Below are 72089 nucleotides of genomic sequence, written 5' to 3'. Positions count from 1 at the left end.
TTGAGACGCTTGGTGACGGAGGTGGTGGTGGTGGTGTTGGTGGTACATCCCCTGTTTGCTGGGCGGCAGGTGCCAACGTTCCTCCAGAGGCGGAGGAAGAGGCCGAGGCGGCAGCAGCAGAATAGGCCGAGGCGGCAGCAGCAGAAGAGGTAGCAGGGGGAGCCTGAGTGACTTCCTTGGTTTTAAGGTGTTTACTCCACTGCAGTTCATGCTTTGCATGCAGGTGCCTGGTCATGCAGGTTGTGCTCAGGTTCAGAACGTTAATGCCTCGCTTCAGGCTCTGATGGCACAGCGTGCAAACCACTCGGGTCTTGTCGTCAGCACATTGTTTGAAGAAGTGCCATGCCAGGGAACTCCTTGAAGCTGCCTTTGGGGTGCTCGGTCCCAGATGGCGGCGGTCAGTAGCAGGCGGAGTCTCTTGGCGGCGGGTGTTCTGCTTTTGCCCACTGCTCCCTCTTTTGCTACGCTGTTGGCTCGGTCTCACCACTGCCTCTTCCTCCGAACTGTGAAAGTCAGTGGCACGACCTTCATTCCATGTGGGGTCTAGGACCTCATCGTCCCCTGCATCGTCTTCCACCCAGTCTTGATCCCTGACCTCCTGTTCAGTCTGCACACTGCAGAAAGACGCAGCAGTTGGCACCTGTGTTTCGTCATCATCAGAGACATGCTGAGGTGGTATTCCCATGTCCTCATCATCAGGAAACATAAGTGGTTGTGCGTCAGTGCATTCTATGTCTTTCACCGCTGGGGAAGGGCTAGGTGGATGCCCTTGGGAAACCCTGCCAGCGGAGTCTTCAAACAGCATAAGAGACTGCTGCATAACTTGAGGCTGAGACAGTTTCCCTGGTATGCATGGGGGTGATGTGACAGACTGATGGGGTTGGTTTTCAGGCGCCATCTGTGCGCTTTCTGCAGAAGACTGGGTGGGAGATAATGTGAACGTGCTGGATCCACTGTCGGCCACCCAATTGACTAATGCCTGTACCTGCTCAGGCCTTACCATCCTTAGAACGGCATTGGGCCCCACCATATATCGCTGTAAATTCTGGCGGCTACTGGGACCTGAGGTAGTTGGTACACTAGGACGTGTGGATGTGGCAGAACGGCCACGTCCTCTCCCAGCACCAGAGGGTCCACTAACACCACCACGACCATGTCCACGTCCGCGTCCCTTACTAGATGTTTTTCTCATTGTTATGGTTCACCACAACAACAAATATATTATTTGGCCCAATGTATTGTATTCAAATTCAGCGGGATATAAATTTGAGGCCTAGTATTTAGGCGCTGGGTGACCGGTATGGATTTAGTGACAGAATTAGACTTGGAAATGCACAGAAGCGTGTGTGTGAAGTTATTCTGAATGACCCTATGTGCACCTTCAATATTATATACCCTTTTAGGGATAGATTTCAAATAGCTCTGATATAGCAGAAACCACTAAATTATGAAATTGCTAAATTGGGAATTGTACTTCAACCCAGAACAAAAAATGTGCTTTGACGGACACTAAATATCTTGCCCAGCAACAACAGTACACCGGTGGGTAACGAGAGATTTAGAGGGAATTAAATTTGAGGCCTAGTATTTAGGCGCTGGGTCACCGGTATGGATTTAGTGACAGAATTAGACTTGGAAATACACAGTAGCGGGTGTGTGTGAAGTTATTCTGAATGACCCTATGTGCACCTTCAATATTATATACCCTTTTAGGGATAGATTTCAAATAGCTCTGATATAGCAGAAACCACTAAATTATGAAATTGCTAAATTGGGAATTGTACTTCAACCCAGAACAAAAAATGTGCTTTGACGGACACTAAATATCTTGCCCAGCAACAACAGTACACCGGTGGGTAACGAGAGATTTAGAGGGAATTAAATTTGAGGCCTAGTATTTAGGCGCTGGGTCACCGGTATGGATTTAGTGACAGAATTAGACTTGGAAATACACAGTAGCGGGTGTGTTTGAAGTTATTCTGAATGACCCTATGTGCACCTTCAATATTATATACCCTTTTTGGGATAGATTTCAAATAGCTCTGATATAGCAGGAACCACTAAATTATGAAATTGCTAAATTGGGAATTGTACTTCAACCCAGAACAAAAAATGTGCTTTGACGGGCACTAAATAACTTTCCCAGCTACAACAGGACAACGGTAACGAGAGATTTAGAGGGATTTAAATTTGAGGCCTAGTATTTAGGCGCTGGGTGACAGGTATGGGTTTAGTGACAGAATTAGACTTGGAAATACACAGTAGCGGGTGTGTGTGAAGTTATTCTGAATGACCCTATGTGCACCTTCAATATTATATACCCTTTTTGGGATAGATTTCAAATAGCTCTGATATAGCAGAAACCACTAAATTATGAAATTGCTAAATTGGGAATTGTACTTCAACCCAGAACAAAAAATGTGCTTTGACGGACACTAAATATCTTGCCCAGCAACAACAGTACAGCGGTGGGTAACGAGAGATTTAGAGGGAATTAAATTTGAGGCCTAGTATTTAGGCGCTGGGTCACCGGTATGGATTTAGTGACAGAATTAGACTTGGAAATACACAGTAGCGGGTGTGTGTGAAGTTACTCTGAATGACCCTATGTGCACCTTCAATATTATATACCCTTTTTGGGATAGATTTCAAAGAGCTCTGATATAGCAGGAACCACTAAATTATGAAATTGCTAAATTGAGAATTGTATTTCAACCCAGAACAAGAAATGTGCTTGAACGGACACTAAATAACTCGCCCAGCTACAGCACTAGGGACAGATTTAGCTGGATATAAATTTGAGGCCTAGTATTTAGGCGCTGGGTGACCGGTATGGATTTAGTGACAGAATTAGACTGGGATATGGCCAAAAAATGAACAGACTATTGCTGGTTAAATGCACTTGGTGTGACAGCTTCACCCTGATGTAGGCTTTAGCCAAAAAACAACCACACCATTGAGGGTTAAATGCACTTGGTGACAGGCGCAGCTTGCCCCTGATTTTGTATATGGCCAAAAAATGAACAGACTATTGCTGGTTAAATGCACTTGGTGTGACAGCTTCACCCTGATGTAGGCTTTAGCCAAAAAACAACCACACCATTGAGGGTTAAATGCACTTGGTGACAGGCGCAGCTTGCCCCTGATTTTGTATATGGCCAAAAAATGAACAGACTATTGCTGGTTAAATGCACTTGGTGTGACAGCTTCACCCTGATGTAGGCTTTAGCCAAAAAACAACCACACCATTGAGGGTTAAATGCACTTGGTGACAGGCGCAGCTTGCCCCTGATTTTGTATATGGCCAAAAAATGAACAGACTATTGCTGGTTAAATGCACTTGGTGTGACAGCTTCACCCTGATGTAGGCTTTAGCCAAAAAACAACCACACCATTGAGGGTTAAATGCACTTGGTCGCAGCTTGTGCTGGCGCACCACAAGACACAAAATGGCCGCCGATCACCCCAGAAAAATGAGACTGACAAACGGTCTGTGCAGCCTAAAAACAGTGAGCAATTGAGGATCAGCAGCTCAATGATCCACAGCTGCAGATCGATCAGTTAATCAAGTCCTTTGGAGGAGTTAATCTGCCTAATCTCGCCCTACTGTCGCAGCCGCAACCTCTCCCTACGCTAATCAGAGCAGAGTGACGGGCGGCGCTATGTGACTCCAGCTTAAATAGAGGCTGGGTCACATGGTGCTCTGGCCAATCACAGCCATGCCAATAGTAGGCATGGCTGTGATGGCCTCTTGGGGCAAGTAGTATGACGCTTGTTGATTGGCTGCTTTGCAGCCTTTCAAAAAGCGCCAAGAAAGCGTCACAAAAGCGCGAAGAAAGCGACGAACACCGAACCCGAACCCGGACTTTTACGAAAATGTCCGGGTTCGGGTCCGTGTCACGGACACCCCAAAATTCGGTACGAACCCGAACTATACAGTTCGAGTTCGCTCATCCCTAATGAAGAGGACAGCGCATCTTCATAACTTCGGCAGAACCACCACCAGCTATAGGGTATATTAAGAGCAGCGTCTAAAACGTTTGTGCCCCTATATGCTTTACAGTGGGTTATTTACAGTAATCCAATGCAGGAAAAACTATAGTATTGTACTGTACGTCATTGTGTTATTGGAGCTCTGCTAAGCTGTTGGGGATGTGTCTGGTAGATAACTGACGGCCAACAGAACTGTAAATGTGATTCTAGTGCTAGGCAATTAATGCAATGTATTATACTGTACGGTCACAGAGTATGGACAATTGTGCACTAAATGTGTTCTCTACATTTAATAATGACAGTCTAATTGGGCAATTTTGTTAAGGAACGTAATACTATCTAACATAAAAAGTTGATTAGGAAGAGTCATATGGTTTCTTATCACAGACCCGGCAATGAGCAGCTAGCTATGTATTTGCAACTCTTTTCATCCCTGCAGTCCATCATCATGACGGTCAACTACCTGTCCTGGAAATAACATTCAGGCTTCAACATCGGCTTCCATAAGCCATTAAAACTCCAATGAGTGTGATAGGCAGGTTTGGACACTGCAAAGGCATATAGCAAATAAGATTAAAAAAACATCAAAGCCAGCTCATATTTCTCCCATGTCTGCCTTACTCTGCATAATACTCCAGAATTAGAGAGACATAGCTGGCTATTTGGCTTCAAGCAATTAAGAGGGAAAACCAGTAATAAGAATGAATATATGCAGTTTAATATATGCAGTTGTGATATATAATATTATAAACAAAAAGCTAATGATACCTCCTAACATGAATACATGCTAGGCTACTTTCACTTAAGCGTTTTCCTTTCCAGCAGAGGATCTCAAAACCAGTGGAAAACGCTTCAGTTCAATGTAGTACAACGGGCTGCAGTTGTAATAAATCGCAAATGAACAAACTTCGGTTTTGTGTTCAGTTTGTTAAAACTGAACAAGCCGGACCCGGCATTAAAAACAATGTAAGTGAAAAAAAACGGACTTGACGTGAATTGACTTAAAATAGTTTTAGCTCCGGATTTGTTTTTTTTTTCCCTTACATTGTTTTTAGTGCCAGATCCAGCTTGTTCGGTTTCACAAAACCACAGTTTCCAGTGGTTTTGTGTCCAGTCAAACAGAATGCAACAAACCGGAATGGAGCACATTCTGGTGCGCTCCATTTCAGTTTGTTCAGTTTTGTCCCCATTGAGAATGAATAGGGACAAAACTGAAGCGTTTTCCTCGCTTATTGAGATCCTCTGCTGGATCTCAAAACCTGAAAGGAAAACGCATATGTGAAAGTAACCTAAGTATCTGTTTTGCAATCAGCTCATTAAAGGTGCATTCACATGATCTTTGGCCGTCCGTACCCATATTGCGGAGCGTAAATGGCGGTTCCACAATTTACGGATGCAGACTCATTTCCTGCAGACCACACATGTTAAACATGACAAGTTCCCTTTAAATAGTTTTATCTTACCATACCTCATAATACAGATAATATGATGTACCTGCAGATGGACAGAGCATAGGTTACCTGCTAAGCTGCATGAACATATGACACATGGGACACACATCAATGCTGCGGCCAGTCATTGGCCACATGACCCACATGAAACCTGGATGTTGACGATGGGAGACTGGCAATCTGTGCAGGCTGTGGGTCAGCAAAGGAATCCCAGGAATCCAGTAGGGATCAGGTAAGTATAATTCCCTCTAATGGGGGTTCTGCCAGAAGGGGGGGTGAACAACCCCTTTAGCCTTTTTCTGACTACCACTGTACATGTATGGCGCTGTGTAGGACTTTAAAGATGGTGCCCGTTCATGTTTTAAGCAGCAGACACCCGGGACTTAACCCCTCAGATGCAGTGGTCAAATCTGACTACGGCATCTGGGAGCGCAAAAACCCCGAAGCGCATAATTCTGGGCACCGCACCCCCCCCCCCCCCTTCCTTAGCAAGGATGGAGGTAGCTGGATGGTGAGTCTGTAGCCTCAGTCCCCCTGAATAATCTGAGCCGGCCGCACATAGGTTCCTATGGAGCCCCGTGGCAGGGCTCCATAGGAACATAATATAACTCTCAGACTCCAAAGCTAATTCATTGGAATCTTTGAGAGACGCAATCTGATGTTTGCATGTTATAGTTCCCTATGGGAGCTATAAAAAAAAAAGTGTAAAAAAATTCAAATCACACCCCTTTCACCCAAAAAAAAAATACATTAAAAAATATCACGGACATTGCCGTGTTCACAAACGTCCATATTATTAAAATATACTAATATTTATCCCATAAGGCAAACAGCTAAACACAACCCAAAATGGTATAATTGAAAAGTACAGATTACCCTGCAAATAATGAGCTCTCACACTGCTCCTTACATATAACTACAAAAATGTTACAGGAATCAGAATTTGGCAAAAAAAATAATAATGAAAAACCTTTTTTTTTTTTCAAGGTTTATATATTTTTCAGTATTAAAACACAATAAATACTATGCATATGTGGTATTGCCATGCCTGGAGAATAAAAGTGAAGGGTCAGTTTCACCACATAGGGAACCCCGAAAAAAAAAAACATAAAACAGTTGCAGAATAGCGTTTTTTTTCCATTTGGATTTTTTTCCCAGCTACCCACTACATTGCTGGGGTTAGTCGATTACTGCGGTCCACATGCGGTTGGGCTGCTCCCCCAATAAAAGACACGCCACAGTGTCAGGGGTTTAGCAGCTCCTCCAGAATTGCCACTATATTTTTTTGTTTTTCTCTTTCTGCCTTGTTAGATTTGAGTGCGTTTGCCTTTACTTGGCATTCAAACACTCTTTTGCACCTGGTAACCTCCATCACATGGTCTGGTGTGGGTGTGGCTCGCGGCCTGGCTTCATTCACATAGTACTACCGCAGTATACATGCTGGACGTTTGTGGGAAGCTTGGCTGCGAGTTGAATTATATCACCGCCAGACCGTGTTCACACCATAGTTAGAGCAGCGGTTAGGACCCCTTGCCATGCTGAGAACCGTGACGTGGTGCATGATGGGCTCCGATATATCCATGACTGGAATATATTGGCAAAAGTCTCAGCTTTTAATACCTTTATTCATGTCTTGCCAGCATAGTCAGTGTTATATCTGTTTGGTGCATTCTCTCTGTGTGTTTCATATGATTGCTACATTTTTTGTGTAGTTTGCTCTTGTGGTGCATGTGGACCGCGCTGACATCCTCCATTGTATGCATTATTTGCTGGGGTTAGTCGATTACTGCGGTCCACATGCGGTTGGGCTGCTCCCCCAATAAAAGACACGCCACAGTGTCAGGGGTTTAGCAGCTCCTCCAGAATTGCCACTATATTTTTTTGTTTTTCTCTTTCTGCCACTACATTGTATGCAGTATTAAATGGTAGCTTTAGAAAGTGCAACTTGTCCGACCAAAACATGCCCTCATACATCTATGTGAGCGGAAAAGTAAAAAAAAAATTATGGTCCTAGAAATGCAGTGAGTAGAAAATGAAAACACAAAAACGTAAAACCTCTGGGGCTGAAAAGGTTAGCATTGCTGCAGACAAGGTATACCCCTAGAGATAAGCGAAGCGAATCCCACAAAGTGGAATTCGATCCAAATTTCAGGATAATTTTGATTCGCCTTGAAGCTGAATTTCCTCGTGAATCGAAATGTGTAAAAAACAAAAAAAATTATACTTACTGCTTCCATTTGCTTGCGATGGGCCGCCAGCCACAATCTTGATTGAAGATCTAGTGCGTAGTGACGTAAAAAGGTAGGCAGACAATGTCATAGAGCAGCAGGAAATGCTAGCAGAATGCTTGGGTGTATAGGGAGAGGAATTACCAGTAGAAAGAGGGAGGTGCTCATGCCGCTCTACAGAGCACTAGTGAGAACTCATTTGGAGTATTGTGCGCAGTACTGGAGACCATATCTCCAGAAGGATATTGATACTTTGGAGAGAGTTCAGAGAAGAGCTACTAAACTGGTACATGGATTGCAGGATAAAACTTACCAGGAAGAATTAAAGGGCCTTAACATGTATAGCTTGGAAGAAAGACGAGACAGAGGGGATATGATAGAAACTTTTAAATACATAAAGGGAATCAACAAGGTAAAAGAGGAGAGAATATTTAAAAGAAGAAAAACTGCTACAAGAGGACATAGTTTTAAATTAGAGGGGCAAAGGTTTAAACATAATATCAGGAAGTATTACTTTACTGAGAGAGTAGTGGATGCATGGAATAGCCTTCCTGCAGAAGTGGCAGCTGCAAATACAGTGAAGGAGTTTAAGCATGCATGGGATAGACATAAGGCCATCCTTCATATAAGATAGGGCCAGGGGCTAGCCATAGTATTCAGTATATTGGGCAGACTAGATGGGCCAAATGGTTCTTATCTGCCGACACATTCTATGTTTCTATGTTTCTATGAAATAGAGGCGGTAAGTTTGATAAATATATATTTTTTTTTTATGAACGTGGCATCTGAGGGGTACAATGACGTGGAGCAGCACTATCGCAGCTCGCTGTCATTGCACCCACTACTTACAAAAAAATGCGCTTCGTGATGAAGTAATTCGTGACAAAGCAATTTTTTTTTTAAATTCGGCAAATCAGGCAAATAGAACTTTTCAATAATTCGCTCATGTCTAGTACATATATCCATAATAGCAGTAGCCCTATTCATCCTCTATAATTGTTCTGATCCATGGCCTGTGTTATAGACCCTTAGGACTCTTTCACACCAGCGTGTCCCTTGTGGGAATCACACTCCGTGTGAGGAAGGAATTATGTGGTCTGGACTACAGAAGCAGACGGCCTTATCATGATTAATAATACTGTGTGCCTCTGTCTGACCTTTCTGTAACGGAATCATGCTGACATAGGTAAAGCTGGCATTATGATTCTGTTACAAAAACGTCAGACAGAGGCACACAGTATTATCAATCCTGTTACAAAAACATCAGACAGAGGCACACAGTATTATCAATCATGATAAGGCCGTCTGCTTCTGTAGTCCAGACTGCACAATCTCTTCCCGCAAGGGACATGCTCGTGTGAAAGAGCCCTTAGCCTTATATTTTTTTCTTTTACGGGTCCATATGCAGAACCATTCACTTCAATGGGTTCACAAAAAACCCTGAAATGACTCTGTGTGCATTCCGTGTCCGTATGTTCGCATGGCAGTTCTGAAAAAAAGATGGAACATGTCCTATTCTTGTCCATTTTTCTGACAAGGATAGGCATTGTTACCATGGATCCGCCCCAAAAAAAAAAAGGGATGTAATACAGATGTCACATGGATGTCTTTTTTTTTTTTTTTTTTTTGTGGATCTGTGTTTTGCGGACTGCAAAATACACACGGTCGTGTGCATGAGCCCCTCTTTCAGTACTCCTGGTTTTAGTTTAAACATGCAGATACCAAATGCTGACCAAATCTGCTCTGTGTAAAGGCAGTAGCCGGAGTAGAGCAATGCTCCTCACTAGGGACAGTTAATTGGCCTGTCCAGAGGGACTTCTGATTTAATAAAACATGCAAGGATTGATGCCATTTGATTGTTAAGTGCGGTTTGTCTACCGATACACACCAGAGATATACCAATGAGTCCTGTGTTTTACACCATTAGAGAGTTGTGTGATTTGGGTATTTACTGTAATACAAGCGTTCAGCTGCCTGCTAGGAATCCGCCGCCAAGATTTCTGCATCTTAAATCATCGCTTGACTCTGGGCCCGTCACTGTTTTGGCCATGAAAAGTATCAACAGATTGAGAACGTGTTACTTTGGGGTTTTGCGCAGCCTTTCATTTAATGTGCTATCTTTGTCACTAAAAGTAGGAAAGCCATTCTGTCACCATATGAGGTCTCCTGTAGACATTATTGTTTCTTGCTCACTTTAGTTGCTGTTACTTCTCTGTATTTCTGTACAAATTATTATGCCTAAAAACATATTTATACACGCTTCTCCAGATGAGCCTTAGCGATTCAATGTATTTTCTGAATGAGATCATTTTTTTAAAACCCATCTGTGCCAGTATTTCAGTTGTTTAGTTTGTGGAGCGCTATACTTTGTTATATTTTACTGTGAAATCAATATAGCAATATCTCCAACCTGTCTAGTCATTGCCATGTTTCTTCTATGAAGATATAAAGTAGGGAAACATATTCTACCAACGTGATTATTTTTACTCTGTGAATTATATGCAAGAAAGTAATGAAGCAATAAGCACTTCGGTACATCTGCCTACAGGCCCTCCTACACGTCTAGGCCTTTGTTATGTATGTTAGTAATTGAGGTGATTAACTATTGTAGCAATACAAAAGAAAGAAACTGCATATGTTATGAGAACTTTGAAAATATTATAAAAATTCCTTTATAAAATATCCAATAAGAGGAGGTCTTACTAACAGCATGGATCCATCACGGTTCATTGTTGCAATGCTCTACAGCCTTCCATGGGAAAAGCAGAATACATGCCGTGCCGCAAATTTAGTGAATTTTTGGCTGCTATTTCATGGGTTTTGAAAAAGTGTTGAAGGAAAGGGGAATAGTTAAGAGGAGTCAGAATATTTACAAAAGTTTAAAAGTGGGCCATCGTCTGGTTCATTTGGTGTTCATAATTGTAGAAAAGGCTGGTCCCCATAGCAAATTTTTGAACATTCCTTCCCCCCTTCCCCACAACCTTTCTGTCACGGCTAGTCTCACACTGGGCAGGAGGAGTCGGGAGTCTACTGTATGCCGCCCAGGCCCTGTATGCCCTCTTAGAGCTCCACACAGTAGTAGAAGATCCTCAGCCCGGGCACTCTGCTACTTAACCCAGCAGGCGCAATGATGTCACTGCCTTGTGCAGCCCAGGACCAGGGAATGAGGCCTGAAGCCTCATTGATGAAAGATACAGCAGTTGGACTTGGACCCAAATTTTGAGCCCAAATGTGGCTGCTGTGTCTGTCATAAATTACGGTCTGCTGGATGTCGCCTGCCAGTACACACAGTAATCACTACTGGCACTGTGTACTGGCAGACAAGGTCCGGGCTCCCTGCCACTGTGGGCCCTGCAGTAGATCCGCTATTGCATGTATAGCATCAATGAAGTGACATAAGGAATGAAATTTAATGCAATTTGCATAATTTTTACTGACTTCATGGAGTGAAGTTGCCTCTCTTCTGTCAATTCCGAGCTGACTACAGAATGGGACCACTTTTAGTTTTTTTTCCTAGGCTACTTTGAGTTGCCAATTAGCTCCTGCTTCATGATACCTGCACATGGCTGCATATTTGATGTAGCTGCAAACATCGTGACAGTGACACTTTAAGGGCATGTTCACATAGCATAAAACACACATCATGAAACATACAATGTGTATTTGCTGCAAAATTCAGGGCATTAATCCAAGACTGACCCTGACTTTCTGGATTTGTAGTTTGTCATACAGCGGATCCTGTATGACAAACTACAAATCCAGAAATTCAAGGTTCAATTCCGCATTTGCAGAACAGAATGTGCTGCCATCTACAGAACAGTCCTATCCTTGTCCATAAAATGGGCAAGAATAGGACATGTTCCATTTTTTTGTAGCTGCTACAGAACAGACATACAGCTGCATACAGCCCACAGTGTGCTGAATCGGATGAAGGCAAAAAACACGGTCATGTGCGTGAGCCCTAAGCTGTATTAAACAGTCGAAATAGAGCAGGATTGGGTCATGATCCTGCTCCATACTTCCCCTGCACATTTATGGCATTATAAATTAATTAATGGGTTAAATGACAACCAGACATGGCCAGCATGGTCATTAATGGGTTAAGCACAATAAAGCTACTCATGCTTATTCTTGCGCCTTATGTGCTGTGGATCCCATCTACAGTATATATGCAGCTCTTCAAAGTTTAGGATAAATTTTATTGCAACGAATCTGAATTTCCTTGCTCTTCATGGTAACAAATCTGTTTTTTTTCCCCCTAAAATGGCAGCTACACATGTTACAAAGTGAAAGTAAGAAGCCCGGGAGTGCGAGATCACCCATAATGCCATGCAGACAGCCAATCAGCATTCAGCCAGCCCCTGTGATGTCACAAACCATTAAAAGCCTCATCCTACTCAGCTTCTGCCATTTCACTGTGAGCTGAGCATAGGAAGAGACGTGACAATCACTAGGGACAGTGTTGCTAAAATCTTTTAATTCTGTAATATTGGATAGGGAGAGAGCAAGGACAGTGTAGGGAGAGTTTTTGCACACTGTAGGGAGACCATAAAGAAAGCATAGGGAGACTGCAGGAACAGTACAGCGACTGTAATCTGAAGCTGAAGGGAACCATAGGAGACAGTACAATTTGAATCAATCCCTGTGTAAGGCACAAAGCTATCTAATTAAACGGTTCTTGTTTATTAATAGATACGCAAATCCATTAGGCCTTGATTCTCAAATTGGGGTGAATAACTGGTTTAATTTTACTGTTATTGGGGTACCCACCTTGTTTAATAGATAAGCAATTCTATTATGCCTTGATTCTGAAATTGGGGTGAATAACCTGTCTTGTTCTACTGTTATTGGGGTGTCTACTTTGTTTACTACATAAGCAATTCTATTAGGCTGTTTCATTCTACTGTTATTCGGGTGTCCATCTGCCTGTCACAGTAACTGTTTCACTAGCAGAAAGGACTAGCTATGCGTGTTTCTGCAATCCATAGTTATGTACCCCAGGATACACTCCCCCTGCAGGAAGGGACATAGCTGATTTAACGCGTTTCATGATGAATTAATTTGGAACAAAGCAAACTTTTTATAACTGCTCACTTCTACTGTCCATTCCTCCCAACACTGCAAAATAATGCAGCAAAAAATCTAATCTAATACTACTATGAAATTTTGCTTTGCAAGCTTAGTATGACTTTTAGTGCTTAAAGGGAACCTGTCACTGGGATTTTGTGTATAGAGCTGTGGACATGGGTTGCTAGATGGCCGCTAGCACATCCGCAATACCCAGTCCCCATAGCTCTGTGTGCTTTTATTGGGTTAAAGAAACCGATTTGATACATATGCAAATTACCTGAGATGAGTCCTGTATGTGAGATGAGTCAGGGACAGGACTCATCTCAGGTTAATTTGCATATGTATCAAATCTGTTTCTTTACACAATAAAAGCACACCGAGCTATGGGAACTAGGTATTGCGGATGTGCTAGCGGCCATCTAGCAACCCATGTCCTCAGCTCTATACACAAAATCCCGGTGACAGGTTCCCTTTAAAGAGGTTTAGTACTTAAAAATACTGATAATGTATGAGACCAACAATGATCAATATGAGACTTGTGGGGGTCTGACACCTGCACCCTCACCAATCGGCTGTTTCGGGCTGCAGTGACGCCATGACTAACAGCATATATAGCAGAAGGCTCCATACACTGTGCAGTTTCCAGCAAAGACATACTGAAGACTAGCTTCCATTCACTTGAATGGGAGATGAGCTACAGGACCCCAGTACAGTCACTACACTGTGTATGGCACTGTCTGCCTCCATCTCCATAAACAGTATAGTTTCCAGCGGGATGGCAGGCTAAAACAACTGATGGGTAGGGCTGCTGGGGGGGGGGGGGGTGTTGGACCCCCACCAATCTCATATTGTACTTTGGATCACTAGGCTCATTTTCCCACCAAGAACATTCTTCTCTCATGGTTTATTTTTCAAGGAGCAATATTCCCTTGCTTTAGAATCCTTTTTTATTTTATAGCTGTATTATTTTATTTCCTGTATTGGTTATATCCTGGTTCTATACATTGTGATATGACTTTCAGCTCCTTCTCTCATGACTGCTGTCATACTCATCCCTTCAAATGACTTAAGAAATAAATAAATTGAAAGGTGAACGGACAAAAGGAGAGCCTTGTTTGGTATCTGTTTTTCAGAGATACTTCACACACTAACTTTTTTTGCACTCTTCTGATCTTGTATGTGTGTATTATGTTGGGGTTCTTTGTTGGCCTTCTCTATCCAAGTCAATCAGGCTATAGTGAGTTCCAAGCATCCGCACAGGACTGTAGAACATTGCTTCACACACTGGAGGTTAACAGGTTCTTTTTGTGGCAAATATATTTCAAAGCTTTTTTGTTCTTTTAATTTTGATGCCCTGGTCCCTGTGCTTGTTTCTTGCTCTGCTACTTCTGACTTGATATTTGAATTGTCTTAATCCAGCAACCAAGTATAGATCTTATACTTATTTCATCACTTTTCACTGTAGCTATTGCACTGCATTTGGAAATAAAAAAAACTATTAAGTTGTTCCCCATGAATCTGTACTAAATACCCCATAATGACAAAGTAACCAAGGTCCTGGTCCATCTTCTCCTCAAATCTTAAGTTGTGAAAAGGAGGACTCTGCATATGAGGAGAAAACTGTTGTTCATGAGGACACAAATAAACAATTAGTGTTGAGCGAACCTGAACTGTGAAGTTCGGGTCCATACCAAACTTTGCGAGTTCGGGTGCCCGGACCCGAACCCAAGGGACGTGGCCAGGGAGAGGGGGAGATGTAAAAAAAATGCTACTTAAAGGGAACCGGTCACCAGTTTTATGGTGTCCTAACTAAGGGCAACATAAATAAGTGACTGATTCTCTTAACAAAATGCTGTGTCACTTTCTTTAATTGACCCAGTCAATCTGCCAACATCTTGTATTGAAAAGCTCCAGCTGATAATGATGAGTCATGACTATTTATGAGCTCCTGACTCTTCCCGCCTAGCTGCTGCTGATTGACAGTTTTTTTCCATAGGAATCAGCAGCAGGTGGGCAGGGGAGTGGCTATAGCTCTGAATTAAATATATGCTGGACTCAATGACATCACGCTGCACTCAAATCAGCTCATTAGCATGCGGCATCTTTGTGTGTATATTATGAGGTAACCATCTGTCACACCAGTAAGTGAATACATCTAAGGTACTTTTTAGTAGTTAATGATTGTATATAATTAGTTAGATTATAATCAAATATCCACATTACAGGTTCCCTTTAAGAGAGAAGCATTCTGGATCCATACGTTAGATACCCTGCAACTGAGGGGTCTAAACAGGGACTATGAGGTGATGAGTTTTTAATTGATTGCTGTTTTCTTTGCAGATGGCAACACAACATCAGTAATACAGTGGATCATCGCATCCTCTCGAGTATAATGATATAAGATGGACTGATACATTGTTTGATTTTATGGATTGACATATTGTCTGACCACATCACTTCCTGTTTGCATAATTAAGTGATGATGTCATGAACATGTGACCCAATTTGTATCTGTAAAGTGCTACTATATGTCATGTTGTTTGATGCAGTTGAGAAAGGCTGGACGGGCCGAAACACGTCCTGTGAAATTCTTTTATTGGATATGAGAATAAAGAATACACCGTACTGAAACCAATACGCCTGCTGGGATTACTTTGTTATTGATTGTGGGGACCGCCCCTTCCCGCACAGAGCACGGGAAGGATCCTGAGCTGTCTAACCTTGGGCAATTCCGTCTGGTAAAAACAGGGACTTTTAAAAACCTTATGGAGGTGGCTGTCCCACAGTACGTGGTTCCCAGGTGTCACTACTATTCCAGGCGAGCCATCCCTGCCCTGCACAACCAAGTGGCAGACAAAATTAGGTGTATACTGCGAACGCCATCTGTGGCAAGGTCCACATCACAAGTAAGTAAGGGCAGGGACGTTTTATCTCCTTAATTGCACAATGGGTAACTACAGTGGGGGCCGTGCCTCAGGCGGATAGCAGTTTGGAGCATGTTCTTCCGCCACAAAGGATTGCAGGACGTTTCTCTTTGCCTCCTGTTGCCTCCTACTCCACTTCCTCTAACACCTCCTCATCTGGTCAGCGTAACACCTTCACCACCAACTTCAGCACAGCCAGGGGGAAAAGACAGCAGGCAGTTTTGAAACTCATCTGTTTTTGGGGAAAAAAAACACACCGCTCAGAAGCTGCGGATGGTCATGGAACAATAGAGCGATCAGTGGTTGGTGCCACTGAGCCTCAAGTCTGGCCTGGTGGTGAGCGATAACGGGCGAAATCTCGTAGCAGCTCTGGGTCTAGCCGGTTTGACACACATCCCTTCCCTGGCACATGTGCGGAATTTGGTGGTGCAGAGGTTCCAGAAAAATGACCCGATATGTCAGAGCTGCTGCAAAAAGTACGGGCGGTCTCTGTGCGCTTTCGGCGTTCTCACCCTTCTGCTGCTCACCTGTCTGCTCTGCAGCGTAACTTCGGCCTTCCAGCTCACCGCCTCATATGAGATGTACCCACAAGGTGAAACTCCCCTTTGCACATGCTGGAGAGACTGTGCGAGCAGCAGCAGGCGATAGTGGAGTTTCAGCTGCATCACGCACGGGTGAGTCGCTCTGCGGAACAGCAGCACTTCACCACAAACAAGTAGGCCTCCATACGGGACGTGTGTGCCGTGTTGCGCTGTTTCGAGTACACCACCAACATGGCCAGTGCCGATGATGCCGTCCTTAGCGTTACTATCCCACTTCTATGTCTCCTTGAAAAAACACTTCGGGCGATGATGGAAGAGAATGTGGCACAGGAGGAAGAGAAGGAGGAAGAGGGATCATTTCCAAGGTTATCAGGCTAGTCATTCGCAAGTGGCTCAGATGGTGGGTTCCTGCACCAACAGAGGCCAGGTACACAATTATCCAGCCACAGCACAGTTCTGGAGGATGAGGAGGATGTTGATGAGGAGGGACCGTGTTCACAGCAGGGTGGCAACCAAAGAAGCTCATGGGCATCACTGGAGCATGGCTGGGGGGATACAGAGGACACAAACGATACACCTCCCACTCCCACAGAGGACAGCTTGTTGTTGCCTCTGGGCAGCCTGGCACACATGAGTGACTACATGCTGCAGTGCCTGCGCAACGACCGCTGAGTTGCTCACATTTTTCTCACAGCTTTCTTGCCACTGGAGACAGCTATAAGAGTCTCCATTTTCAATTTCGGCTGGGAAAGTCGAAAATTTCCTACATCGTGAAAGACACATGTAAAATAATTTGGGTTTGCTTACATCGTCAAGAGATTCCCCACCCCACTACCGAACAGTGGAAGCAGATAGCTGCCAAATACTGGGAGGTAACCCAGTTTCCAAACTGTTTGGGTGCCCTGGATGGAAAGCACATCCCTATACAGAAACCTCCCCTTAGTGGCTCCTTATTTTTTAATTATAAACGTTATTTTTTCTGTTACTTTAATGGCATTGGCCGATGCAAATTATCGGTTCGTTGCTGTTGCTATTGGGGCATATGGGCTGACCAATGACTCCAAAGTTTTTAAATGTTCAGCCATGGGCCACCGTGTATATGGCAATAATTTTTCATTCCCTGCACCCCAACCACTACCTGCCACTACTGAGCCTGGGCTTCCTTTTGTCATAGTGGCTGACGAAGCATATTCAAATGTGCTCTAATTTGCTGAAGCCATATGGTCAGTGCAATTTAAGTGCAGAAAAAAGATGCTATAATTATCACTTGAGCCGGGCCCGCCATATGGTAGAGTGTGCATTTGGCTTATTGTGTGCAAAATGGCGCATCTTTATGTGGCCAATCCAGCTATTGCCAGACAAGTTGATATAATAGTCAAGGCATGTGTTATTTTGCACAAATTTTTATTAAACAAGGAGCCTTTGCCACCAGATGTTGAACCACCAATGTCAACGGCCCAGGAAACTCCACATACTGGACCACGGGCTAACGCTGAAGTAAATGCCTTACGTGATCGTTTTGCTCATTATTTTTCTTCACAAGAAGGATCATTACTCTGGCAAGAATGATGATATTATGTAAATATTTGCAATTTATTTATTGCTGACAATTAGTAGCCAAAATACATAGCCAAATGTGTGTTTATGTTACAAATAACTTATGATATGTTAGAAATTTGATGTGCAACCCTGGATTTGTCTCTGTCACCCTTGGAGCTTCATGACACAGACATGAAAAGCAGAAATTATTTATGTAAGTTGGGGCTAACAGTCCTGTTTGAGTACTTTATTATTTCTGGTTCAAAAAGAACTGGGCACTCTCGAATACTGGAACCAACATTTAATTAATTAACAAAACCAAAAATTGATGTACTCCATTCATGGGATAAAACCACAATATGTAGTCAAGGTAAAATTTATAATACATAAAATCAGAGCTCCTACTAGACACAAGTTGAAATATGTACAGTAACACAAGTAGCGCAATTATGAGTCCTAACAATTAGTAAGGTGCACCTAGTGTGTGATAGTCTAGAGTGGCTTGGTGTAGCCGATAGAAACAATAGCTATTGCTTCAGTGAGTGAGTCACTCGTTCTTATTGTTATGCTTAGTCCCTTGTAATGTAGTTATTCAGATTAGGGTTAGAAAGGTCCATTTATTCCGAACAGAAGCACGTTCGAAAGATAGTGCTTATCACTTCTCCACCATGTAACATAAGCAGCAGCGTCCCGCTGAAGCAAAGTGAACTGTGCGAATATTACTCTAGACGTTGGTCATGTACTGGAAGGACCGACCGATGTCTTACGAGCGGTTCCCGTCTGACCTCCTACGCTGGCGGCTTGTGTGTATGTGGACCTTTGTTTAGAATAGCGGTCTTTGTTTGCAGCTTTGTTTAGGCCTCCTTTCGCGCGGCAGGCGGTATTCGAATAAGCACTTCAACACGAACTTATGGCTCCATCATAATTTGTCAGTAGTCATTCGGGGGTTTGAACCAGACGCGTTTTGGGGCAAGAATGACCCCTTCCTCAGTGGTTATCAGCCCCCCCAAAAAACACCTCTTCTATATAGGGGTTACGGTATCCTACAAAACCTGGTCTGGATCATTTTTGTGGGTACTGGGTGATCGTGACAGTCTTGTGTAGTCACTTGGGTTGAAATACCAAATATATGATCCATAATTGATCCCAAGATGTTAATGAATATATATTCACATGTTTGTAGTTCTTATGTAAAAACACAATAAGAAAATAAGAAAAGGTTAAAATCAGGATTAAAGCAATGTTGTAGATTAAAACCACAACATATAATTAAACACCCATAGTTGTTGTTTGCATTAGTGTAAAAAACGCATCGGGACCAATGCAGTACCGATGCGGTTTTGATGCGGTTTTGCTTAAAAGTTGCTAAAAAAAATCTAATTCAATATTACTCCTTTATGGTGGTGATTGGGTACTTTTGTTGCGATTCAGTTTGTTGAAACCTCAACATTAATCAATTTGTAGTTATCTTGTCATGGGTTGGGATCTGAATGTTACTTTACATGCTGTACATGTGATAGGGGATTAGCAGTGGAGAATATGGTGGGGGCCCCTTGTCAAGGGAAACCCGGCCAAGAAATCAAAGAACTTGGCAGGGTTGACCATTGGCAAGGGGTGCCCACCGACCCTCTAGAGGAAACCAAAGCGTTCAAACTCTGCATTCAATCCTCATGGAAGCAGAGTATTCAACTCAAAAATTTGTTGGGTTTCCAACTTGGACATTTTTCTTACATGATCTTCCCCCCTCCAATCCTTTTTAACCCTGTCAATGGCCACAAATTTGAGACCTGATGGGTTTTTGTTATGGATAGCTTTAAAGTGGTTGGATAATGAATGGGTTTCTAAACCTTTCTTAATGTTGACTTCATGTTCCGAAATCCTCTTCTTCAGGGACCTTTTTGTCCTCCCCACATATTGACGTTTACACAGACACTCAATAATATAAATAACGTCTTTCGAATTACAAGACAAAAATTATTTTATTGTGTGCTTGTGATTGAAGTAGATAGGATTTCACTAGTTTTGAGTGGGAATGAAGTGATCTTGCAATTTGTGCATTGGCCGCATCTAAAAAACCCACATATATTCGCCCTACTTTGAATTGAAGAAATATACTGTTTATTATTTTTTATTGTTGGGGCTACTTTGTTCCCTAGGTTCGGGGCCTTAGTGAATGTAATGAGGGAGTTAGTAGGGATAATGGAGCCCATAATTTAATCCTTCATCAAATGCCAGTGTTTTTGTATAATGGTCTTGATGTTTTTAGGATCATCACTATATGGTAACACTAACCGTAATTGTTCTCCCTTCTGTTCCTTTTGAGATTTATTCTTTTCTCAAAAAAAATCGTCTCGTTCTAAGTTTATTACTCTACAGAGTGCTCCATCTACAAGTTCCACAGGATATTCCTTTTCTAGAAACTCGCTTTTCATTTTTTCTGCTTCTAGTTCGAAATGTTCGTTAGAAGTGCAGTTGAGTTTAATTCTGCGAAACTGGCCCTGGGGGATAATGATGAGCCAACTAGGAAGGTGACAACTGCTGTATAAAATATAGCTATTTCTTGGTGATGGTTTGATGTAAGTACAAATTTTATATTTTTTATCCTCCACATAGATTTTCAAGTAAAAAATTCCAAACTTTCTCCACTTGTAATGCCAGAAAATTTAAGATTGCAATTGTTAACATTGAGTTCCTCTAAAAAGACATTGAGTGTTTCCTTTCCTGATTTCCAGATAAAAAATACATTGTCGATGTATCTTTGCCATAGAACCAGGTCCGTACCCAGTCTGGGGGTAATAACCTGCTCCTCCCAGTCTATCATAAATAAATTAGCATAACTGGGGGCGAACCTGGTGCCCATAGCTGTCCCTTGAATTTGCAAATAATAATCGGCAATAAAGTTAAAATAGTTATGCGACAATATAAAATCGATGCCATCAATTAAAAACTTAATTTGTCTAGGGTCCAACCTGCCTTCTTGCTGCAACTGGGTATTAACTGCACTTTTGCCCTGCTCATGATTAACAACAGTGTATAACGATTGCACTTCTAAGGAACCCATTATCCAATTGTCATCAAATATTGTTTTTTCTATTATCTTGATAATTTGTGTAGAGTCTTTTGTGTATGATATGATGTTTTTAACTCTTGGTTGCCGTAATACATCAATATAGGGGGAAAGGTTGGAAGTCAAGAAATCGATCCCTGAAACATTAGGGCGACCCGGTGGGTTGTTTTTATCCTTGTGGATTTTGGGTATGCAATAAAACACTGGTATGCGTGGATGTTTATTTAATATAAAATTTAACTCATCTTCATTTAAAATACCACTTTTTTTTCCCCTCCTCACAAAAATGTACCAAGTCCAAATAAAATTGATGGGCTGGGTCTTTTGGTAATTTTAGATAGGTTTCAGCATCTGACAATTGTCCTAAACACTCTGCATTATATTTTTCCACATCTTGCATTTCTATCAATCCCCACTTTATGATATTGTTATCTTTTTGGAGTGTCTTTTAGGGCTGCAATTTCTGTTCTTGTTAAATTGTGACTTTTATATCTATTATTATTGTCCTTAACTTTTCGCAAATCATTTTCCACACATTCCTTAAAAGTAATTTCTTGGCTTATTTCATTCCTAGGGTATTTTTTAGATAGATTTTTCAAAGACGTGTGTGTATATTGGTCTCGTTGATCAATAGGGTTTATTTCTTTACATATGGGATTTAAAAAAAAAATTTTTTTTTAGACAGAGACGTCTCATGAATTTTTCGATCCCAATGAATGTTTCAAACTTATTCAGTCGCACCGTAGCGGCAAATTTCAAGCCTTTATTTAGCAATTGCTTTTGGGTGTCTTAAATTATTAATAGAGTCATTTGTTACACGGGACTCATTTATCTGTGATAGTGACGCCTTCTTTCTTCTTCCTCTCATTGTCTTCCCCTTTCTTCTTCGTATTGTCTTGTCCTGGGTCGATAAATCTGATTGTGATAGTCGTGGTGTTGGTTGTGCACGCTCCCCACTGTTTGTGTCCTGAAATCCTGTTGTGGTACCTGTGGTTTGTTCCTCAGATTGTAGTGGTGGTCTGTGGGCGTGTTTAGGTGCAGTGTCTGTGGTTTCATTGGTGGTGATCTCAGTTTCGTGCATGTCCTGTGGTGTGGTGGGGTTCGATCTAAAAAATGCTCCCTCTCTTCTAAAACTTCATATCTGTTCTGAATAGGTATAGAGGAATCAACGTACCTATGTGTGACTCTTTCTTTGGTGCTAATATCCTTCGAACTAACAGCTCCATAGTTTGTTGTGATATTTTGTGCTCCCTCTCCATTTTCCCTATCTTTCTTTCTTTTTTTAGTCCCTTTTTTGTTATATTTGAACTTCTTCACCTTTTTATCCATTATTTCCCGCTCTATTCTGTCTAAGTTGGTGCATAATCTAGACTCTAGATTATTCAATTCCTAATTTCTGGGAAATCCATCTACTATTGTTTTCATGTCAGCAATTTTCTTGCTAGTTTCGTCTAGTATTTCTGACCGTCTTCTAATTATTAGATTAGTCAGTGCGACAGATTGTTCATGTAATAGATCATCCCATTCTTTATTAAAGTCAGGGTTACAAAGGTCTTGGGCTGGGGTTTTAATCACTGTTAGGTATTTTGGGATCTTATTTATCTCTATGCATCTTCTAAGGGTCTTGATCTCCCATCTCTGTCTTAATTGGCAACTCAGTAGTGTTTCTAATTCTTTGAAAACACTACCTACACACAATGTATCTTCGATAACATTAATATCAACAGTCTCGAAATGAAAATTTTCGACTTTTTGCCTTTTAGAATCAATCTGATCCCAAATATCCATGGTCTTAGTTGATCCGTGCAGTCACAAGGGTGATAAAGTAGGAATAAAACTAATGCTAATGTGGTGCACTGGGGCAATGAATAACCATACGAGGTGCTCACAGTGGAGTAGGCTCACCCAGTCTACTCAAAAGAGTTACAATTGATTCAAAAAGAACTGGGCACTCTCGAATACTGGAACCAACATTTAATTAATTAATAAAACCAAAAATGGATGTACTCCATTCATGGGATAAAACCACAATATGTAGTCAAGGTAAAATCAAAAATACATAAAATCAGAGCTCCTACTAGACACAAGTTGAAATATGTACAGTAACACAAGTAGCGCAATTATGAGTCCCAACAATTAGTAAGGTGCACCTAGTGTGTAATAGTCTAGAGTGGCTTGGTGTAACCGATAGAAACAATAGCTATTGCTTCAGTGAGTGAGTCACTCGTTCTTATTGTTATGATTAGTCCCTTGTAATGTAGTTATTCAGATTGGGTTTAGAAAGGTCCATTTATTCCGACCGGTACGTCCTAAGTTTAAAAAAAGATTGCAGCGCGGCGGGGGTTAATTGTGCCAGGATGCCCGCTGAAATCATTCAGCGGGCATCCTGTCACAACGCCGGGGGGGGGTCATGTGATCGCCGCAAACCGCAGGTCAATTCAGACCTGCGGTTTGCGGCTTTACCTGTGGTTTGCGGCAATCAGGCGTGCCATCGTGTCCCCATGCGGCGCTAGGGGGGACCCGATGGCATGCAAGGCAGCTCGATGTCTAAGAAAGGCATCGCGCTGCCTTCCGGTGACGAGCCTGTGAGATCCAGCCCCCTGGATCTCACAGGCCGGAAGCTGTATGAATAAAACACACAGTATTACTTATACAGCCAATGCATTCCAATACAGAAGTATTGGAATACATTGTAAAGGATTAGACCCCCAAAAGTTCAAGTCCCAAAGTGGGACAAAAAAATAAAGTGAAAAAAAAGTTGAAAAAATAAAGTTTTCCCCCCCAAAAAATTTAAGTTTCAAGCAAAAATAAACAAAAGCATCATTTTCCCCAAATAAAGTTAAAAAAGAATTGGTAAAAAATAGGGGGGAGTATACATATTAGGTATCGCCGCATCCGTATCGACCCGCTCTATAAACATATCACATGACCTAACCCCTCAGATGAACACCGTAAAAAATAAAAACTGTGTTAAATAAACCATTTTTTTGTCACCTTTCATCACAAAAAGTACAACAGCAAGCGATCAAAAAGGCGTTTGCCCACCAAAATAGTACCAATCTAACCGTCACCTCATCCCGCAAAAAATGAGCCCCTACCTGAGACAATTGCCCAAAAAATAAAAAAAATATGGCTCAGAATATGGAGACACTAAAACATCATTTTTTTGTTTTAAAAAAGCTGTTATTGTGTAAAAATGACATAAAAAAAAATATATACATATTTGGTATGGCCGCGTTCGTATCGACAGGCTCTATAAAAATATTACATGACCTAACCCCTCAGATGAACACCGTAAAAAATAAAAAGTAAAAACTGTGCTAAATAAACAATTTTTTGTCACCTTATATCACAAAAAGTGTAATAGCAAGCGATCAAAAAGTCATATGCACCCCAAAATAGTGCCAATAAAACCGTCATCTCATCCCGCAAAAAATAATAACCTACCTAAGATAATCGCCCAAAAACTGAAAAAACTTTGGCTCTCAGACTCTGGAAACACTAAAAAAAATTTTTTTTTTCTTCAAAAATGAATTCATTGTGTGAAACTGACATTAAAAAAAATATATACATATTAGGTATCGCCACGTCCGTATCGACTGGCTCTATAAAAATATCACATGACCTTACCCCTCAGATGAACACCGTAAAAAATAAAAAATAAAAACTGTGCTAAATAAACAATTTTTTGTCACCTTACATCACAAAAACTGTAATAGCAAGCAATCAAAAAGTCACACGCACCCCAAAATAGTGCCAACAAAGCCGTCATCTCATCCCGCAAAAATCATACCCTACCCAAGGTAATCGCCAAAAAAACTGAAAAAATTATGGCTCTCAGACTATGGAAACACTAAAACATTATTTTTTTTTGCTTCAAAAAAGAAATCATTGTGTAAAACTTACATAAATAAAAAAATTATACATATTAGGTATCGCCGCATCCGTGACAACCTGGTCTATAAAAACATGATCTAACCTGTCAGATGAAAAAAAACTGTTTAGCATTCGTTTCCTTCTGCGCCCTGACGTGTGCCCGTACAGTAGTTTACAACCACATATGGGGTGTTTCTGTAAATTACAGAATCGGGGCCATAAATATTGAGTTTGGTTTGACTGTTAACCCTTGCTTTGTAACTGGAAAAAAAAAATTTAAATTGAAAATCTGCCAAAAAAGTGAAATTTTGAAATTGTATCTCTATTTTCCATTAGGGGTAAACAACATTTGTAAAATCAGTTTTGAATACCTTGAGGGGTTTATTTTCTAGAATGGGGTCATTTTTGGGTGGTTTCTATTATGTAAGCCTCGCAAAGTGACTTCAAACCTGAACTGGTCCCTAAAAATTGGGTTTCTGAAGATTTGCTTCTAAACTTCTAAGCCTTGTGACATCCCCAAAAAATAAAATATCATTCCCAAAATGATCCAAACATGAAGTAGACATATGGGGAATGTAAAGTAATAACTATTTTTGGAGGTATTACTATGTATTATAGAAGTAGAGAAATTGAAACTTGGAAATTTGCAATTTTTTACAAATGTTTGGTAAATTTGGTATTTTTTTTATAAATAAAAATGATTTTTTTTAACCAAATTTTAGCAGTGTCATGAAGTACAATATGTGACAAAAAGACAATCTTAGAACAGCCTGGGTAAGTCGAAGCGTTTCAAAGTTATCAGCACTTAAAGTGATACTGATCAGATTTGCAAAAAATTGCCAAGTCCTTAAGGTGAAATAGGGCTGAGTCCTTAAGGGGTTAAAGGGGTTGTCCGAGTTATGAAAAAAAAAAATATAGCACTGAAAATCTGATGGGCAGCAATATATAACTAAGCTAAGCAAGTTTTATGCAAAAGAAATATATATATATATATCCTCATTTTCTATGGTTCTTTTCTGGCCCTTTGTTTACATGCAATAAAAACAATCTCTGCCCCCTCCCCCTGCTCTGCTAAGGGAGTGAATACAAGAGCTGCCCTGAGTGACATGTCTGCCTGCTGGGAGACTCTGCAGCATGTTATATGTGTAGGACTACAAGTCCCATCTGTATAATGACACTGCTAAGGGAGTGGATACAAGAGCTGCTCTGAGTGCTATGTCTGCCTGCTGAGAGAATCAACAGCAACTTGTAAGTGTAGAACTACAAGTCCCACCTGTATAATGACACTGCTAATACACACAGGATTTTCCCCCTACCTTCTTGTGTAATGCTCTCTCTAGTCTGTCAGCTCCTGTGCCCAGAATTGTCACTGCTGAGGCTAGCCAGTATGTGCAGCTAAAGGGGTTAAGAATCTTAGGAGAGAGAGAGAGCAGACGGCAGTGAATTACTGGGTTATGAACCTGGAGCCAAGGCATGCCTAAAACTATCTCTACGGGTAAATTTTTTTATATAAAAAATAACTATTTTCTCTATGACAAACCCCCATAGAGGAATAGAGTCAATAGCAATAATGTGGATAGTGTTAGGAAGAGACAATATGGGTACCCAATGGAAAGTGCAAAATTATAGTCAACAAAATTAGAGGCGGACCCAGAATTAATAAACACCTCCCCAGAACCCCTAAAAGAGCCCATAAAAATAACCATCGGCACTAATAATTTTTCTTTAAGCACTTCTGGGAGTACCTTATTCTTCAGAACGTCCGTCCTTGAGGATTTCCTGGAGAGAGGAGCCCTAGGGCATTGTCATACCCAGTGGTCAGATTCTCCACAATAAAAGCAGGCACCCCTCTGACGTCTCTGATCCCTTCTGGTCATTCCAAGCTGCATGGGCTCTTCTGGATGATTCTCCAACTTGATCCACATGGGTAAGGAGTCTGACTTGACCACCACCTGTGGAAAGGTCAGATGTCATTGTCTTTCCCTAATACGTCGGTCCAGTCTAACAGCCAAAGTCATAGTCTGCTCTTAGGTGTCAGGGTAGGGATAACTGACTAACATGTCCTTTAGACTTTCAGAGAGTCCTGATCTAAACTGACACTTAAGCGCTGGTTCATTCCAGCCAGAGGGAACAAACCATTTCCAGAACTGGGTGAAGTTTTTCTCCACCGGTCTGTCCCCCTGGATGAGAGACTTCAACTGGGATTCTTCCACAGTCGACTTATTGGGTTCATCATATAACACCCCTAAGAACTGAAAAAACGCTTCAACAGAAACTAGACAAAGGGAGTCGGTGGGGAGGCAATAGGCCCATTCGTGTGGGTCCCCCTGCAACAAAGAGATAATAATTCCTACTCTCTGCTGTTCTGAACCTGAAGAATGAGGGCCTAGCAAAAATACAACTTACAGTTTTCTTTAAATGTTAGAAAACACTTGCGATCCCCTGAAAAGCGATCAGGTAGCTTAACATGGGGCTCGAGATTCTGAAAGGAGGAGGTCGCAATAGGTGGGGTCTGAATCGATTTCTGCTGTTGTAACCTTTCTGCCAATTCCTGCACCAGTTGGGAAAAATTTTGGACCTGATCAGTAAGCACTCGCATAGGGTCCATAATATAGGTAAGGCCTGTGATACTGTCACAGGCGGAAGGAAAGAGTGTAGCCCTGATATCCACCCGCACCTCTATCCCTACCTACTTGCACGGCCTGTCCTAACTGACGGCGTACAACTTGGCGGCAGTCCCTTGCTTAGATACGTGCAGGGGCCTAAAGAAGATAAGAGGAGTGCCATAACAGAGTCAAGGAAGCCAAAGTCAAAGCTGGGAGGTCACGCAGGTACACAGGGAGCAACACAATAACAAGGTCAAAACAATCCGAAGTCACAAGCCAAGATGTCAATCCCAGGGAGGTCACAGGGTCGAGGTCAAAAGCAAAGCCAAGGTCCAAACACACGAAAGACACAATATGCAAAAATGCTGGTGAGGGTAGCAAAACCAATCACAGGCAACCTGTGGCCAGCAGGCTGCCTGTTTAAGAAGCCCCGTGACTCGCATCATACACATGACTCGCAATAGCCCACGTGACTCGCATCACACATATTAACACAGCTGAGCGCCGATTCATCCTTATCGGCGCTCAACTCCCCAGCTGCTCGTTGTCTAGGGAATGGAGGACGTCGGCCACAGTCTGAGAGCCATAGATTTTTTGTTGTTTGACAGATTGTCTTAGGTAGGCTCTCATTTTTTGCGGAATGAGGTGACGGTTTGATTGGTACTATTTTGGGGGGCATATGCCTTTTTGATCGCTTGGTGTCGCACTTTATGTGATTTTAGGTGACAAATAATTAATTTTTTTTACATCTTTTTTATGGTGTTTATCGGATAGGGTGAATCATGTAATATATTTATAGAGCCAGTCGTTATGGTTGCGGTGATACCTAATATGTGTGTTTTTTTTTTTCTCAATTTTTTTTTACAAAATCTGGGGAAAGGGGTGTATTATACTGAGTAATACAGTAACAGGTTGCCTAGGAGACACAGCCTGGGGCTGGATCTCCTGGGCACCCGTAGAAGGCAGGTGATGCCGTGTAAGGCATTGTGCAGCCTGTGCATGGCATTGGGCTGCCTTGTCACCCACCACAGCAGCTCGGGCACCCGATGGGCTCGCTCACCTGCCGCATGCACCTTCCATGCCGCAGTCAGCACTGACCGTGGCATAGACGGTGTTAATCCACCGACATCAGCTTTTACAGGCTACCAGGGACTGCCGGGCCCCTGCAGTGATTGGGCGAACACCGCTTTGGTGCCCACCCGATGAATATGACGTAATAGTACGGCAAAATGCGGCAAGTCACTTGCCGCCATGATGTACTATTACGTCATATGTTGGGAAGGGGTTAAAAGTTGTGCTTCTCCGACGCCTTCGCCACTTTCCTGTAAAGGAGGCATGGTGAGGGAGGTGCCAGCAGCCCTGCCACATCTATCATCTTTTATGCCATTTTTTGGGCACAAAAAAAAATATGAAATCTATGCCAGCCAGCAAATCTGTATAGATGCACGGACTGTCGGATGCTGTGCCTAATTTATGAAGAGATGTACACCTCTATATAAATTCAGCACAGCTTCCTGCGGAGCACCTAGTTATCATAGACCAGCATATGCTGCCAGCCTTTGATAAATCAGCATTTTCCGTGAGGGGTATAAGTCTGAATACCCAAAAATGGTATTCAAACATATACCACGACTGGTACCTGCACATGGCATACTGCACTCTGACTCCTCTGTTCAGTGCTGCGCTACTCTCGGGCAGTGCTGGACAGAGATAATAGCTAGTAAAGCCTGTATTAGACTGGCAGATTTTCTGCCAGATAATCGCTAACCATTGGGCAATTGTAATCTTTCCAATTCTGATCTTTCAGCATGTTGTCATGACAGCATGATCTTCTGCCAGCAAATAACTAGACAGCATGGGAACGAGCGATGACCTCAATAGCAGTGGTCTACTCCACTAGTCACCTGCAGTCACCGGCAGAATCGGCTGGTCTAAAACCGTGTCATGGCCAAGGAGAACTTTGAGCACTGGTAAAGAACATCACGATGCTAGCAAGCAGTATGACAGGCTTCACCTATTGCTAAGCCTGTACCAGAAACAGTTTCTGACTGGGAGTCGGACCAAAAGTGGGTAGCAGCAGAGCATAGCGGCAACATGCGGTCCTTGAGTGGAGACGAATGATTCACTCGGATTGTGGACTGCTGAGTCTGGGTCCCCTGAGTCTGAGTAGGACTTGAATTTAGAGTATGAGTGTTTGTGTTACTGACTAGTGTTTTGTAGATCTGTGACAGTGTAAGTTAAGGAGTGAAGCAGGACAGGAGAGGGAGGTGGGGGGGACACTGGACTGTGTATGGGCTCATGGATTTTGCCTACTGGCCTGAAATACCAAAGTGCTGCTGAGTTTCAGGGTGCTGTCACTGAATCTGAGGAGTCAATAGTGACCACGGCATCTGAGTAGTTAGACAGAGGGCTCCCTGTGTCCTCCATCCAGAGACCCTGTGGAAAAATTATGGGGCTCCAGTCGGTTGCTAAGACAATCTTGTGAAAGCTCCTAGGCTTGTCTCAGTAAGCTGCTGTTAAGCCATGCCATGGCTTGACAGGCAGCAGGTAAAACTCTGATAGGCTGCACTAGTATATGTAATTGCAGTCTATGGTACAAGCGATCAGAAGATCATATGGACAAGTCCCCTAAGGGGACTAAAAATTACAGTAAGAAAGTCTTAAAAAAACAATTTAAAAAAATTTGATTTACCTTCCTTTCCCAATTTTACATTTAAAAAGAAACAAAATGGGCACATCGCTGCATCAGAAAATTTCCAAACTATTAAAATATAAAAATATTTATCATGCTGTAATGGAAAAGAGATGAAAAAAACTTGCAATTTGCCATTTTTGGTCACTTTTTCCCTCATATGTACCCTAAAATGGTAGTAATAAAAACTATGTGGGGGTTGTATGGGAGTAGGAGGTTGTGGGGTATTAGCTATGGGGAGGGTTTCAAAAATCGGCACCAAATTTGACACTCCAAATAGGAGAGCAAAAAGTAGCATTCTAATACATTACCCCCTAAGTGTATACTGTATATACCGAGTTAGTCTGCCCCCATGTGTATGGAGGTATTAGTTTTCCTTCTAGAAGAGGATATCTCCATGCATACAGTAGAACTGTACAGCGAAGCATGGAGGCTTTATGGTTATGTACTTATGAAGCAATACACACTCTGTAATAGGCCAAACAGGCTCAGTGCCAGTGTGAATGAGCATTAACATATTTACCTTTAAGTAACGAAAAACTGCAGCGATTTTAAAATAAAAATTATAGCCACACAAGTCTAGCTAAAATGTTGTTGGCAGGTAAGAAAAAGTGGATAAAATAGCAATTAATCTCCTTTATGATGCAAACTGCTTGTACCCTTGGCAACTATTTTCTAGCCTTTTACTTGAAGAATTGCTAATAGATTTTAGACTTTAGACATTTATCACGCATTTTCTTACTTTCTTTAAGTGTGCAGTATTGCCTTGCAGGCCAAGAAATTACTGTTTTGCTTTTCTTTTATTGGGTTACTGTCATTGTACTAGGTAACAGCTTATTATTAACCCCTTAATGTCAAGGCCTTTTTTAATTTTTGCATTTTGGATTTTTCCTCCCCACTTTGCAATAACCATAACTTTTTAGTTCTCCGTTCACATAGCTATATGAGAGCTTATGCATTGCACAATGCATTTTTTTTATGCCACAATTTAATTTACCATGTCTTGTATTGGAAAACAGAAAAAAAAATCATTGTGTGGCAAAATTGAAAAAAAAAAAGAATTCTGCCAAGGTTTTTGACATCACAGCTTTTACTGTGCACTAAAAATGACCTGACATCCTTATTCTGCGGCTCAATGCGAATGTGGCAATACCAAACTTGTATTATTTTATATTTTTTTTGCTACTTTAAAAAAATTAAACCTTTAAAAAAAAAAAAAACATTTTCTTTGTATTGCCATTTTCTGACAAACATAATTTTTTATTTATTTTTTGGTCTACAGAGCTGTAGGAGGGCCTGTTTTTTTGTGTAACAAACCGTTATTGAAGTTTTTTTGGTGGGGACAAGATGACCAAAAAATGGCAAATGGCGCGCCTGGAGCGCTTCAGCAGTGTCCAGACTGCCATGGCAACCGATTGGAGCCCCGTGATTTTACTGCAGGGGCTTAGATTGAAAGGCAGCGAGAGCCGCATCCCTCTGTCTTCACTAACAGGTGCTGCAATCAGCGTTGATCGCGTCACCTGAGGGGCTAAATGACTGGGCAGTACGATCGCCACTCCCTGTCAGTGATGGTGGGTGACGGCTGTATGAAACAGCTGGTACCAGATGCGTATGGCACTGGCCCGCTGCAGAGGCCCGCTCCATACATCCCCTCACACATCATGATGTACAGGTATTTCATAATGCGTGAAGGGGTTAAAGGCATTACAGTACTCTTTTGAAAGGATGACTGTAGAGGGAAGTCAGGTGGGCGTATGTATATGGATATATATATGTATCTGCCCCTTCATTGATATGTGTATGTATGTATGTATATGGACCCTCATATGGCCAATAGGGATATATATTCCCTGTATGGCCGTGTATATATTCCCTCTTATGTAGATGTATATATGAAGATGTGTGTATGCAGTGCATACATCTGTATATGTGTATCTGCCATGGCTCTCCCCCAGGTGTGTATATATATATATATATATACTTAGCAAATGACGAGGCAGCACTTCCAGCTTTCAGTGGTAGGGTGAAGACCCCAAAACTTTAATCCCAGCAACGTTTCGGCCTGCTCAATGAGGCCTTTATCAAGCTACATAACAGTGCATACAACCAGGTATATATACCTACAATTCAATACTTGCCAAATACAATCAATGAATACACATGTCATCAATCAGGTCACATGATCTCTAACCACATCATCACATGACACCTATGTGTGGTATACATTACTAGTAAATCCATACAAAAGTTACAAAAGTGATCATACATCATTATTATAAAATGTACACTCCAATTTACATATGTACTTTACATTTTGTTTACACAGAGTTCGTGTCCCTTGCGTGCATACTCCAGATAGTGAATCCGGTACAAAAGTGCTCAGTGCATCAAGAGTTAAAATCCATTGATAATGATGCAGCTGCATCATATCTAAAATTAAAAGCAATGGAACTCACCGCCCGTGGACCCGCCGAGCCAGCCAGCGTTGGCGTCCCTCCATCTGCAGCGCGCTTGCGTCGGGCCAGACGTCTCTCACCTGGCCCTCGATGCCGCTGCGCACCTACGCACACACTCAATGGACCTCAGCGTCATCCAATGGAGCGCATCGCAGGCACAGCAGCAGAGGAGGGGAGGGCAAGGTCATGTGTCACGACAACAGTCACACAGCATCGGGGGGCATGTTCAGTGTCCATGGAGATGTGGGATGTGTATCCCAATGCGGCCAATAGCAGAAGTGCCAGGATCGGCACACAGTGCACAGAACTACATGTCATAGTACATCCATAACCTCAGTGAGTGGGGACAGCCGGGGGCGGCAGCAATCACACTCGGCCATCTAGCCAGAGGCGATCACAGCATCCCCACCGCCCCCCCCCCCCCCCCACTTAACCGCAGGATAATTTTGTGTAGCTCCAATGGGACAAACCCTTCCCATCTACTTGCACCTAAAGCAATGATACATGTGTATACCAACTAGCTTCCAGGCTTGTGGCTAGTATCATGGCATACACCAACTCCAAAAAACTCGCTAGCTGTAAAATAACATGCGGAGGTCAATAAACATATTGTGCACCATGTAGCCCACTCCAGCACACATCCGCCACCGTCCGTCAATTCTTCTCACAATGGTCACTTCCTCACTAGCGTACTCAGGGGGTCCACACGCGGCTCCATCCATAATATAGATAAAGGGTCATTAGGCTCATCCAGAAGTTATCTGAAATAAATGAAAATTGTATCAACATACAGGTGATGCAATAGATTCAAGAAAGCGAGCACTGTTATACATCCCCCAAACCAGGCAAGATGACTAAGACCCCCCATGTTCAATAAGCTAACTGCACATTCCTTATCCACACAGTTCCCATCTACATTCTGCATTGAGGCCATCAGGCTACAATGTGTGTAACCTATGAATCCACATAATCTCACGTTGTTTTAATAGTCTTTCCCTGTTACCTCCCCTTTTAAGTGGGGGGATATGATCTATCACCCTGAACTTGAGGTCCTTCTCCCTGTGTCCAGCTTCAACAAAGTGCTTGGGCACAGGGAGATCTCTCCTCTTTTGGCGAATAGAATACCTATGATAGTTCATTCTAGTCTTCACATCACAGATGGTTTCCCCCACATACAAAAGATTGCAGGGGCAGGACAGAAGATAGACGACAAATGAACTATCACAGGTCAAAAAGTGTCGTATTTCAAATTGCGTATTTAATACCGGGTGCATAAATTTCTCCCCTTTCAGCATATAGCTACAATTAACACAACTTAAACACGGATAACATCCATATTTTCTGCGACCTATATAACTCTGAACCGAGGCCCTATCTCCAGCCACCTCTGCTCTGACTAACTTGTCTCTCAAGCTGTCAGCTCTCCTATATGACATTAGGGGGGGTACGGCAAATTCTTTAACCTTGCCGAAATTACTACTGAGTATAGGCCACTGCTTCATTATGACACCTGCTATCTGGTAACTGCCCTCAGTGTATGTAGAAATAAATGGCACCCTAACTTGTTTGTTAGCTTCCTTCGGGCCCTTGGACTCCAATTCATCCAACTGTCTATGGACCAATCTTTTTGGATACCCTCTGTTAATGAATTTGTCTGCCATTTTTGACAGTCTCTTAATCCGTAACTGTGGATCTTTCACTATACGCTGCATGCGGAGGAACTGACTCCGTGGCAATGTTTTTACCATGGACCGCGGATGGCAGCTCTCAAACCTCAATAGTTTATTACAATCAGTCGGCTTTGTAAACAAATCCGTCACTAATCCGGTATCCTGCTTCATAACCATGGTGTCCAGAAATTGGACCTGCTCAGTGGAGTACGTAAGAGTGAATTGGATCTCAGGATCCATTTCATTCAAAAATTCATGAAAACTAGCCAACTCACTCTCAGTGCCGTCCCAGACGACAAAAACATTGTCTATGTATCTCCACCACCCCCGCACATGGCTGAAGTGGTGGGACACATAAACGTGTTCAGCCTCCAGGCCCGACATGAAAATGTTGGCGTAAGTCGGCGCCATATTTAAACCCATTGCGGTTCCCCGCTGTTGAAGGTAGTAGCCATCTTGAAACGCAAAATAGTTGTATCTAAGTACTACACTGAGCAGGTCCAAAATGAACTCTCTACATTCATCCGTGTACTGAGTCTTAGGCCTCTTTCACACTACCGTTTTTTTTTTCCGTTTTGCGGTCCGTTTTTTGCGTTCCGTATACGGTCCATATACGGAACCATTCATTTCAATGGTTCCGCAAAAAAACGGAATGTGTTTCGTATGCATTCCGTTTCCGTATTTCCGTTTTTCCGTTCCGTTGAAAAGATAGAACATGTCCTATATTTGGCCGCTAATCACGGTCCGTGGCTCCATTCAAGTCAATGGGTCCGCAAAAAAAACGGAACACATACGGAAATGCATCCGTATGTCTTCCGTATCCGTTCCGTTTTTTGCGGAACCATCTATTGAAAATGTTATGCCCAGCCCAATTTTTTCTATGTAATTACTGTATACTGTATATGCCATACGGAAAAACGGAACGGAACAACGGAACGGAAACGGAACCACAACGGAAGCAAAAAAAGGAACAACGGATCCGTGAAAAACGGAACGCAAAACACTGAATTCAACATACTGTAGTGTGAAAGAGGCCTTAGCCAGACACTTCCTGACTGCCTCTACACCCCTATCATGATTGATAGAGGTGTAGAGGCTCACCACATCAAATGAAACCAGCATCGTACTCGCCGTCACTTCCACATGTGCAATTCTATTCAAGAATTCACCTGTGTCTCGTATATACGATTTAGCTCCAACCGCAAACTCACGGAGAATTTTGTCTAAAAAAATAGCCAAATTAGAGAACACAGACTTCCTCCCGGAGACAATGGGTCTCCCCGGGGGATTTTTTACACACTTATGAATCTTAGGTAACACGTATATCAATGGTGTCTTCGGGTGTGCTACCATTAAGTACTTATACAGAGCTTCATCAATCAGACCTCCTGCCTTAGCTTTGTCTAGCACTCTGGTGATGACCTTCATCACCTCAAATTTGGGGTCATGGTTAAGCCGTCTGTATACCAGGGCATCCCCCAATTGTCTCTGTATCTCCGAGATATACCATTCGGTGCCCATTACAACGACGTCTACCCCCCTTATCGGCGGGCTTCACCGTGAGGGAGCCGTCGCTGCACAGTTCACCCAATGCCTGTATCTCAGCAGACGTCATATTTGGATGTTTGAGACCACCAGTTAGCATAGAGCCTTTCAGGCTCTCAATGTCTGCCCTCACTGCATTGATATACATGTCTATGGCTGGACATTTGACCTGTGGTGTGAAGTCACTCTTGGCATGCAAACCCACACCGCGAAGAGAGAGTTCACAACCCTGCTCCATGTCACCACTAATCATCTGTTTATCAGTTTCAGAAAACTACACTTTCAATTTTATGTTTCTAAAAAACTTCTGCAGGTCAACTTCAAGTTGAAAGCAATCTACACCAACTGCGGGGCAATAAGTTAAACCTTTAGATAATAAATCAGTCTGTTCGGCTGTCAGTACATGGGAGGATATATTTACCACTATGGATTTCTTTTCCTCGTGGGTCGATTCCTTACAGTCCGTTGTTCTTTTTCTCTATCTGTATTGTCTCTGTCCACCACGTCTGGTCCTTTTGAGTCCAGAGTTGGGCCTAAAAAACAATCATCTTGCCGCTGCTCAATTGGTGTAAATCCCTCTTCAGCAGTTGATGTCATTCTCTTCCTGGGGTTAATGTTGCTTTTCTTGTTATTATTAAAGTTACCATAGAAAGGTTGCCGTCTCTGGCCTTTTTGCTCCTGCCACGTGTAGAAGTTACCCCGCCATTTTTGTCGTTTAATCACCTACTGCTCTTTTCTAAATTTTTCCAGATAAGCAGAACAACTGGTTAAATACGTATCATAGTCCTGTACAGGGAGGGCTTCCTTCAGCTTATTATCAGCTTTGTCAAGCTGCTCACGTGTCACGCCCAACTCATATTGGAGGATCTCCAGATTAAGCAGTATAACATCAAGGGCGTATTTATTGGAGATCTGCATGAATTTATGCGCAAATTTACTGTCAGCTGGAAATAAGCTAGGCTTCAATTGGGAGCGCATCCCCCTTGGGATTCTGTGCAACTTGTAGTACTCAGCTAGAGTCGCTAAATGCAGCTCCATTGAAGCCAGCCATTTGCCATCAGCCTCATAGCCTTTCTTTAGCTCTGTAACAGATGGGGTGTGATATATATATATATATATATATATATATATATATACACATACATATATATATATATATATATATATATATACAGTACAGACCAAAAGTTTGGACACACCTTCTCATTCAAAGAGTTTTCTTTATTTTCATGACTATGAAAATTTTAGATTCACACTGAAGGCATCAAAACTATGAATTAACACATGTGGGATTATATACATAACAAAAAAGTGTGAAACAACTGAAAATATGTCATATTCTAGGTTCTTCAAAGTAGCCACCTTTTGCTTTGATTACTGCTTTGCACACTCTTGGCATTCTCTTGATGAGCTTCAAGAGGTAGTCACCTGAAATGGTTTTCACTTCACAGGTGTGCCTGTCAGGTTTAATAAGCAGGATTTCTTGCCTTATAAATGGGGTTGGGACCATCAGTTGCGTTGTGGAGAAGTCAGGTGGATAAACACAGCTGATAGTCCTACTGAATAGACTGTTAGAATTTGTATTATGACAAGAAAAAAGCAGCTAGGTAAAGAAAAACGAGTGGCCATCATTGCTTTAAGAAATGAAGGTCTGTCAGTCCGAAAAATTGGTAAAGCTTTAAATGTGTCCCCAAGTGCAGTCACAAAAACCATCAAGCGCTACAAAGAAACTGGCTCACACGCGGACCACCCCAGGAAAGGAAGACCAAGAGTTACCTCTGCTGCGGAGGATAAGTTCATCCGAGTGACCAGCCTCAGAAATCGCAGGTTAACAGCAGCTCAGAATAGAGACCAGGTCAATGCCACACAGAGTTTTAGCAGCAGACACATCTCTAGAACAACTGTTAAGAGGAGACTGTGAATCAGGCCTTCATGGTAGAATATCTGCTAGGAAACCACTGCTAAGGACCGGCAACAAGCAGAAGAGACTTGTTTGGGCTAAAGAACACAAGGAATGGACATTAGACCAGTGGAAATCTGTGCTTTGGTCTGATGAGTCCAAATTTGAGATCTTTGGTTCCAACCACTGTGTCTTTGTGCGATGCAGAAAAGGTGAACGGATGGACTCTACATGCCTGGTTCCAACCATGAAGCACGGAGGAGGAGGTGTGATGGTGTGGGCGTGCTTTGCTGGTGACACTGTTGGGGATTTATTCAAAATTCAAGGCATACTGAACCAGCATGGCTACCACAGCATCTTGCAGCAGCATGCTGTGGTGATAAATGAGCCACAAGCCAGGAACACGAGGTCTCTTGGAACTGGACTACAAACAGAGACACATGGGAGAGAGCAGCTCCATGACGTGCCCCTGGAGAAAGCCTAGTAACCCTGGAAAGACTAAGCATACCCCTGCAGCAGTTACCCTTCACTGCTGCCCTGATTAACCTCTACCTGTCTCGCTTTCACTCAAAACATAGTTATTATCACTAATGTAGGCAAGAATTCATTATTTTGGGTTTCTAGAATGATGATCTGCAAATTAACATCTTATGCCATAGGATGATGGAAGCTGATTTGCATATCTTTCCCAGAAATCCATAGCACCATCATGAAGCTTGGCATGCACAAGCATGTATTTAGCAGACTTGTTGCTCCCCTTGGTGTATCAGGAGCTCTCCTTAATGAAAAAGGGTACCCATTTAAAGATAGCTATATTGGATTGAGAATCTTTCTTTGATGCAGGTATAGTCTTGTTTGTTTCATTCGCTCTCGCTCAAAACAGTTATTATCACTAAGGTAGGCAACAATTCGTCATTTTGGGTTTCTAGAATGATGATATGCAAATTAACACCTTATGACATAGGATGATGGAAGCTAATTTGCATATTTATCCCAGAAATCCATAGTACCATCGTGAAGCTTGGTATGCACACGCATGTATTTAGCAGACTTGTGGCTCCCCTTGGTGTATTAGGAGCTCTCTTTAATGAAAAAGGGTACCCGTTTAAAGATAGCTATATTGGATTGAGAATTTTTTTTGGTGCAGATATAGTTTTGTTTGTTTCATATGCTCTCGCTCTCACGCAAAACATAGTTATTATCGCTAATGTAGGCAACAATTCATCATTTTGGGTTTCTAGAATGATGATATGCAAATTAACACCTTATGCCATAGGATGATGGAAGCTAATTTGCATATCTTTTCCAGAAATCCATAGTACCATCATGAAGCTTGGCATGCACAAGCATGTATTTAGCAGACTTGTGGCTCCCCTTGGTGTATTAACAGCTCTCCTTAACCGCCTCCGGACTGCCTAACGCAGATGTGCGGTCCAGAGGCGGCAGCCCTGCGCACGACGACGCATATACGCGTCATCTCGCGAGGGCCGGGATTTCCTGTGAACGCGCGCACGCGCTCTCACAGGAACGGAAGGTAAGCAAGTGGATCTCCAGCCTGCCAGCGGCGATCGCTCGCTGGCAGGCGGGAGATCCGAATTTTTTAACCCCTAACAGGTATATTAGACGCTGTTTTCATAACAGCGTCTAATATACCTCCTACCTGGTCCTCTGGTGGTCCCTTTTGTTAGGATCGACCACCAGAGGACTCAGGTAGCTCAGTACAGTCGCACCAAACACCACACTACACTACACCCCCCCCCCCCGTCACTTATTAACCCCTTATAAACCCCTGATCACCCATGATCACCCCATATAAACTCCCTGATCACCCCCCTGTCATTGATCACCCCCCTGTCAGGCTCCGTTCAGACGTCCATATGATTTTTACGGATCCACGGATACATGGATCGGATCCGCAAAACGCATACGGACGTCTGAATGGAGCCTTACAGGGGGGTGATCAATGACAGGCGGGTGATCACCCATATACACTCCCTGATCACCCGCTGTCATTGATCACCCCCCTGTCATTGATCCCCCCCCTGTAAGGCTCCATTCAGACGTCCGCATGATTTTTACGGATCCATGGATACATGGATCGGATCCGCAAAACACATGCGGACGTCTGAATGGAGCCTTACAGGGGGTGATCAATGACAGGCGGGGGATCACCCATATACACTACCAGATCACCCCCCTGTCATTGATCACCCCCCTGTAAGGCTCCATTCAGACGTCCGCATGTGTTTTGTGGATCCGATCCATGTATCCATGGATCCGTAAAAATCATGCGGACGTCTAAATGGAGCCTTACAGGGGGGGTGATCAGTGACAGGGGGGTGATCACCCTGATCACCCCCTGTCATTGATAACCCCCCTGTAAGGCTCCATTCAGACGTCCGCATGTGTTTTGCGGATCCGATCCATGGATCCGTAAAAATTATACGGATGTCTGAATGGAGCCTTACCAGGGGGGTGATCAATGACAGGGGGGTGATCAGGGAGTCTATATGGGTGATCACCCCCCTGTCATTGATCACCCCCCTGTCATTGATCACCCCCATGTAAGGCTCCACTCAGACATTTTTTTTTGGCACAAGTTAGCGGAAATTTTTTGTTTGTTTTTGTTTTTTCTTACAAAGTCTCATATTCCACTAACTTGTGTCAAAAAATAAAATCTCACATGAACTCGCCATACCCCTCACGGAATCCAAATGCGTAAACATTTTTAGACATTTATATTCCAGACTTCTTCTCACGCTTTAGGGCCCCTAAAAAGCCAGGGCAGTATAAATACCCCACATGTGACCCCATTTCGGAAAGAAGACACCCCAAGGTATTCCGTGAGGGGCATATTGAGTCCATGAAAGATTGAAATTTTTGTCCTAAGTTAGCGGAATGTGAGAGAAAAAAAATCAAAAAAAAAATCAATATCCGCTAACTTATGCAAAAAAAAAATAATTTCTAGGAACTCGCCATGCCCCTCATTGAATACCTTGGGGTGTCTTCTTTCCAAAGTGGGGTCACATGTGGGGTATTTATACTGCCCTGGCTTTTTAGGGGCCCGAAAGTGTGAGAAGAAGTCTGGGATCCAAATGTCTAAAAATGCCCTCCTAAAAGGAATTTGGGCCCCTTTGCGCATCTAGGCTGCAAAAAAGTGTCACACATCTGGTATCGCCGTACTCAGGAGAAGTTGGGGAATGTGTTTTGGGGTGTCATTTTACATATACCCATGCTGGGTGAGAAAAATATCTTGGTCAAATGCCAACTTTGTATAAAAAAAATGGGAAAAGTTATCTTTTGCCAAGATATTTCTCTCACCCAGCATGGGTATATGTAAAATGACACCCCAAAACACATTCCCCAACTTCTCCTGAGTACGGCGATACCAGATGTGTGACACTTTTTTGCAGCCAAGGTGGGCAAAGGGGCACATATTCCAAAGAGCACCTTTCGGATTTCGCAGGCCATTTTTTACACATTTTGATTGCAAGGTACTTCTTACACATTTGGGCCCCTAAATTGCCAGGGCAGTATAACTACGCCACAAGTGACCCCATTTTGGAAAGAAGACACCCCAAGGTATTCCGTGAGGGGCACGGCGAGTTCCTAGAATTTTTTATTTTTTGTCACAAGTTAGCGGAAAATGATGATTTTTCTTTTTTTTTTTTTTTCCTTACAAAGTCTCATATTCCACTAACTTGCAACAAAAAATAAAAAATTCTAGGAACTCGCCATGCCCCTCACGGAATACCTTGGGGTGTCTTCTTTCCAAAATGGGGTCACTTGTGGCGTAGTTATACTGCCCTGGCAATTTAGGGGCCCAAATGTGTAAGAAGTACCTTGCAATCAAAATGTGTAAAAAATGGCCTGCGAAATCCGAAAGGTGCACTTTGGAATATGTGCCCCTTTGCCCACCTTGGCTGCAAAAAAGTGTCACACATGTGGTATCGCCGTACTCAGGAGGAGTTGGGCAATGTGTTTTGGGGTGTCATTTTACATATACCCATGCTGGGTGAGAAAAATATCTTGGTCAAATGCCAACTTTGTATAAAAAAATTGGAAAAGTTGTCTTTTGCCAAGATATTTCTCTCACCCAGCATGGGTATATGTAAAATGACACCCCAAAACACATTCCCCAACTTCTCCTGAGTACGGCGATACCAGATGTGTGACACTTTTTTGCAGCCAAGGTTGGCAAAGGGGCACATATTCCAAAGTGCACCTTTCGGATTTCACCGGTCATATTTTACACATTTCGATTGCAAAGTTCTTCTCACACATTTGGGCCCCTAAATTGCCAGGGCAGTATAACTACCCCACAAGTGACCCCATTTTGGAAAGAAGACACCCCAAGGTATTCCGTGAGGGGCATGGCGAGTTCCTAGAATTTTTTATTTTTTGTCGCAAGTTAGTGGAATATGAGACTTTGTAAGAAAAAAATAAAAATAAAAAATCATCATCATTTTACGCTAACTTCTGACAAAAAATAAAAAGTTCTATGAACTCACTATGCCCATCAGCGAATACCTTAGGGTGTCTACTTTCCGAAATGGGGTCATTTGTGGGGGTTTTCTACTGTTTGGGCATTGTAGAACCTCAGGAATCATGACAGGTGCTCAGAAAGTCAGAGCTGCTTCAAAAAGCGGAAATTCACATTTTTGTACCATAGTTTGTAAACGCTATAACTTTTACCCAAACCATTTTTTTTTTGCCCAAACATTTTTTTTTTATCAAAGACATGTAGAACTATAAATTTAGCGAAAAATTTATATATGGATGTCGTTTTTTTTGCAAAATTTTACAGCTGAAAGTGAAAAATGTAATTTTTTTGCAAAAAAATCGTTACATTTCGATTAATAACAAGAAAAGTAAAAATGTCAGCAGCAATAAAATACCACCAAATGAAAGCTCCATTAGTGAGAAGAAAAGGAGGTAAAATTTATTTGGGTGGTAAGTTGCATGACCGAGCGATAAACGGTGAAAGGAGTGTAGTGCCGAAGTGTAAAAAGTGCTCTGGTCATGAAGGGGGTTTCAGCTAGCGGGGCTGAAGTGGTTAATGAAAAAGGGTACCTGTTTAAAGATAGCTATATTAGATTGAGAATCTTTCTTTGGTGCAGATATAGTTTTGTTTGTTTCATATGCTCTCGCTGTCACTCAAAACATAGTTATTATCACTAATGTAGGCAACAATTCATTATTTTGGGTTTCTAGAATGATGATATGCAAATTAACACCTTATGCCATAGGATGATGGAAGCTAATTTGCATATATTTCCCAGAAATCCATAGTACCATCATGAAGCTTAGAATGCACAAGCATGTATATAGCAGACTTGTGGCCCCCCCTTGGTGTATCAGGAGCTCTCCTTAATGAAAAAGGGTACCCGTTTAAAGATAGCTATATTGGATTGAGAATCTTTCTTTGGTGCAGATATAGTTTTGTTTGTTTCATATGCTCGTGTGCAAAACATAGTTATTATCACTAATGTAGGCAACAATTCATTATTTTGAGATTCTAGAATGATGATATGCAAATTAACACCTTATGCCATAGAAAAATGGAAGCTAATTTGCATACCTTTCCCAGAAATCCATAGTACTATCATAAAGCTTGGCATGCACAACCATGTATATGCAGACTTGTGGCTCCCCTTGGTGTATTAGGAGCTCTCCTTAATGAAAAAGGGTACCCGTTTAAAGATAGCTATATTGGATTAAGAATCTTTCTTTGGTGCAGATATAGTTTTGTTTGTCTCATATGCTCTCGCTCAAAACATAGTTATTATCACTAATGTAGGCAACAATTCATTATTTTGGGTTTCTAGAATGATGATATGCAAAATAACACCTTATGCCATAGGATGATGGAAGCTAATTTGCATATCTTTCCCAGAAATCCATAGCACCATCATGAAGCTTGGCATGCGCAAGCATGTGTTTAGCAGACTTGTGGCTCCCTTTGGTGTATCAGGAGCTCTCCTTAATGAATAAGGGTACCCGTTTAAAGATAGCTATATTGGATTGAGAATCTTTCTTTGTTGCAGATATGGTTTTGTTTGTTTCATATGCTCTCGCTCTCATTCAAAACATAGTTATCACTAATGTAGGCAACAATTCATTATTTTGGGTTTCTAGAATGATGAGATGCAAATTAACACCTTATGCCATAGGATGATGGAAGCTAATTTGCATATCTTTCCCAGAAATCCACAGTACCATCATGAAGCTTGGCATGCACAAGCATGTATTTAGCAGACTTGTGGCTCCCCTTGGTGTATCAGAAGCTCTCCTTAATGAAAAAGGTTACCCGTTTAAAGATAGCTATATTGGATTGAGAATCTTTCTTTGGTGCAGATATCGTTTTGTTTGTTTCATATGCTTTTGCTCTCACTCAAAACATAGTTATTATCACTAATGTAGGCAACAATTCATTATTTTGGGTTTCTAGAATGATGATATGCAAATTAACACCTTATGCCATAGGATGATGGAAGCTAATTTGCATATCTTTCCCAGAAATCCATAGTACCATTGTGACGCTTGGCATGCACAAGCATGTATTTAGCAGACTTGTGGTTCCCCTTTGTGTATTAGGAGCTCTCCTTAATGAAAAAGGGTACCCGTTTAAAGATAGCTATATTGGATTGAGAATCTTTCTTTGGTGCAGATGTGGTTTTGTTTGTTTCATATGCTCTCACTCTTGCTCAAAACATAGTTATTATCACTAATGTAGGCAACAATCCATTATTTTGGGTTTCTAGAATGATGATATGCAAATTAACACCTTATGCCATAGGATGATGGAAGCTAATTTGCATATCTTTCCCAGAAATCCATAGTACCATCATAAAGCTTGGCATGCACAAGCATGTGTTTAGCAGACTTGTGGCTCCCCTTGGTGTATCAGCAGCTCTCCTTAATGAAAAAGGGAACCCGTTTAAAGATAGCTATATTGGATTGAGAATTTTTCTTTGGTGCAGATATGGTTTTGTTTGTTTTACATACCCCCTATATCCCCAACAATAGTAACCCCTTCCCTGCCACCAACACATCCCATTGCAATCCCTGTCCTACATTACCCCCTTTACCCCTGCGGTACTCCTGAATCTGTGGCCACCATTAACCCATTGTTTCCCCCCATAGGCACAGCGTTTAGAGCCAGTAGGGTGGGGCAGTTTTTGTATGTGAGTGTAATTGTATAGATAGTGTGTGGGGTAGAATTGGGATTGTGTGTAGTGTAGTATTATCTGTGTTGTATGTGTTTATTGCAATAATCTTACTGTACTGTGATGTGTGCGTCTATATGTATATATATCTATAACCATTGATCTGTAGATATATATAGATATAGCGTATTAGTAGACTATTGTGTAATAAATATTTTATTATTTAAGGGCACAGTGTCTGGTCCATTATTATAGTACAGTAAGGCGCAGGCAGTTGGCTTTCAGCGCAGCGTGCAGGCAAGGCGAGGGTGCATATGTTATATTATATTAAGGGAATAAATGGGCGGGGTCACAGTAGATGACTCACGCCTATTTAGGAATATTAATTATTGGTATTGACATAAATATTGGTAATTAATAACAACCCCCTTAACAATGACAATCTTTGAACTGTAGGTAGTAGGATACATCATTCAACCAACACCCAGGTATGAAAGGTATGAAGAGCTCCCTCCAGATTTCCACAGGTCTGTTCTTATGTGTCCCTTGTAATGGAACGCCTAGCACCCGACCGGGTACCTCCGTCGATAGATGCTCCTAGTGCTTTCCGAGGACTCCAAGCCCTCCACTTAACACCGTACGCCCTGCAGACCCCACGAACCGCCGCAGCTTGGTTGGGGTCTCACCGTCCTCCACCCACGCTGGACCTACGACAAGGCTCCAGGCTCCAGTGGGTGAACCTCTCCTACAGCCAGAGAGCAGGAACAGCTCTTACAAGAGCTAGTAGTTATGCCAGGGGAGTATAGCAAATCTTGTATAGCAATCCCCCAGTTTGATCAGTTATCCAAACACCAGTCTCAACATGATGAAGGATAAAACAGGAACACTTTATTGAGGGCTACTCGCCCGTATTTATGCAGGTCCCCATCTAGTGGCCACGCCCTTAGGGGACCAGAAGGGAGACTGTGACACAGGACAGATATGCAGAAATTCAGGATACACAGACACAACACATCCCCACAATGCATCATGGTTTCCTCCTCTCTGCCTGGCGACACCCGAGGAGCAATCCAATTATGTCTCAGGACAAAGGGAAAACACCAATACACACGTGGAGACAACAGGACAGGAATCACCACCCAAACACACAATGTCACACCCCCACAGCAAACACAGACATTTAACATATCCCCAGATAGCTCAAGTCTGAGTGCATATCATTAGGTGAATGGCACTCAGAATACACGAATACAATACTATTAGCTATCTGGGTGCCCTCACATAACATACAATTTAACCAAACGCATAATAACATAAAATACAATTCCAAAGACAGATTTAAGCTGTGCGGCCAGTCTGTCTTCTTTAAAGTTAGTATGGGCCATAATCCTGAGTACAAACTACAAATTGGTGTGGTATTAAAAAGCAGGAAGTGCTCAACCCCATATGCAGTGGTGCATCTATACTGGGGGGGGGCAGATCCTGCACTTGTGGCCCGTTGCTAATGGCAATCCCCAGCAAAAATGCATACAATGGAGGATGCCTGCAGCGGACCACAAGTACCACAATGGACATCCTACACAGGATAGCAATTGTGTGGATGTGATAAACAGTCAAAATAACATAACAAAAACAGAGACAGGTGCACTATGCGGTCTTACTAACCCTCATACTGATGTAAAATTGAGAATTAGCCAACATATCCTGCTTGGAGGACATGTCTTGGGTGGGGCTCAGAGCTCTCTGCCTCCTCCCATTGCATGCATGGTCACTGGGAGATTGCTTTGAGTCGGACCTTGCGCACCTGTAATTCGCCCACTGGCTCCTGGTATTGCCCATACGGCCCAGGTAGGTTTAGCGTTAGGTTCCCGAGCTACTTGAGAAACCTTGGCGTGGTGCTCGGGCTCAGACATGTCCTCCAAGCAGGATATGTTGGCTAATTCTCAATTTTACATCAGTATGAGGGTTAGTAAGACCGCATAGTGCACCTGTCTCTGTTTTTGTTATGTTATTTTGACTGTTTATCACATCCACACAATTGCTATCCTGTGTAGGATGTCCATTGTGGTACTTGTGGTCCGCTGCAGGCATCCTCCATTGTATGCATTTTTGCTGGGGATTGCCATTAGCAACGGGCCACAAGTGCAGGATCTGCCCCCCCAGTATAGATGCACCACTGCATATGGGGTTGAGCACTTCCTGCTTTTTAATACCACACCAATTTGTAGTTTGTATTCTGAATTTTTGGAGGTGTAGAAACTCCTAGTCTGAATGTGCCTTTATTTCCATCCACAGGCAGCATTCTGGTGCACATGTGAGGCCCGGGCTATATCAGCCAGTCTTGGGTGGGGCTCAGAGCTCTCTGCCTCCTCCCATTGTATGCATGGTCACATGCTGGAGGTTACTGGGAGATTGCTTTGAGTCGGACCTTGCGCACCTGTAATTCGCCCACTGGCTCCTGGTATTGCCCATACGGCCCAGGTAGGTTTAGCGTTAGGTTCCCGAGCTACTTGAGAAACCTTGGCGTGGTGCTCGGGCTCAGACATGTCCTCCAAGCAGGATATGTTGGCTAATTCTCAATTTTACATCAGTATGAGGGTTAGTAAGACCGCATAGTGCACCTGTCTCTGTTTTTGTTATGTTATTTTGACTGTTTATCACATCCACACAATTGCTATCCTGTGTAGGATGTCCATTGTGGTACTTGTGGTCCGCTGCAGGCATCCTCCATTGTATGCATTTTTGCTGGGGATTGCCATTAGCAACGGGCCACAAGTGCAGGATCTGCCCCCCCAGTATAGATGCACCACTGCATATGGGGTTGAGCACTTCCTGCTTTTTAATACCACACCAATTTGTAGTTTGTATTCTGAATTTTTGGAGGTGTAGAAACTCCTAGTCTGAATGTGCCTTTATTTCCATCCACAGGCAGCATTCTGGTGCACATGTGAGGCCCGGGCTATATCAGCCAGTCTTGGGTGGGGCTCAGAGCTCTCTGCCTCCTCCCATTGTATGCATGGTCACATGCTGGAGGTTACTGGGAGATTGCTTTGAGTCGGACCTTGCGCACCTGTAATTCGCCCACTGGCTCCTGGTATTGCCCATACGGCCCAGGTAGGTTTAGCGTTAGGTTCCCGAGCTACTTGAGAAACCTTGGCGTGGTGCTCGGGCTCAGACATGTCCTCCAAGCAGGATATGTTGGCTAATTCTCAATTTTAAATCAGTATGAGGGTTAGTAAGACCGCATAGTGCACCTGTCTCTGTTTTTGTTATGTTATTTTGACTGTTTATCACATCCACACAATTGCTATCCTGTGTAGGATGTCCATTGTGGTACTTGTGGTCCGCTGCAGGCATCCTCCATTGTATGCATTTTTGCTGGGGATTGCCATTAGCAACGGGCCACAAGTGCAGGATCTGCCCCCCCAGTATAGATGCACCACTGCATATGGGGTTGAGCACTTCCTGCTTTTTAATACCACACCAATTTGTAGTTTGTATTCTGAATTTTTGGAGGTGTAGAAACTCCTAGTCTGAATGTGCCTTTATTTCCATCCACAGGCAGCATTCTGGTGCACATGTGAGGCCCGGGCTATATCAGCCAGTCTTGGGTGGGGCTCAGAGCTCTCTGCCTCCTCCCATTGTATGCATGGTCACATGCTGGAGGTTACTGGGAGATTGCTTTGAGTCGGACCTTGCGCACCTGTAATTCGCCCACTGGCTCCTGGTATTGCCCATACGGCCCAGGTAGGTTTAGCGTTAGGTTCCCGAGCTACTTGAGAAACCTTGGCGTGGTGCTCGGGCTCAGACATGTCCTCCAAGCAGGATATGTTGGCTAATTCTCAATTTTAAATCAGTATGAGGGTTAGTAAGACCGCATAGTGCACCTGTCTCTGTTTTTGTTATGTTATTTTGACTGTTTATCACATCCACACAATTGCTATCCTGTGTAGGATGTCCATTGTGGTACTTGTGGTCCGCTGCAGGCATCCTCCATTGTATGCATTTTTGCTGGGGATTGCCATTAGCAACGGGCCACAAGTGCAGGATCTGCCCCCCCAGTATAGATGCACCACTGCATATGGGGTTGAGCACTTCCTGCTTTTTAATACCACACCAATTTGTAGTTTGTATTCTGAATTTTTGGAGGTGTAGAAACTCCTAGTCTGAATGTGCCTTTATTTCCATCCACAGGCAGCATTCTGGTGCACATGTGAGGCCCGGGCTATATCAGCCAGTCTTGGGTGGGGCTCAGAGCTCTCTGCCTCCTCCCATTGTATGCATGGTCACATGCTGGAGGTTACTGGGAGATTGCTTTGAGTCGGACCTTGCGCACCTGTAATTCGCCCACTGGCTCCTGGTATTGCCCATACGGCCCAGGTAGGTTTAGCGTTAGGTTCCCGAGCTACTTGAGAAACCTTGGCGTGGTGCTCGGGCTCAGACATGTCCTCCAAGCAGGATATGTTGGCTAATTCTCAATTTTACATCAGTATGAGGGTTAGTAAGACCGCATAGTGCACCTGTCTCTGTCTCTGTTTTTGTTATGTTATTTTGGCCATAATCCTGAGGCAAGAGGCTAGCAACCAGCCCCCTCCAAAACACCGTGGCGAGGTTGGTTTTGTCACATCCCTATATTCCTTAGTACTGTTGAGCCTCCCAGCTTGATCAAGACAGGGGGCTCACTGTTACTGACAGCCAGGTTCCTGCTGTAACTGTCCACATCGGAAAAACTCTGATGCCGGCAATTTAACCACCTTAGACGCGTCAGTCAATGCTCACCGTCGCATATAAGAGGTTTATAGAGGAACAGGGCTCCCTCTCTAACGTCATCTGCAACTCGCGGCATGCAATCGCAGCATGTTGATGGTTGCTATGGCATCACAAGGCCTTACAGAGTACTCAAGGCTTGCCAGCTATAGAAGCATATGAAGTCTAGCCCCAGGCTGGGTCTTATAGGCAAACTGTCAGTGTAAGGGCTCATGCACACAAACAGCTTTTTTCTACATCTGATCCCTATATTTTGTGGGTTGGATGCAAACCCATTTACTTCAGTAGAGCCACAAAAGATGCGGAGAGCACACATATGTTCGTTCCTTGGCACCCACAAAAAACAAACAAAAAAAAACCATGTCCTATTCTTGTCTGTATTACGGACAAGGATAGGACTGTTCTATAGAGGGCAGGATGCTCCATTATGCAAAATGCGGAACGTAAATGTCCGTTATCCATGTTTTTCAGATCCACAATTTGCGGGCTGCAAAATAGGCCTTGGTAATGTGCATGAGCCCTAATACTAACAAATACAAAGCAATACAATACACGGTGTATTATAATGCATTGTAGAAGTGCAAAGAAAAAAAATGAGGGTTACTGAGCACATCCCATGTCGCCATGGCTGAAAAGCGCAAAAGCAAAAACAAACATATTGCAACAGCACTCTGCAAACGCCAATAGTAAAGTAAATACAATAGTGCCATACTCACTATAGAAAATGAACTAATGCTAGTGCTATGTTATAAATTAGTGATGAGCGGGAGGTGCCATATTCGAGTTCGCAACATTTCGCGACTATTCGATTGAATATTTGTGTTATATTCGTCGAAATCGAATATTCGTAATTTTTCCAATTATCGCTAATAACATGCGATTTAATTAATTTTTTTTGCGAATGTATTCGTCATATTCCACAAAACAAATATACGAATGTATTCGTCATATTCCACAAAACAAAGATATTCTCCATCTTCGTTTTAGCTACCTATTCATCAACTTCGCGAATTCTAGCAATCATATAGGAAAGTTGACTATAGAGACAGCTAAGTTTAATTCGCTATGCGATTATATTACTTAGCTTTTTTTTATAAATAGAATAATTATAATAATTATCAGGTATTATAATTATTCTATTTATTAAAAAAAAAAGCTAAGTAATATAATCGCATAGCGAATTCAACTTAGCTGTCTCTATAGTCAACTTTCCTATATGATTGCTAGAATTCGCGAAGTTGATGAATAGGTAGCTAAAACGAAGATGGAGAATATCTTCGTTTTGTGGAATATGACGAATACATTCGTATATTCGTTTTGTGGAATATGACGAATACATTCGTCATATTCGCTAATTCTACCAAGCCATTGAAGACAACCATAGTAAACCAGGTCCAAGTTGAAATCGCAATGCGATTAATATAACTCGAAGTAATCGCATTGCGATTTCAACTTAGTAATGCTATATTCCATGCTCATGGAGCGTCCCCATCACCATGGGAACGTCTCCATATACTAGAATGTACTTTCGGATTTGAGAATTACGTTGAAATCGCAATTCGATTATTGCAAGTTATAATAATCGAATTGTGATTTCAACTTAGCACTACTATATTCCATATTAGGCTAGAATTAACGAATATGGAATATAGCAGTGTTAAGTTGAAATCGCAATTCGATTATTATAACTTGAAATAATCGAATTGCGATTTCAACGTAATTCTCAAATCCGACAGTACATTCTAGTATATGGAGACGTTCCCATGGTGATGGGGACGCTCCATGAGCACGGAAGTCGGCAGAAGCGGCAACGGGCACTGACTGGAACATAAAAAAACGAATATTCGATTTCGCGAATATATAGCGCTATATTCTAAATATCCGCAAAATCTCGAAATCGCGATATTCGAGAAAAAAATTTGCAATTCGAATATTTGCGCTCAACACTATTATAAATGTGAGATTCTTGGCAAATACATTTTGTACAAAATCATTTGAGCCTGCCACCGGCAAGGCAATCTCTTTAGGACAGGAAACTGCACTAAATACTACCTCTGCTGGTGCCATAACGGCCTCAGCAGAGTGCTGTTGCATTGTGTTTGTTTTCACATTGTAGAAGTGATTAGAACCTAAAATATTGATGTCCCCTAGGGGGTCCCCTAAGGGGTCTGCTTGGTTGAGCACTTTAAGCAAAACATGTTAAATGTGTGTCTGAGCTTTAACCCCTTAAGGACTCGGCCCTATTTCACCTTACGGACTTGGCCATTTTTTGCAAATCTGACCAGTGTCACTTTAAAGAGGACCTTTCATTGGTCCAAACATTGTGAACTAAGTATCATGACATATACAGCGGCGCCCAGGGATCTCACTGCACTTACTATTATCCCTGGGCGCCGCTCCGTTCCCGTTATGTCCTTCGGTATGTTCGGGGACTTGGTTATAGTAGGCGGAGACTTAGGGGACTTGGTTATAGTAGGCGGAGTCTGCCCTTGTTCTGCTTGGCGTCTCCTTCTCCTAGGCTGTAGCGCTGGCCAATCGCAGCGCAGAGCTCACAGCCTGGGAGGTTTTTTGGCCCATCCCACATCCTGGCTCCTCCCCTGCCACACCCCCATTTGCCAATAAAAAAATGTATACATGTTCTACTGAAACTGTTAGAAACCTTTAAGAAATATGTGCTGAATTCAGGTGCCTATAGCGCTTTATAATCCATACTCTCTCTGTATGGGAGTAAGGATCTCCCTGGGGTGCAGTGAGCCATGTACAGCACACATCACTGCTCCTGCCTGTCTGCTTTGGTAAAGTCGGGCATAAATGGGAGATGTCAGGCTTTAGCAGAGTGGGCACAGGGCGCCATATGTATGCAAGCACAACTGAACGAGTGCAGGGCAGGAGCCTGCATTTATATCACTCCTCCTGCCTGTGCCCACTGCGGTAAAGCCTGACACAGCCCATTCCCCACATCTTAACCCCTTTGTTACCAGGGCCATTTTTTCTCTCACCCCAAAAAATTTAATAAAATGTGATTTAAAAAGTCACACACACTCCAAAAGGGTATCAATAAAAACTACAGTTCATCCCGCAAAAAATGAGCCCCCACACAGCTCAGTAGATCATATAACTATAAAAAAGTTATGGGGGTCAGAATATGGTGATGTAAAAAAGTTAATAATTATTTTTTTTATCAAAGTGACAATATATTTTTACACTATTTAGACATAAAAAAACCTATACATATGTGGTATCATTGTAATCGTACTGACCCAGAGAATGAAGGGCACAGGTCAGTTTTGCCACAAAGGGAAAGCTGTAGGAACAAAACCCATAAAAAGGTGGAAAAATTGTGGGGTTTTCCCACAAAAAAAGTTATGGCTCAAGGAAGATAGGGAAAGAAAAATAAAATGCAAAAATGAAAAAACCTCTGGTATCCTAAGGGTTAAAGGGGCTATCTAATCCCTATTATGCCGCCCAAATTGCCCAGGCACCGCATACAGTTAATACTTATGCCCAATGGGGGGGTGCAGACAATAGCAGGCTGCGTCGGAAATGAGCCTCCCGTCACCCGCGATGCTAGGGAGGCTCATTCCCATTGTGGCCTGCTATTGGCTGCCTCCCCCCTATGTCGCTGGATGTATTAATCTGCGTGACGGGAGGGAGGCAGTGGCGGCTGTGTGGGCATCAGGGGCAATGCGGGTGCTGGGGAATGAGGTAAGTAAGTGTCACGGCGGACGTACACCCAGTTTCAAAGACAACACACCAACCAGGCTCTGTACGAGAGACAGGGGAAGGGTCACCTCCTAGCTTATCCCTGACCTCTTTCCCTGCACTGCTCAGCCCACAGTAGACCTTGAAGGTAGGTGTACTAGTGTCCTCCAGCCTGGGCTAACAAAAACCCAGAACTCCCTAAGATGGTGAAGTGGGGAGATAGGAGCAGTCTGCTCGCACAGAACCTGGATGGACAAGAAGACACAAACAACCGAACAAGCAATGGCACTTATCTCTGAGAGCAGTAACAGACAGCCAACCTTCTCTCCAAACTTCCCAGACAGAATGAACAGTATAATCCGCTCAGGGCACTGGGCAGTGTGCTATTTAACCTAAAGACCCCACCCAGTGCACCTGAGAGAGGCGGATCCAGCACGGCTCCAAAGCAATCACTAAACTCGTGCTGCTATCCTGGCTGACCTCCGCACATGGTCAGAGTGGGGCATGACAGTACCCCCCCCTTCTACGGGTGACCTCAGGACACCCCGGACCAACCTTATCCGGAAGGGACCTATGAAAGGCCCTCACCAGTCGGCTGGCGTTGACATCAGACACCGGAACCCACATCCTCTCTTCAGGACCGTATCCCCTCCAGTGCACCAGGTACTGGAGGGAGCCCCGAAGAACTCTCGAGTCGAGAATCCTGGAGATCTCGAACTCCAAGTTTCCCTCGACTAGAACAGGAGGAGGAGGCAATGGCGATGGTTCCACCGGTTTAACATATTTTTTTTGCAAAGACCTGTGGAAGACATCATGGAGCCTCCAAGTCTGCGGAAGATCCAGCCGAAACGCCACCGGATTGATCACCGCAGAAATCTTATACGGACCAATAAATCTTGGACCCAGTTTCCAAGATGGCACTCTCAACTTGATATTCTTAGTGGACAACCACACCAGATCACCCACACACAGGTCCGGACCAGTCACACGTCTCTTGTCAGCCATTCGTTTATACCTCTCACCCATCTTCTCCAAATTCCCTTGAATCCTCCGCCAGATGGAGGATAAGGCAGAAGAGAATCTCTCCTCCTCTGGCATCCCAGAGGAACCAGTCCCAGAAAAGGTTCCAAACTGAGGATGGAAACCGAATGCGCCAAAAAATGGCGACTTACCCGTGGACTCCTGCTTCACATGATCCTGATGGGTCTTCAGATCAGGAGAATAAATTAAGATGTCATCTAGGTAAACTACTGCGAACCTCCCCACCAAGTGATGAAAAATATCATTGACGAATCGCTGAAATACCGCTGGCGCATTCGTCAACCCAAAAGGCATTACCAGGTTCTCAAAATGACCCTCGTGCGTATTGAAGGCCGTCTTCCACTCATCCCCCTCCTTGATCCTGATCAGATTGTATGCTCCCCTCAAATCCAACTTGGAGAACACCTTGGCTCCAACAATCTGATCAAAAAGATCAGAGATCAAAGGCAGGAGATATGGATCCCTGACTGTAATACGGTTCAACTCCCGGAAGTCCAAACACGGTCTCAGAGATCCATCTTTCTTCTTCACGAAGAACAAACCTACTGCCACTGGAGACTTAGATGGTCTTATATGACCCTTTGCCAAACTCTCGGCGACATACTTTCGCATGGCCTCTCTCTCGGGTTGAGAGAGGTTGTAAAGCCGAGACTTAGGCAACTTAGCCCCTGGAATAAGATTCACTGGACAATCATAGTCTCGATGAGGGGGCAATTCCTGAGCCCCACCCTCCGAAAAGACATCCGAAAAATCCGAGAGATACTGAGGCAAGGCCGTAATGGACACTTCAGCAATAGATGTTACAAGACAATTATCCGAACAAAACTTGCTCCAACCAATGATTTGTCTTGCTTGCCAGTCTATAATTGGGTTATGTCTAGACAACCATGGCAACCCCAACACTATTGGCGCTGACAAATCCTTCATGACAAAACAAGAAATAATCTCAGCATGTGAATCACCCACCCTTAAATGAATACCATGAACAATGTGAGTAAGGCTCCTTTGAGAAAGAGGGGAAGAATCAATTGCAAAAACAGGAATCTCGTTCTCTAACGTGCAGGTCCTGAAGAAAAAGAAAGTCAATTAAATTCACCCCAGCACCACAATCAAGGAAAACATCAACAAACACATTTCTAGACTCTAGCGCCACCATAGCTGAAATGAGAAAACGGGAACTGCAGGGAGCTTGCATACTCGTCTGCTCCACCACGCCATTCATACAACCAAGTGTGAGGGGAGTTTTTTTTTCTTTTTTCTTTTTCTCTTCTACCTGTGGTTTAACATAAGGACAAGAAAAAATAAAATTACCCTTTCTGCCCACAATAGAAACATAGATAGTAGAGACTTTCGAAAAGTGCACAATCAGAATGGCCAGAAATCTGACCTAACTGCATGGGTTCCTCCCCTACCCCAGAGTAACAAGCAATATCACCCTGGGAAGCTGGTGAAACAAAACCACACGAGGGAGGAATCCCCTGCACCGAGGGACCCTTACACCGCTCTCTGATACGTCTATCCAAGCGTATAGCCAAAGACATTGCATTCTCCAAAGTATCTGGGTATTCATGAAAAGCCAGGGCATCTTTCAACCTTTCAGATAAGCCCTGACGAAACTGACTACGTAACGCGGGGTCGTTCCACCTCGACTCAGTAGCCCACCTCCTAAACTCTGTGCAGTAAACCTCAGCAGTATGTTTACCCTGTAGTAAGTTACGTAATTTTGATTCTGCCATCGAAACTCGATCTGGGTCATCGTAAATCGATCCCAGGGCTTTAAAAAATTCCTCCACCGACCGGAGGGCCAGAGAACCGGGTGGCAGAGAAAAAGCCCAGGATTACACGTCCCCTTTAAGCAAAGACATGATGATACCCACCCTCTGATCTTCATTACCTGAAGAAAATGGGCACAATCTAAAGTACAACTTACATGATTCTTTGAAGCAAAAAAAATCATCAGTACCCCCTGCAAATTTCTCAGGAAGAGCGACTTTAGGCTCCCCAACAATTTGACCTGTACCTGTTGCCAGCACCTTCTGACACTGTGTGACCGAACTACGCAAATCCGCAACCTCTAGGGATAAACCCTGCATGCGGTCAACCAGTGCATCAATTGACGCCATCACAAAAGCGCTGAGCAATGGCCGTCACAGTCTGGCGGATTATAATGTCACGGCGGACGTACACCCAGTATCAAAGACAACACACCAACCAGGCTCTGTACCAGAGACAGGGGAAGGGTCACCTCCTAGCACGGTGCTAGGAGGCGGCACTCAGAGCCCTCTTTCTGGGCACCAGCGTCCTGGAAAAAGTCTATGGTGTACCAATATGCCTTAGATTTTTCCAGCCATTCATCAGCGCAGGGCGCACTATGAACAGCACAGGCAGGGCACTGAATGTAGGCAGGCTATTATAGTACATGGAGGATATACTATACTGGACTATAGTATTCAGGCTATTATAGCTAAATGATAAAGTACATGGAAGATATACTATATTGGTATTCAGGTTAAATTGCCATGCTGGCACTTTGCGATAAATAAGTGGGTTTGGGTTACAGTTTGGGCACTCAGTCTCTAAAAGGTTCACCATCACTGTCCTAGCTTATCCCTGACCTCTTTCCCTGCACTGCTCAGCCCACAGTAGACCTTGAAGGTAGGTGTACTAGTGTCCTCCAGCCTGGGCTAACAAAAACCCTGAACTCCCTAAGATGGTGAAGTGGGGAGATAGGAGCAGTCTGCTCGCACAGAACCTGGATGGACAAGAAGACACAAACAACCGAACAAGCAATGACACTTATCTCTGAGAGCAGGAACAGACAGCCAAACTTCTCTCCAAACTTCCCAGACAGAATGAACAGTATAATCCGCTCAGGGCACTGGGCAGTGTGCTATTTAACCTAAAGACCTCACCCAGTGCATCTGAGAGAGGCGGATCCACTCGTGCTGCTATCCTGGCTGACCTCCGCACATGGTCAGAGTGGGGCATGACAGTAAGGTGCCTGGCCCCGAGCATTTTGGGGGGCATTATAGGGGTTGGATAACCCCTTTAACTCATTGCTGCTGATGTTAAGTGTGCACATAGCCACCAATGATATTCTCCCCCCACCCCTGCAAGGTGACTGATATGCTGGGGGGCCCTGTAGGATCACAGAGGACTCAGGAGGACAGTGTGCTTCCCCCCTCTTCTCCCAGGCGAGTGGGGGGAGTAGGAGGTAAGCACACTGTCCTCCTGAGTCCTCTATGATCCTACAGGGCCCCCTTCCCCCCAAACCCCACTGCTTGCTGCTGCCCTCCCCCTATCAAGAACACCCATATCCAACCAATACCATATATGAGCTTTATATTAAGTCGGCTGCTGTCCTCTTACTGTGGCACACTTCTGTGTTCACTAACCGGTCTTTCAGTATGGGCCAGGGGTGTGGGGCACTCACTTGCTGATGACTGTCTTGAGGGCGGGCGGGAGGTGGCGGGCAGCACATAAGCGCAGAGGATAACTCTGCCACGCCGAGTGCACTCCTCTATTAGGGTGACCAGACGTCCGGTTTTTAGACTCCTGGTCCTCCGTCTGGCACAAGGCCAGGACGGACGGCCAGAAGTCCTCCTTTTTTGTGGTCACCAGCGACTCTAGACTCGACGAGTACGGGGCACTTTAAGGATCACTCATATCACGGCGTAGAGCGCACCAACATCATTCGCACGTCCGGCAGCGCCTGCATCGCGCCAGTCAATTCAGGTTTGTGCAGGCGCGGCCACGCAGGAAGTGGAGGAACAGACTCTGAGTAGCGCAGCTGCACTGAGGCACTCACTGGTCTGTGCTGTGGGCTGTCGGGGATTGCTCAAAGGGGGAAGGGCAGGCGCTGGTAATTTGGAAAGGGGTTAATAATACCTACTGTGAATGAGGGACTGCTGAAAAGGGTTTATGTGAAGGCCCTTCACAGTATTTATCAACCCCTTTCAGCAGTTCCCCATTCACAGTATTTATTAACCCCTCGGGGGACTGCTGAAAATGGTTAATAAATACTGTGAATGGGGTACTGCTGAAAGGGGTTAATAACTACTACTTTCCCTCCAGGACACCCATGACCCCTCCACAAGTTCTTACCTCATCTCCACCCGGTTCCTGGCAGGCGACGGAGGCGTGGCTTCGCAGATGTGGGCGTGGTTTGTAAGTTTGGGGGCTTGGCCGGAAAGGTCCGTAAAGCCAGTGGCCACCCTAGTCTCTATGTGTGCCTGGCTGCGCTGCTCCTGCTGCCTGATACACTGGCCAATCAGCACCAGCAGGATCCTTGACTGGGAGGGAGCTTCAGCCCGAACAATGGGTGGGGTTGGAGCCGGAGGGAGTTCAAGAACGCCGCCTGAAACTATGAATGAACTGTCACTGTCTTGTGCAGAGTAGGGGGCGGAGCCTTCCATGCGCTCCAGGCCCCCCTGTGCCACGGGCCCCATAGCAACGGCGTGGTCTGCCTATATTGGCAGTACGCCGCTGCTGACAGGTTAGATCATGTGATATTTTTATAGACCAGGTTGTCACGGATGCGGCGATACCTAATATGTATACTTTTTTTTATATATATGTAAGTTTTACACAATAATATAATTTTTGTTTTAGTGTCTCCATATTCTGAGAGCCATAGTTTTTTCAGTTTTTGGGCGATTATCTTAGGTATGGTCTCATTTTTTGCGTGATGAGATGACAGTTTGATTGGCACTATTGTGGGGTGCATATGACTTTTTGATCGCTTGCTATTACACTTTTTGTGATGTATGATAACAAAAAAATGGTTCATTTAGCACAGTTTTTATTTATTATTTTTTACGGTGTTTATCTGAGGGGTTATGTCATGTGATATTTTTATAGAGCTGGTCGATACGAATGCGGTGATACCAAATATGTACACTTTTTTTATTTATGTAAGTTTTACAAAATAACAGCTTTTTTAAACAGCTTTTATGTTTTAGTGTCTCCATATTCTGAGCCATGTTTTTTTTATTTTTTGGGCGATTGTCTCAGGTAGGGGCTCATTTTTTGCGGGATGAGGTGACGGTTAGATTGGTACTATTTTGGTGGGCAAACACCTTTTTGATCGCTTGCTGTTGTACTTTTTGTGATGTAAGGTGACAAAAAAACTGGTTTATTTAGTAGTTTTTATTTTTTATGGTGTTCATCTAAGGGGTTAGGTCATGTGATCTATTTATAGATCTGGTTGATACGGACGCGGCGATACCTAATATGTTTTTTTCTCCTATTTTTTACCAATTTTTTTTAACTTTATTTGGGGAAAATGATATTTTTGTTAATTTTTACTTGAAACTTTAAAAGTTTTTTGGGGAAAACTTTATTTTTTCAACTTTTTTTCACTTAATTTTTTGTACCACTTTGGGACTTGAACTTTTGGGGGTCTAATCCTTTACAATGGCTGTATGAATAATACTGTGTGTATTACTCATACAGCTTCCGGCCTGTGAGATCCAGGGGGCTGGATCTCACAGGCTCTTCGCCGGAAGGCAGCGCGATGCCTTCCTTAGACATCGCGCTGCCTTCCATGCCATCGGGTCCCCCCCACAGCCCCATGGGGACCCGATGGCACCGCCGCCAGCCGCACAATAAAAAGCCGTAAACCGCAGGTCTGAATTCACGGGACACCCCCCCCCCCCCCCCTGTGCATTTAGTCTAGGTGCCTGCTCAATGATTTCACATGACTATACATGACGTACCGGTACGTCATGGGTCCTTAAGGACTCGGGATCCATGCCGTACTGGTAAGTCATGGGTCCCTAAGGGATTAAAGGGGTTGTCTGATTTATTTAACCCCTTCACTTTTTACTTTAAGGAGCAGGCCACATTTTGGAAATATGACATGTGTCACTTTATCTGGTAAAAACTTTGGAACACTTTTATTTATTCAAGCCATTCTGAGATTGTTTTCTAGTGACACATTGTACTTCATGAAAGTGGTAAATTTGAGTAAATATAAATTACCTTTATTTATTAAAAAAATCTTAAATTTACAGTAAATTTGAAAGAAAATTCTAATTTTTAATTTCTCTGCTGTTAAAGCAGATAGTGATACCTCACAAAATAGTTATTACTTTACATTTCCCATATGTCTACTTTTCGTTGGCATGATTTTGTAGATGTAATTTTATTTTTTTAGGACTTTAGGGGGCTCAGAATTTTAGCAGCAATTCTTAAAATTTTTAAGAAAATTTCCAAAACAATTTTTTAATGGTCCGTTCAGTTCTGAAGGCACTTTGCGGAGCATACATAGTGGAAACCACCCATAAATTACCCCAATTTAGAAATTACACCCCTCAAGATATTCAAAACTGATTTTACAAACTTTGTTAACCCTTTATGTATTTTACAAGAATTAAAGGAGATTACATTTATAAATTTCACTTTTTTGGCAGATTTCCCCATTTTAATCCATTTATTCCTGTAACACATCAAGGGTTAACAGTCAAACAAAACTCAAAATACATTGTAAGAGATTGAGATTTAGAGAAAAACCCCATATGTGGTTGTAAACTGCTGTAAAGGCACGCGGCAGGGCGTAGAAGAAAAGGAGCACCATATGGTTTTTGGAGGGCAGATTTTGCTGGACTGGTTTTTAGACACCATGTCCAATTTGAATTTCCCCTGATGTACCCTACAGTAGAAGATCCCAAAAAGTGACGCCATTTTGGAAACGATGGGATAAAGTGACAGTTTTATTGATACTATTCCTGGTTGCATATCATTTTTAATCGCTCTATATTAAGTTTTTTGTTAGGCAAGGTTAACAAAAATGGCCGTTCTGGCACAGTTTTTTACAATGTTCATCTGACAGGTTAGATCATGTGCTATTTTTATAGAGCAGGTTGTTACAGATGCGATGATATCAAATTTGTCGACTTTCTTTGTTTGTTTGTTTCACTTTTACATAAAGCATTTCTGAACAAAAAATCATGTTTTTGTGTCTCCATTTCATGAAAGACATATTTTTTTTATTTTTTTGCCGATTGTCATGTGCAGGGGCTTGTTTTTTGCGGGAAGAGTTGACATTTTCATTGGTCCCAATTTTGGGCACCTAAAATGTTTTGATCATTCAATATTACACTTTATTGGGCAAGTAGACCAAAATAATGGTTGTTGTGGCACATTTTGTATTTTAGTTTTTTATAGCATTCACCATAGGGGGTAGATCATAGAATATTTTTATAGAGGATGTTGTTACGGATGCAGCGATACCTAATACAGTCCTGATGAAAAGTTTAAGACCACTTGAAAAATGGCAAAAAATCATATTTAGCATGGCTGGATCTTAACAAGGTTCCAAGTAGAGCTTCAACATGCAACAAGAAGAAATGGGAGTGAGACAAAACATTTTTTGAGCATTCAATTTAATGAAAACAACGAATAAACTGAAACAGGCTGTTTTTCAGCTGATCAAAAGTTTAGGACCACACCTCAAAAAAAAACTAAACCCCCCAAAACAGAAATCCAACTTCCAAACATGAACACAGTAATGAGTAGCTCTGTCGTTATTGTTTATCACTTCAAAAATTCGTTTCGGCATGCTTGATGCAAGCGTTTCCATGAGGTGAGTGGAAACATTTCTCCAAGTGGTGAAGACGGCTGCACGAAGGCCATCTACTGTCTGGAACTGTTGTCCATTTTTGTAAACTTCCCTTGCCATCCATCCCCAAAGGTTCTCAATTGGATTTAGATCAGGGGAACACGCAGGATGGGCCAAAAGAGTGATGTTATCCTCCTGGAAGAAGTCCCTTGTCCTGCGGGCATTGTGTACTGTAGCGTTGTCCTGTTGAAAAACCCAATCGTTACCACAGAGACGAGGGCCTTCAGTCAACATCTGGACATAGCCAGCAGCCGTTTGACGACCCTGGACTTCCTGAAGCTCCATTGTTCCATTGAAGGAAAAAGCATCCCAGACCATTATGAAAAAAACGTTTTCGTGTCTCCATTTTCTAAAAGTCATATTTTTTTGTTCTTTGAGCAATTGTCTTAGGTAAGGTGTTATTTTTTGCAGGATGAGGTGACGGTATTTTGGGGTACATATGAATTTTTGATCGCTTGGTATTACACTTTTTGTGATTTAAGGTGACAAAAAAATTGCTTTTTTGGCACAGTTTTTATTTTATTTTTTATGGTGTTCACCTGAGGGGTTAGGTCATGTGATATTTTTATAGAGCTGGTTGTTACGGACATGGCAATACCTAATATGTATACTTTTTTTATTTATTTCACTTTAACACAATAAAAGTAGGGGGGTTAAGTAATAAATTAACATCATATATGTATATATGATCAGAACCTTTCAGCCGGCATTAGGATCGTGTGATTGGCTAGTCTGTACAGCTCATTGGTCCCGGGCCGGTTAGCTGAGATCCCTGGCTGTGTGTAACAGCCAGGGTCTCAGCGCTGTCACCATGTCTGCAGACATGGTGACAGTTTAATGCCATGATGTGTATACTCGTCATGGAGCACCAAGTAGCAGTACTCCATGACGAGTATACACGTCAAATAGTACTAAGGGGTTAAAAAATTATAAAATAAAATTTTAATCCCCCGCCATTTCCAGAACCTCCGCTCTGATCTACCCTGCCAGTTTTTATTTTTTTGCAGTTGTGACACAGTATGTCTGTATACTACATGTGCCAATGTAATGCCACAGGATAACCCCAAAGACAGCAGAGAGAGCAGTGTGAAATTTTCTACAGCGACCTGGAGGAAGCCAGGACCCAGGAGAGAGAAGTAGATGTGTGCTGTGTGAGGCATCGGAAGCTGAGCTGCTGAACGAGCAGGTTCAAGGGGCTCTGGCTCTGTTAGCCACAAAGCACGCCACAGACTTCTTGGCTGAAAGCCAGAATAGGAGATTTTGAGGCTGGTTTGCTGACAGAGAGAGAGGCCAGCAGGTGAACCGTGCAGTGCACACCACAGATTACCAGGGAGTCCTGAGAGGACCTAGTGAGGGCAGTTGGCCATAGCGAGATGCATGTGCAGGCAGCAAGTCTGTGGCCTGTGGCAAATAGCATTCCCCATGGCAGAGAATATATGTATGTTGTTTGTTAGACACAATGTCATTTCAGATTCCGCTCCTAGTGTCTTAGTTGTTGTTTAAAAGACATTGTTCTTTGCTATACCCTGAGACACAATGTGTGATGGAGACTTCCCTCACACAGGCGTGCAGCTGAAGACAGGGTAGACGTCTGATTATTGAAAACCCTGAGAGACTACGTGTGAGGGAGACTCTCTATAGACATTCATGCGGCCGAAGACAGGGCAAATGTCTGATTATTAAAAACTCTGAGAGACTACGTGTAATGGAGAGGGAAACTCCCCATAGACATTTATGCGGCCGAAGACAGGGTAAATGTTGGATTATTGTAAACCCTGAGAGACCACGTGTGAGGTAGACTCCACATAGACATTAATGCGAAGACAGGGTAAATGTTGGATTATTGCAAACCTTGAGAGACTACGTGTGAGGTAGACTCCACATAGACATTAATGCGAAGACAGGGTAAATGTTGGATTATTGTAAACCCTGAGAGACTACGTGTGAGGGAGAGGGAAACTCCCCTCACACATTTGTGTGGCCAAAGACAGGGTAAATGTTGTATTATTGGAAACCCTGAGAGACTACGTGTGAGAGAGAGGGAGACTCCCCTCACACCGGTTGTGCGGCTGAAGACAAGGTAAATGTTGGATTATTGTAAACCCTGAGAGAATACGTGTGAGGGAGAGGGAGACAGGACTTTTTTTTTCTGTCCTGCATAACGGAAACCAGACGGATCCATTATGCTTGCCCATAGACCTCTATTATGACGGATCAAAACAGAATGCCTCTAGGGGTTTTCATTTTGAATTTCATCTTACAAATTCTGTTATTTTCCCTTGTAAAGGGAACCTATAACGGAATGACATAACACTAGTGCGAACCCACTATTACTCAGTTTTTTTTCAATCTTGGCCATGAAAGGCTGATGTGGGACAATACCATTAACTTGTGACTTCAAAATTTACATATAGATTTTAAATGGCATAGACTGTCATGGAGATAGTCCACTAGTGTAAGTCCACCTTGTGCAGTCAGAAGAGTCAAAAAAAATAAAAATTTACAATTTGCAGGGTTTTTTTTTTTTGGGGGGGGGGGTTTAGTCACCTCACTCTCCAAAAAATAACTGAATAAAAAATCTGAATATAGCTGATTTAATGCGCATTGTGGTGAATTCATTCAGAATTAAGCAAATTTCCTAAACAAATTCGGTGAAGTGTCTGAATCAAATCGATCCCCATCTATCCCTTGGCTGAACTTGATGGACATTTGTATGTGTATATGTGTATATATATATATATATATCTTTTACCATAGTCTAATAAACTTTTATGCACCTAAGTCGTGTTAAAGAGGAGCCCGTCACCACTCCTGACATGCCTGTTTTGATAGCTTTATGCATTCCCCATGTAAAAACAATTCTGGAGCATCTATTCTTATGTCTCTATGTTGTGCCATTCCTTTATTATTTATACTAGAAGTTATGAATGAATTGCTAGCAGTCTGCAGTAAGGGTACAGAGGGGTGGTAACCAGTTGGGGGGAGTGTTTGCACAGTCTGAAATGGCAGCAATGATTGGATAGAGGGACACACAGTAGCAGTAGTCCCATATATTGTGCTTTGTTTGAGTTTGAATGAATTGCTAGCAGGCTGCAGTAAGGGTACAGGGGGTGGTTGGTAACCAGGACAGTTGGCAACTATGGACATGGGAAGTGACAGAACGGTCATAAAGTCATAAGGCTCTGATATCAGAATGTGATAGTGATACAATAATACTTACATCGGCCTATCATCAGTAACTATGCCCTTGTCATTTCTAGTATCACACTTGTATAACACAAAAATATGGCCATCAGAATAAAGGATCCCTTCGTTTGTTACATTTATAGAATCATCTGACATAGCATTTGTTATACTGATTTATATATTCTGAATTGTAATGTGTTGTGGAATATGGTGGCGCTATATAAATCACTATTATTATTATTGTTGTTGTTGTGAAATAGTAATATAAATACCATTAACAGTACAGGAAATGTCTAGCTCTATAGAAAGAGATTTAAGCACCTTGGACAGCAGATAATAAGCGATTTTTCTGGATTATGGTATAAACATTTTTTTCTCATACATGTTACAATGCAGTTGACAATGACACTAAAATTAGCTTTATTCAGTCCAAAAAAAGGACAAATGCAGATGCTGTTCCAAAAATAACACAGAATAAACACTTGCCTTTGCCTAGGCACTAACTAGACATAACACATTAGGCTTCCTCACCTAAACATCAGTTCAACAGTACAATGTTGCATGGCTCGGGCTTACCATTCCTGCTCCATTTCTGGCTATGACCCAGTCTGCATTAACTCTTTACATAGCCCAGTAATGAGCACATTTCTGTAAATATATTCTCTCATATATTATATAGTTGTTTTTAAGGAAAGATAAATCATAATCACGAGTCTTGTAGTCTTGTAGATGAAACATTTTGCTTTCAGGGACAAAGTTGACTTTGTGTAAAAAAGATTAAAGGGGTTGTCCGATGAGATAAAATGTTATGTATGGCTCAAAGTAAGTTGAAATAAATAGAAGCATTACTCACTTCACTGTTCCCCAACCTCATCCATTCTAAGACTTATGAGTCCATGCTGCTCTCCACTCCCTGGCCCAGGAGCTTGGACCAGACAGTGGGGAACAGAAAGGATCTGTAAGCATCAGAAAAAGCAGTGGTGGGAGATCAGTGAGGGTAAGTATCGCTCTTTTTTTCAACCTCCTCACAAGCTAAGCCGATGCTCGTTGTGTAAGCTGACACCCACTGCTAATGATCAGGATCAGAGAAAAAAACTTTTTTTCTCTCAAATGTTGTAAGGCAGTTGACAATGACACTTCTCAGGTAAACATCCCAAATTTATCTTAATTTAGCTTTATTCAGTCCAAAAATAGGACGAATACAGATACTGTTCCAACATATAACACAGAATAAACACTTGCCTTTGACTGGGCACTCCTAGACATGATAACACGTCAGGCTTCCCCACCTAAACATCAGGTCAACAGTACATGTTGCATGGCTCGGGCTTACCATTACTGCTCCATTTTGGCTATGACCCAGTCTGAAAATGGTGGATGACCTTAATTAATACTTAACTTTTAATGTACAATTAAGAAAAATAGACCAATAAGAACAATAAACAAACAATTGCACACAGTGGTGCAGACACACATAACACACAGTGGTGCAACCTCAAAATTACTGAACCATACCACAGGAGTATTCTCTGAGGTAATTGACCCTTGATAGGTAGGGATAGGAGGGGATCCACATGCTGGGTCTCTTCCCCTATAAGTCCCTACTATAATTACACTAACTATCCCTACACAGGGGGTGAAATACGCTCACCCTCAAAAGGGCGACCCCCCGTGTCACTCCTGACTCCTAAGGTGTCCCTTCTTTGCACCAGTTGACTGCTCAGCTTTGTCAGAGGGAAGGAAACAACCACAAGGGCCCTGGTATGGATAAAGATAACTTTTCCAACGCGTTTTGATTGAAAGGGGCCCTAGGGGGAAGATCCTAACAAAAACTTTTAGGAAACCCACAGCTTCCAATTCTTTACTTAACTGGGAAAGCTACCATCCTAGACCACTAAAAGAGGGGATCCCCACGGGCCAATATTTGAGGATGAAAATAAATTGTTCCACACTTTGGTATTTAAAGAACAAACTGGGGATCTTTGTGCAAGATTCTGGGAGAAGGGGTACCTAGATCTTGAGGAAAGCATATCAAAGAGATTTAAATAGTGACCGCATGGAACTCCTGTATCCTAATAAGGATCAAAAAGCGAAGGAGTCAATCAATCCGCTTGATAGCCATCTTTGATGGCGGAACAGATGAAGTTAAAAAGATTATTTCCAAACACTGGGGTATTTTGCAACTTGACCCAGACTTTAGGAGTGCCATCTCAGAAGCCCCACAGATAACATATCGGAGGAGAAGGAACATACGAGGTCCACAGTCACTATAGTGCACCGAAAAAGAGTGATGGTTGGCTTCACCCGATATGTGGTTGTTATCATTGTAGTGGCTGCATAGCTTGTGCATACATTATTCAGGGTCGCACATTCACCAGTAATGTGATATCTAAAAGATACCCCATAAAAGGTTTCATCAATTGTCGCTCCAAGGGGGTCATTTATAAAGCAAAATGTGTCTGTCGTTTGGAGTATGTGGGAAAGACCACTCAGGAGCTCTGCAGGTGGATCAGAGAACATCTAGGCGATATGCGTCACAGAAGAGATATCCCATTAAAGAGAGGAGGTGACTGGGAGAAAAGGATTTTGCAGAGGGAGACCTGGTGAATATTTGAATTGAAAACGACCCAACCAAGGGGTCTTAATGATCAACTTTTCTATGGCTGTCATATTTAGGTTCCACCAAGGTTCCCCTCTGTGTACAGTCGTGGCCAAAAGTTTTGAGAATTACATAAATATTGGAAATTGCAAAAGTTGCTGCTTAAGTTTTTATAATAGCAATTTGCATATGCTCCAGCATGTTATGAAGAGTGATCAGATGAATTGCATAGTCCTTCTTTGCCATGAAAATTAACTTAATCCCAAAAAAAACTTTCCACTGCACTTCATTGCTGTCATCAAAGGACCTGCTGAGATCATTTCAGTAATCGTCTTGTTAATGTTGACGAGCATAAGGCTGGAGATCATTATGTCAGGCTGATTGGGTTAAAATGGCCGACTTGACCTGTTAAAAGGAGGGTGATGCGTGAAATCATTGTTCTTCCATTGTTAACCATGGTGACCTGCACAGAAACGCGTGCAGCCATCATTGCGTTGCATAAAAATGGATGGCTTCACAGGCAAGGATATTGTGGCTACTAAGATTGCACCTCAATCAACAATCATAGGATTGGATTATAGGATCATCAAGAACTTCAAGGAAAGAGGTTCAAATCTTGTTAAGAAGGCTTCAGGGCACCCAAGAAAGTCCAGCAAGCGCCAGAATCGTCTCCTAAAGAGGATTCAGCTGCGGGATCAGAGTGCCACCAGTGCAGAGCTTTCTCAGGAATGGCAGCAGGCAGGTGTGAGTGCATCTGCACGCACAGTGAGGCAAAGACTTTTGGAAGATGGCCTGGTGTCAAGAAGGGCAGAAAAGAAGCCACTTCTCTCCAAAAAAAACATGAGGGACAGATTGATCTTCTGCAGAAAATATGGTGAATGGACTGCAGAGGATTGGGGCAAAGTCATATTCTCCGATGAAGCCTCTTTCCGATTGTTTGGGGCATCAGGAAAAAGGCTTGTCCGGAGAAGAAAAGGTGAGCGCTACCATCAGTCCTGTGTCATGCCAACAGTAAAGCATCCTGAGACCATTCATGTGTGGGGTTGCTTCTCATCCAAGAGAGTGGGCTCACTCACAATTTTGCCCAAAAACACAGCCATGAATAAAGAATGGTACCAAAACACCCTCCAACAGCAACTTCTTCCAACAATGCAACAACAGTTTGGTGAAGAACAATGCATTTTCCAGCACGATGGAGCACCGTGCCATAAGGTAAAAGTGATAACTGAGTGGCTCGGGGACCAAAACGTTGACATTTTGGGCCCATGGCCTGGAAACTCCCCAGATCTTAATCCCATTGAGAACTTGTGGTCAATCCTCAAGAGGCGGGTGGACAAACAAAAACCCACTAATTCTGACAAACTCCAAGAAGTGATTATGAAAGAATGAGTTGCTATCAGTCAGGAATTGACCCAGAAGTTGATTGAGAGCATGCCCAGTCGATATGCAGAGGTGCTTAAAAAGAAGGGCCAACACTGCAAATACTGACTCTTTGCATAAATGACATGTAAAGGTCGATAGAAGCCTTTGAAACGTATGAAGTGCGTGTAATTATATTTCACTACATCACAGAAACAACTGAAACAAAGATCTAAAAGCAGTTTAGCAGCAAACTTTGTGAAAACTAATATTTGTGTCATTCTCAAAACTTTTGGCCACGACTGTATATCCTCTCTGCCCTCTGTGGACATGCTAAAGTTGGAGGTTATATTACCTCCAATAAGCCTCTATTTTGTCTAGACCCTGTTGATCATTTTAATCCTGGCCATTTTAAGCCCTGTTTAGACTAGGCAGAGTTAGTACACTGTGCCGCAGTCTCCATTAGATAAACTAGCACTATTAATGCTTTAGCGCCTCCTTGTTGGGAGTGAAGGGGATGCTTATTGCCTGATTGACATCTTAACTCCCGTCATACCACGCCTCTCAGCGGCGTCATTTAGTGGGTGTGCTTGATATTGGATGGATACACCCACCCTTTCATCATGTGATTGCTGCGCCGGCCCTTCCTAGTCACATGACAGCCCATATGACGATGATGTTGCAGGCTTTTGATCATGTGACAGGTGAAATTTTATGTATGGCTCAAAGTAAGTTGAAATAAATAGAAACATTATTCACTTCACTGTTCCCCAACCTCAGCCATTCTAAAACTTCCGAGTCTCTGCTGCTCTCCACTTCCTGGCCCAGGAGCTTGGACCAGACAGTGGGGAACAGAAATGATTTGTAAGCATCAGAAACAGCAGTGGTGGGGGACCAGTGAGAATGAGTAATGCTCTTTTTTCAACCCCCTCACAAGCTGAGCCGATGCTCATTGTGTAAGCTGACATCCACTGTCATTTAACCCCTCAGATGTTGCAGGATCCCTCTGTCATCCATCAGAGCCCCACTGTGAAATTCAGATCCAATCAGTTTCTATGGGAGACTAGGGCCTTATGAAGGTCTGTCATAGTAAGATGAATGTTAAGCTCTGCCTGTAGCATGACTTGACAGGAAGTCTGTCAAAATCCTATAGACTGCAAGTATTTAATTGCAGTTTATGGCAGTCTATGATAGGACTAAAAGTTACAATAAAAATGTTTCTAAAAATATAAAAACACTAAAATATAAAAAAATCTATTCACTCCTCTTTTCCAATTTTACATATAAAAATAAACAACACAAAATTGGTATTGCTGCATTCAAAAATGTCTATTAAAATATAAAAATATTTATCATACATGGTGAATACTGTAATAGGAAAAAAATAAAAATGGACAATTTGCTGTTTTTTGTTTTTTGTCACCTCACTCTGCAAAAAATAACTGAATAAAAAATTTGAATATAGCTGATTTAATGCGCTTTGTGGTGAATTAATTCGGAACGAAGCTAAATTCCTGAACAGATTCGGTGAAGCGTCTGAATCGAATCGATCCCCATCTATCCCTTGGCTGAACTTGATGGACTTATGTATTTTTTTTAACTGTATTAACTATGCAACTTTACTCTGTATATTATCATTTGTATATATATATATTTTTATCATAGTCTACTAAACCTTTATGCACCTAAAAAGGACCTGTCACCACTCCTGATACGTCTGTTTTAATAGCTTTATGCATTCCCCATGTAATAACAATTTTGTAGCATCTATTCTTATGTCTTTATGTTGCGCCATTCCTCTATTATTTATACTAGAAGTTATGAATGAATTGCTATTAGCCTTCAGTAAGGGTACAGAGGGGAGGTAACCAGTTGGGGGGAGTGTTTGCACAGTCTGAAATGGCAGCACTGATTGGATAGAGGGAAACACAGTAGCAGTAGCTCTATATATTGTGCTTTGTTTGAGTATATGTATTATCAGTAACTATTTTAGGGCCAATTATTTTATTAGAAGGAAACTATTAAAAGCTAAGTTTTATTATTAAGTAACTACAGATCAGTCTTTTCAGCATATTTTGAGTAAGACTGGTGGTCTATTGAAAATATTTGCATCCTGACTTTCATTCTTTGACTTGATAACCCCTGGCATGGCGGGTTTCTTGGCGAGTGGTCTTAATACAGACTTGTGGCTGGATGAGGCTAGGGAAGTGAGCAAATGAAGATGCGGCACTCACCAGATTGTGAAAATAATGTGCAGGCTTTGAAATGAAAGAACTAAATGATGGCCGTTTCGCGCTAAACTAGCGCTTCGTCAGACCTATAGCGGTCTGACGAAGCACTAATTTACCGCGAAACGGCCATCACCGCCGTATCTCTGTGAATGGCTCACTCCGCTCCCCTGCCTGTCTGTTTGTTTTGCAACCAGGGATAAAGCCTGCACATTATTTTCGCAATCTGGTGAGTGCCGCATCTTCATTTCTTCATCATTCGCATCTCATGAACTTGTGTTTTGTATGTTGTGCACCACCGTAAGATTTTGCCTTTAACTTTAGAGGCTGTTTGGCCGGATGCCGTAACGTCCGCTGGGATATACATAGTTTGTTTGTCTGGTAGTGCCGCCGTGTTTCTACTCTTCATTCTACCCTTGATGAGGCTAGGGAAGTGTTTTCTGATAAATCATATATGTACAGATAAAAATTCACTCCTTTAAAAACCGCATTTAAAGAACTAAATAAGTTATACAAAAAGCATTTATCTAGTTGGTGGGAGGTCCAGAACCTCGACAACTATATTAAACATGGTATTGTCCCTAGAGGTTTAAGAATCTCATTAATCCCCGTTAATAAACAAAGGAGCTCTGGCTTTAATAATTGCTGGGAACAATTAACTACCTCTAGCTCATTGAAATTTATGACACTTTTGTTAGAAGAGGAGAAGATTAACTTGGAGAACCTCAGCGATAAATTAAAAGCCCAGATTGAGGTCACTAAAACTTTCTCCCAAGACCCTGACTTTAGTAATAACGAAAAACAACTGCAAACCTCTATTGAAAAGTACCAATATTACCTGAGAGAACGTAAACATAG

This window comes from Bufo gargarizans, chromosome 2, assembly GCF_014858855.1.
Source record: "Bufo gargarizans isolate SCDJY-AF-19 chromosome 2, ASM1485885v1, whole genome shotgun sequence".
Taxonomy (NCBI): domain Eukaryota; kingdom Metazoa; phylum Chordata; class Amphibia; order Anura; family Bufonidae; genus Bufo; species Bufo gargarizans.
The sequence above is the reverse complement of the archived record's forward strand: the minus strand, read 5'-3'. Positions refer to the sequence as shown.